Source organism: Macaca nemestrina, chromosome 1 (genome assembly GCF_043159975.1).
Source record: "Macaca nemestrina isolate mMacNem1 chromosome 1, mMacNem.hap1, whole genome shotgun sequence".
NCBI classification, from domain to species: Eukaryota; Metazoa; Chordata; class Mammalia; order Primates; family Cercopithecidae; genus Macaca; species Macaca nemestrina.
Genome location: NC_092125.1, coordinates 200,826,983 through 200,898,047, shown reverse-complemented (window position 1 = coordinate 200,898,047; position 71,065 = coordinate 200,826,983). Strand labels below are relative to the sequence as shown.

The 71,065-nt window shown below is 46.4% G+C and overlaps 1 protein-coding gene and 1 long non-coding RNA gene across 11 annotated transcripts; one reads left to right on the top strand and one right to left on the bottom strand.

The window, feature by feature from the left end:
• Positions 1–17,997: 17,997 nt before the first annotated feature.
• LOC105494663 (antizyme inhibitor 2) lies at positions 17,998–60,283 on the top strand. Of its 10 annotated transcripts, XR_011623424.1 has the most exons (12): positions 17,998–18,131; positions 18,225–18,345; positions 19,035–19,211; positions 20,824–20,997; positions 28,944–29,116; positions 30,174–30,308; positions 31,442–31,607; positions 34,032–34,194; positions 35,386–35,498; positions 57,650–57,864; positions 59,081–59,285; positions 59,798–59,936. XR_011623424.1 is itself a non-coding variant. In XM_011763303.3 (11 exons), exons 3-11 carry the CDS (start codon positions 19,107–19,109, stop codon positions 59,934–59,936), a joined length of 1,368 nt encoding a protein of 455 aa, XP_011761605.2. In that variant the 5' UTR covers positions 17,998–18,131; positions 18,225–18,345; positions 19,035–19,106; the 3' UTR covers positions 59,937–60,283. The 10 variants fall into 10 exon arrangements, 9 of the variants coding, with proteins under 9 accessions (XP_011761605.2, XP_011761602.2, XP_070952653.1 ...); XM_011763303.3 differs by lacking the exon at positions 59,081–59,285 and having other exon boundaries at positions 31,442–31,592; positions 59,798–60,283; XM_011763300.3 differs by lacking the exon at positions 59,081–59,285 and having other exon boundaries at positions 59,798–60,283.
• A 1,022-nt stretch (positions 60,284–61,305) lies between these two features.
• Positions 61,306–66,548, bottom strand: LOC139363328 (uncharacterized). Its single transcript, XR_011623456.1, has 2 exons — positions 63,901–66,548; positions 61,306–63,777 (listed from the first exon to the last, which is right to left on the bottom strand). It is a non-coding gene; the product is annotated as an uncharacterized lncRNA (long non-coding RNA).
• Between the last annotated feature and the right edge of the window lie 4,517 nt (positions 66,549–71,065).

Here is a 71,065-nt window from a genome sequence, read left to right as displayed (position 1 = left end):
GAAATAGCACTTCCTATCAACCCTTGAGGGGAGCTTCTGAGCTTGGAAGGTGGAGCATTTCTCAGCTTTTGTTCTCAGTTGTGGACTCTGGTGTTAATTCTTTTTTTTTTTTTTTTTTGAGACAGAGTCTTGCTCTGTCACCCAGGCTGGAGTGCAGCGGCGGTGTGATCTTGGCTCACTGCAGCCCCCACCTCCTGGGTTCTAGCAATTCTCCTGCCTTAGCCTCCCAGGTAGCTGGGATTGCAGGCATGCGTCACCATGCCCAGCTAATTTTTGTATTTTTAGTAGAGACGGGGCTTCACCATGTTGGTCAGGGTGGTCTCGAACTCCTGACCTCAGGTGATCCGCCCGCCTTGGCCTCCCAAAGTGCTGGGATTACAGGCATGAGCCACCTCGCCTGGCCCTCTGGTGCTAATTCTACCTTTCTGGAAAAACAGAGAAGGTCTCACAGGCTCCTCCCACCACCAAGTCACCCCACCTTTTCTCAGCCACTGCACTTAGCCCTCTACTTCTGTCAGGTAAGTAGCCCTTTACCTACTCTGCTAGCTGGAATTATGGCCCTGTTTTACAGAGGAGGAAGTAATCTGGCCAAGGTCACACAGACAGAGGGTGATAGAGCAGGAACTCAGTGCCAGCTCTGACCCCTAGGTCCATGCTTTAGGGCTTCTGGGATTCCAGAAAGCCTGCAGGTGTTGGAGCCTCAACCCTCATCTCCTCATGGCCCTGCTGAGGGTGGGGCCAGTGTGAGCAGCATGAAAGGGTGGATCTGGAGGGGTCAGAGGTTTCAAACTCTGCCTGAGGGTTGGATCTAGTTGTCAGGTGCACTCTGGGTGAAAGAGGAAGAGAAGCAAGTGAGAGAAAATAGATTTTTACTTTCTTTTCAGGCCCATCCCCAGTTGGTGAGTTTTCCAGTGGCCGGAACACGGAGCCCTAGAGTAACAGCTGTGGACTTACTGCCCACTCTGTGTTTCATTGGGCTGGAACCCCCTTTCTGTCCTGGAACTTCTGGTTGGAGAGTCCTCTGAGCTCGTGGGGCCCGTGGATGGTGGGTCTTGGAGTGATTTCCAGTCCCAGTGATCAGGTCTCCTGTCAGTGCCCCTCAACTCCCTGCGGTTCCCTACTTCCCATCACACCAACTCTCAAGTTCCAGGATGTGACAGTTTCCAGGTCTACTGCCTTCCAGGCACTGAGCTCATGTTGGGGACCCAGAAATAAATGAGATACACACAACCTCTGTCCTTGAGCGGGTCACAGTCTAGTAGGTCACAGTCTAGTAGAAGTAGAAATGAAGAGTTAACTGCCAGATGTCATGTTATAGGGCACATTTAATAAGGGTGAGAACCACACAAAGGTGGGAGTGCCTACCCAACAATCAAAAGAAATGAACCATTGATACACAATGACGTAGATGAATCTCAAATCATTATGCGAACAAAAGAAGCTAGACACAAAAGAGTATATACTCTATGACTCCAATGTTATCACATTATAGACCAGGCAAAACTGTGGATTATACAGAAATGGAAATAAGGTCAGTAGTTACTTGGGGTGAGAGGGGATTGACTGGGAAGGGGATGGGAGAACGTTCTGATGTAATGAAAATGTTTGAAACCTTGCTAGGAGTGTGGGTTATATCAGAATATTCAATTGTTGGGCTGGGGCGCAGTGGCTTACGCCTGTAATCCCAGCACTTTGGGAGCCTGAGGTGGGCGGATCACGAGGTCAAGAGTTCGAAACCAGCCTGGCCGACATAGTGAAACCCTGTCTCTAACAAGAATACAAAAATTAGCTGGACGTGGTGGCGCACTCCTGTAATCCCAGCTACTCAGGAGGCTGAGGCAGGAGAATTGCTTGAACCCGGGAGGGGCAGGTTGTAGTGAACCAAGATCAAGTCACTGCACTCCAGCCTGGCAACAGAGCAAGACTCCATCTCGAAAAAAAAAAATATTTGATTGTAGGCCGGGCGTTGTGGCTCACGCCTGTAATCCCAGCACTTTGGGAGGCCGAGGCGGGCGGATCACGAGGTCAGGAGATCGAAACCATCCTGGCTAACATGGTGAAACCCCATCTCTACTAAAAATACAAAAAATTAGCCAGGTGTGGTGGTGGGCGCCTGTAGTCCCAGCTACTCGGGAGGCTGAGGCAGGAGAATGGCATGAACCCGGGAGGCAGAGCTTGCAGTGAGCCGAGATCGTGCCACTGCACTCCAGCCTGGGTGACAGAGCGAGACTCCGTCTCAAAAAAAAAAAAAAAAAAATTTGATTGTTAAAACTGATAAAACTGTACGCCTAAGATCTGTGAATTTCATCATATATGAATTATGTCCATGGCAGGTGGCACTCAAAATATTCCTCAGGCAGGCATGGTGGTTCATACCTGTAATCTCAGCACTTTGGAAGGCCAAGGTGTGTGGACCACATGAGGTCAGGAGTTTGAGACCAGCCTGGCCAACATGGTGAAACCCCGTCTCTACTAAAAATACAAAACAGTTAGCCGGGCATGATGGTGCACACCTGTAGTCCCAGCTACTCAGGAGGCTGAGGCAGGAGAATCGCTTGAACCTGGAAGGTTGCAGTGAGCCGAGATCACACCAGTGCACTCTAGGCTGGGCAACAAAGTGAGACTCTGTCTCAAAACAAACAAACAAAAAATCCCAAAGAGCCCCCAAAGACTCCTGCCTACTGGTGTGCATGCCCTTGTATCATCCCCTCTCACACTGTATCAGGTTGGTCTATTTGGCAGAAGTAATGGGGTGTCACTCCTGAGATTAGTTATAAAAGACACTCACTGCAGGCTGGGCATGGTGGCTCACACCTGTAATCCCAACACTTTGGGAGGCTGAGGCAGGTGGATCACCTGAGGTCAGGAGTTCAAGACTAGCCTGACCAACATGGTGAAAACCCATCTCTACTAAAACATACAAATAATTAGCCAGGTGTTGTGGTAGGTGCCTGTAATGCCAGCTACTCGGGAGGCTGAGGCAGGAGAATTGCTTGAACCTGGGAGGTGGAGGTTGCTGTGAGCTGAGATCGCACCATTACACTCTAGCCTAGGAGAAAAGAGTGAAACTCCATTTCAAAAAAAGGAAAAAAGACACTGCAGTTCTGTCTTGGTCTCAATCTCTCTTTCCCTCGGGTCACTTATTCTGGAGAACCCATGTGTTAGGCATCCCTGTGAAAAAATCCAAGGGGCAAGAAACTAAAGCCTCCCGCCAACAGCTATGTAAGTGAGCTTGCAAGTGGATTCTTCAGCTCCAGCTAAGGCTTTCAGATGTTGGCAGCCCTAGCTGTCTGCTTGACCACAAACTCATGGGAGACCCTGAGCCAGGCCACGTGGCTAAGCTGCCTCCTGATTCCTGGCCTTCAGAAACTGGGTGAGGTAATCAATGTTTGTTGTTTTAAATTAGTAAGTTTTGAGGTTGTTATGCAGCAATAAATGATGAATATAATATTTCAATAAAAGAGACATGTAGGGAAAAATATTCTAAGTGCTCCTGGCCCAGATGGCTTTCCCAGGGACTTTCAAGTGCTTTCTATGACTCAGACTTCTGGGCTCAGCCTCTATGCTAGGGAGATGGTGGCCTTAGGGAACTCTGTCTAGACAATAGGACCAAAATAGCCACAGACTCTGCCCACCAAACCAGCCCCACAGCAGCTGTACACAGGGCTCAGGCCCACACTTGCTATGCAGAGAGGACTCCAGAAATGCTCCCTGACCATGTGGTCACAGCTGCAGCAGGAATCCACTCAGAGCTCAGATGCTGCCATGGTTTGAATGTTTGTCCCCTCCAAAACTCGTGTTGAAGGTTAATCTCGAGTGTGGCAATACTGAGAGGTGGGGCCTTTGAGAGGTGATTGGGCCATCAGGCCTCGGCCCTAATGAATGGATTAATTCATTCATGGATTAATGGATTGAGGGAGTAATGGGTTCTCAGGAAATGGAACTGGTGGCTTCATAAGAAGAGGAAGAGAGACCTGAACTGGCTTGCACAGCCCCCTTGTCATGCGATGCCCTGTACCACATTGAGACTCTGCAGAAAGTCCCCACCAGCAGAAAGGTCCTCATCAGATGCAGCTCCTCCACTTTGGACTTAACAGCCTCCATAACTCTAAGAAATAAATTCCTTTTCTTTATAAATTACCCAGGTTCAGGGATTCTGTTATAAGCAACAGAAAATGGATTAAGACAGATGCTAATAACAGCTGCTATTTTTGGAACCTTTCTGTGTCCCAGGTAATAGGCAAAGTGCTTTGCATGCATCTTTTTATTTACTCCTTCCAACAACCCTCCAGAGAAGATATTATTAAACCTACTTTACAGTGGAGAAAACTGAGACTCAGAAAACTGAAGCAAATTGGTAGGGTCATAGAACTACTAAGTGATGTGGCAGCTTTAGATAGAAATCCAGATTTGTCTAGTTCCCAAACCCAGAGGCAGGGAAGCAGTAACCACAGACTCGAAAACACTTTTTTCATCTATTGTCTGTGATGCTTTTCATGGGAGAATGAGCTACACATTCTGCTATCAGGGAAAAGTCTGCAAATCTCAACCCAGACTCCCTAGGTCAATGTACAAAGAGATTAGACTGGCAGATGCTATCAGAGTCACCAAGAGTCTCAGAGATCGTGGGAATCTCAGGGTGGGGAACTGAGACCCAAAGAGGCAAGTGAATCCTTTCTAAGGACTTCACACCACTTTGCCCTGCCTCTTGCCACATGAGATGGAAATAGTTGCCATGTGGGAGAAACATGAGGGCAAAGAGTAGTTTTGGAGTGGGGAAAGTGGTGAAAAGGGGAAGTCAGTCTGGGCACGGTGGCTTATGCCTGTAATCCCAGCACTTTGGGATGCCGAGGTGGGCAGATCACAAGGTCAGGGGTTCAAGACCAGCGTGGCCAACATGGTGAAACCCTATCTCTACTAAAAAAATACAAAAATTATTAGCCAGGCGTGGTGGCATATGCCTGTAATCCCAGCTACTCGGGAGGCTGAGGCAGGAGAATCGCTTGAACCCGGGAGGCAGAGATTTCAGTGAGCCGAGATCACACCAGGGCAACAAGAGCGAAACTCCATCTCAAAAAAAAAAAAAAAAAAGAAAAGAAAGAAAGAAAGAAAGAAAAACACCCCCAAAACAAAAATTAGCTGGGCATGGTGGCATGTGCCTGTAATCCCAGCCACTCGGGAGGCTGAGGAAGGAAAATCGCTTGCACCTGGGAGGCGGAGGTTGCAGTGAGCCAAGATCACACCATTGCACTCCAGCCTGGGCAAAAGAGTGAGACTCTGTCTCAAAAAAAAAAAAAAAAAAAAAGAAAAGAAAAAAGAAACGTCAGAGGTAACAATGACAAAATTGAGAGCTCATAATTTTGCTTTGGGTCACCCCCACAATGGCTAGAGGCTACATAAAGAAGTGTCATAGATGGGCCCATTGAGAGCCCAGGCAGCCCCAGAGGATGTCACAGAAGAGCTCTGAAGGCAGTGACTGACCTGTGATAGGTTCAGATGAAAGCACTGTGCCACTCACTCGCTATGACCTTGGGTTACTCCATTTATTCATTCATTCAATAGGTATTTATGAACCATCTGCTGTGTGCCAAGCACTGCATTAGGAGCTTGGGATATATCAGTAAACAAAAAGTTCAAAGATTCCTATCCTTAGGGAACTTAAATTATATATAGATTTAACCTATAAATTTTACAGTATCCTAGAAAGTGAAAGGTGTTGTTGAAGAAGAAAAAGTAGAGAGCAGTAAGAGGATTGAGAGTGACAACAGTGCACAGAAAGGCGGGTTGAAATTTTAAAGGGGTGATTGGGTAGGCCTCCTTGAGAAGGTGACATTTGAACAAAGACTTGCAGGAAGTGAGGGTGTGCTGTGTGCAGAGTGAGCCATGGGAATATCTGGAGGAAACACATTCTAGATAAAATACGCATGGACGTATTTAGGTGTAAAGTGGCATTATGTCTGCAACTTACTCTTTAACAGTTCAGAAAAAATAAATAATTTATACCTCTATCTGTCTATCCATATCTACCCATCCATGTATTCATACACACACACACACACATATATATATATATTATGTGTATATATATTTTATATATATATATATATGAATGGAAAGCAAAATTGTTAAAATGTTAACATTTGGGGAATCTGGGTGAAAGATATGTACTATTTTTGGAAAGTTTCTGTATGAATTTCAAGACAAAACTTTTTTTAAAAACAGGATTTATAGGCCGGGTGCAGTGGCTCATGCCTGTAATCCCAGCACTTTGGGAGACTAAGGCGGGCAGATTGCTTGAGGTCAGGAGTTCAAGACCAGCCTGGACAACATAGTGAAACCCCATCTTTACTAAAAATACAAAAACTAGCTGGGCTTGGTGATGTGAACCTGTAATCCCAACTACTTGGGAGGCTGAGGCATGAGAATTGCTTGAACCCAAGAGACAGAGGTTACAGTGAGCCGAGATCGTGCCACCTTACTCCAGCCTGGGCGATAGAGCAAGACTCCATCTCAACAACAACAAAAAAAGCAAAAAGGATTTATATTATTATATATGTTTAAAAAGCATTTCAGGCAGAAGGGGTAGCCTGTGCAAAGATCCTAAGGCAAAAGAGTGCCCTGGGGCTGGGTGCAGTGGTAGGGGGATTACTTAAGCCCGGAAGTCCAAGACCAGTCTGGGTAACATAGGGAGACCCTCTTCTCTACAAAAAAAAAAAAAAAAAAAAAAAAAAATTCGAAAACTAGCTAGGCATGGTGGTGCATGCCCGTAGTCCCAGCTACTCAGGAGGCTAAGGTGGGAGGATCATTAGAGCCTGGGAGATAGAGGGTGGAGTGAGCCGTGATTATGTCAGTGCACTTCAACCGGGGGGACAGAGCAAGACCCTGTCTCAAACAAAAACAAAAAGAAAAAACAACCCCCAAACAACAACAACGACAAAATAAACAAACAATAATAAAAGATGAAAAGAGTGCCCCAGTATGTAAGGGCAACACTCAGGGTGCTGACAAACAGAATAAGCAAATCCATTGGCATTTTTTTCCTGGCTAGAATTCATCCCCCCTTTTCAGGTTACAACACCCCATTTTTCTACTGGAGAACCATACCTTCCCTACTCTCATTCCATATGGTAAGAATGGGCTGATCTCATCTTGGGCAAGGGGCTCAAGCCCCAGGTCTGGCCAATCAGAGATGTGCACATCGAGGAACCTGGCTTAGGAGGCAGTGGCTGGGGTCCAGGGTGGAGTGGAGGATAAGGGTGTGTGTGTGTTGGGGGGGGGCGCTGAGAGCCTGCCTGAGGTAGAAGCCCACTCTAAGGAAGGCAGCACTGAGACTTGAAGCAGAACAGATCCCCAATGACATTTTTGAGCTCTTGGATTTAGTCTTTGTGTCAACTTTTATCCCTCAGTGACTTTGTCACATAAGGCAATGAATGCCCTTTTTGCTTGAGACAGTTTGAGTTGGGTTTTCCTCTACTCAAAATGAAGAAATGTATTGAGTGATCCAAATCGTCAGGGATAGTCTCTCTGAGGAAAGGACATTTCAGCCAAGACCTAAAGGATGAGCAGCAGTTGGTCAGATGAAGAGGTGGAAAAAATGGTCCAGAGGAACAGCAAGTGCAGAGGTCCCAGGAAAGGAAGGAGCATGGCAGGTTCAATAAATTGGAAATGCTGGGTGCGGTGGCTTGTGTCCGTAGTCCCAGCTACTTGGCAGGCTGAGAGGGGAGGATCACTGGAGCCCAGGAGTTCGAGACCAGCCTGGGCAACACAGTTAGACTCTCATCACTAAAAAAAATTGCCAGGCATGGTGGCACATGCCTGTAGTCCCAGCTACTTGGAGGCTGAGGTGGAAGGACCCTTCAGCCCAGGAGTCTGAGGCTGCAATGAGTTGTGATTGCACCACTGCCCTCCAGCTTAGGTGTAGGTGAGGGAGAGAGGCCTATCTCAAAGAAGAAGAAGGAGAAAGAGATGAAGAAAAGTAGCAGCAGCAAGAAGAAGAAAAGGAAGAAGAGAAGAAGAGGAAGAAGAGGAAAAGGAGGAAGAACAAGAGGAAGAGGAAAAAGAAGAGGAAGAGCAAGAGGAAGAAGAGGAAGAAGAAGGAAGAAGAAGGAAGAAGAGGAAGAAGGAAGAAGAGGAAGAAGAAAAGAAAGGAGGAGGAAGAGGAAGAAGGAAGAGGAAAAGGAAGAAGGAAGAGGAAGAAAGAAGAGGAAGAAGAGGAAGAAAAGAAGAAGAAGAAGAAAGAAACAGCAGCAGCAGCTAGAGGAGGGCTGGGAAAATGGTGGCCAGGGAGAGTGTCCGGTAGAGGTGAGGCTCGGGCAGGGTCCCGGATGAAGGGCCTTGTAGGCTTTGTTAAAGATCTGAGACTTTGCCCTAAGAGCAAAGGGAGGTCGGCCGGGCACGGTGGCTCAAGCCTGTAATCCCAGCACTTTGGGAGGCCGAGGTGGGCGGATCACAAGGTCAGGAGATCGAGACCACAGTGAAACCCCGTCTCTACTAAAAATACAAAAAATTAGCCGGGCGCGGTGGCGGGCGCCTGTAGTCCCAGCTACTCAGGAGGCTGAGGCAGGAGAATGGCGTGAACCCAGGAGGCGGAGCTTGCAGTGAGCCGAGATCGCGCCACTGCACTCCAGCCTGGGCAACAGCGTGAGACTCCGTCTCAAAAAAAAAAAAAAAAAAAAAAAAAAAAAAAAAAAGAGCAAAGGGAGGTCATTGCAGGGTTTTTAATAGGCAAAATCTTTACTTAATTTGCATTTTGATATCACCTTCATAAGAACACCCTGTCTGCAGTGTTTGGGCTAGATTGGTGGAAGGTTAAGAGCAATACAGGGAAATTATTTAGAAAATTATTGCAGACCTCCAGGCTAGGGATGATGACTTTGACAGGGTAGGGACAGTGGACACATAGACATTGGATGGATTTTATGGCAGCTAGTCTCCAAAAATGAACCGCACCTCCCAATATATGTGCCTTGTGTAGTCCCATCTCACATTGAATCTGGGACAACTCTCTGACCCACTTTAACCAGTAGAATGCAGAGAAAGTGATGCTGAGCCAGTTCTGAACCTGAGATTTTCAGGAGACCTGGCAAGCTCTGCCTTTGAGTTCTTAGGAGTCCTGTTCCACCAGATAAGACGTCCAGCTCCCCTGCTGTGAGACCAAGTGGAAACCCCATAGTGGGGCCCTGACATACATAAAAAGGGAAAAAGGCCCAGCTATCCCAGTGTCCCAGTTGAGCCTCTAGGTGACTCTAGTTCAGGCTGCCATCTGATTACAACCACATAAGAGTCCTGTCTTAGTCTATTTGTGCTGCTATAACAAAATGCCTGAGGCTGGGTCATTTATAAACAACAGAAATGTATTGCTCACAGCTCTGGAGGATGGGAAATCCAAGATCAACATGCCAGCAGATTTTTTTTTTTTTTTTTGATGCAGGGTCTTGCTCAGTTGTCCAGGCTGGAGTCTAGTAGCACAATCATGGCTCACTGCAGCCTTGACTTCCTGGGCTCAGGTGATCCTCCCACCTCAACTTCCCCAGCTTTTTTTTTTCTGTATTTTTTGTAGAGACAGGGTTTTGCCATATTGCCCAGGATGGTCTTGAACTCCTGGGCTCAAGTGATCCACCCGCCTCTGCCTCTCAAAGTGCTGGGATTACAGGCGTGGGCCACCACACCCCAGCCCGTGCCAGTAGATTTGATGTCTGGTGAGAACTTGCTCTCTCCTTCAAAGATGACACTTTCTGCTGCATGCTTACATGGTGAAAGACTCAAGGACCTCCCTTAATGATTTAATCACCTCTCAATGGCTCCCCCTCTTAATACTATCAAACTGGGTATCAGATTCTAACATATGAATTTGGGGAGGACACCAACATTCAGACTAGAGCACATGGTTACCTCTTTGCTTACCATATCAACCCCATGAAATAGGCAGTTTTATTATCTCCATCCTACAGATGAGGACAATGAGGCACAGAGAGGCTAGGTAACTTCCCCAGGGTCACATTATTGGATAAATGGTGGAGCCTGGGTTGAAGAGTAGGAAGCATGACTGCTTGTGTCCTGTGGTTGAGGACTCTGCTGTGCTGCCTCTGTGAGGGAGGCTTCCTGAAAGGACTCAGAATCTCTCAGGGACACCAGGAATGGCTGGAAGCCTCAGAGACAGAGGCAAACTCTGGCTCTCTCTCGAGTGGACTCCACTGACCCCAGATCTCACTCTATCACCCGACTCCAGTCGCTGTGTCTCTGATTGGTCCGCTAACTGGAGGCATAGGGATATGGTGCCCAATTATGAGTCCATCAGCAGTAGGGGAGGTGAGCAGAGCATCTGTAGACATGGCTGCCTGGGTCTGCTCTTTCTTGGCGTGAGTGAACAGCTTTCCGAGAGAACATGACTACTATAGCAATTTAGAAAGAGGCCCAGCTTGGGTCCGGCTTGCATGACTCAGTGCTCTGCACATCAACCTCTGCCCCTGTGAAAACGCAAGGGGAAATGGAATTCTACCCCACCCCATACTGTGCTGTCCCACTTCCTGAGCATCTGGGCCCTGCTGGGTGTTTCTCAGCTCACCTCCTAAACCTCCCTATGGGGCTGCTTCTCCCATCCTACCCCTGCTGGGTATGGTGGTGTGCCTGTAATCCCAGCTACCCGGGAGGCTGAGGCATGAGAATCGCTTGAACCTGGGAGGCAGAGGCTGCAGTAAGCCGAGATCGTGACATTGCAGTCCAACCTGGGGTGACTGAACGAGACTCTGTCTAAAAAAAAAAAAAAAGGAATGCATTTGCTAGTGTACATGCCAGGCACTAGGCAGGGGATTTTACATGTTCACGAATTTCTTACAGCAGCTCTGGGAAGCAGACAGTCTTATTATGCTCATTTTACAGATGAATAAAGTGAGGCTCACAGAATATAAGTGACTTTGCCAAGGTCACACAGTAAATGAGGTTGCCCCAAGAGATGGATTCAAGCTTATAGACCCCTGAAGTGTGTATTCCTATTTAAAACAATTTTTTTGTTTTAAATTCCTGTGGGTACGTAGTAGGTGTATATATTTATGGATGTGCTCCTATTGTCTAGAGATAGTATAGCCTTCCAGCCCAGGTTGGTTTTTGGCCCACCAGACCTCCTTGCCAGAGAGGGGCTGGGGTAAGGGCTTGATGCCTTCACTCAAAGGTACACAGCTTTGATCTCTTTGCCTGATGTGCTTCAGGTCTATTTAGGTTAGGGCTCTCAAAGTGTGGCTCCTGGACTGGTAGTATCAGCATCACCTGGGAACTTGTCAGAACTATGTATTCTTGGCTGGGCGTGGTGGCTCACACCTGTAATCCCAGCACTTTGGGAGGCTGAGGCTGGTGGGTCACCTGAGGTCAGGAGTTCAAGACCAGCCTGGCCGAGATGGTGAAACCCCGTCTCAACTAAAAATACAAAAATTAGCCAGGCGTGGTGGTGCATGCCTGTAATCCAGCTACTTGGGAGGCTGAGGCAGAAGAATTGCTTCAACCTGGGAGGTGGAGGTTGCAGTGAACCAAGACCACGCCATTGCACTCCAACCTAGGCAACAAGAACAAAAACTTTGTCTCAAAAAAAAAAAAAAAAAAAAGAAATACATATTCTCAGGGCCACCCCAAACCTATTGAATAGGAAACTCTGGAAAAGGGCCTGGCAATGTGTGTTTTCACAAACCCTCCAGGTGATTCTGATGCAGGCCCAAGCCTGAGAACCATCAGAGAATGTGGAACAGAGCTGCAGTCAACAGCCTTGTTTATTCCCCTCCCAGGTGGCTCTGAAGACAGCAGCTGGAGAAAGTGAGAATTTTCAGCTGAGTAATTTTTTTAAAATAGTTGTTTTCTCATCACATTTGTTAGAAATGACTCAGGTCTGGCTTCAGAGAAACTGTATGAATTCTTTAATTGTTACACACTATTATTATTTTGTTTACATTTGTGTGTAGCCTAAAAGAGAATGCAAATGAACACAAATAAATCCAAATACCACATTCAGCCTCTTAGCATCTTGTCTGTCTAGGGAAGGGTTGTGAGTATAATCCCCAATTCAGTCAACACACTTGAGCTTTGTCTTCTCAGTGCTGGGTCCTAGGCTGGGTTCTAAGGTACAGGCAGGGCCTCTGCCTGCCTGTTCCTGTATCAAGGGGACACAGACAGCTCTAACAGTTAGAATTCAGGGTTCGAAGAGCTGGGGCTCCAGGGTTTGCTCTAACATGATCCTGGGCCTCTCCTCAAATTCCTCACCAGTGCACAGCCCTGAGTTTGACTCCAGGCTCTGCCACTTACCTGCTGTGTGATCTTAGTCAAATCAGTTGACCTCTCTGGGCCTCAGATTCCTCCATTGTGGAATGAGATAATAGTTCCCACCTTGCAGGCTTGTTGTGAAGATGGGGAAAGTGTATATAGTGCAGTGGTGCCCCTTATTTTCTGTGTGACCTTGAGCAAGTTAGTTAGCCTCTCTATGTGTGTTTCCTCCCTTGCAACGCAGGGTTACTAAACAGCACATACCTCTTAGGGTTATTGAGTTAAAAATTATATAAATCTTTTTTTTTTTTTTTTGGAGATGTATCACTCTGTGACCCAGGCTGGAGTGCAGTGGCGCAATCTTGGCTCACTGCAACCTCTGCCTCCTGCGTTCAAGTGATTCCCCTGCCTCAGCCTCCCCACTAGCTGGGATTACAGGCACCCGCCATCATGCCCAGCTAATTTTTTGTATTTTAGTAGAGACAGGGTTTCACCATGTCGACCAGGATGGTCTCAACCTCCTGACTTCAGGTGATCCGCCTGCCTCGGCCACCCAAAGTGCTGGGATTACAGACATGAGCCACTGTGCCCGGCCCAGAGTTATATAAATCTTAATACAAGGCTGCATGATAGTAACCTCTCTAGGGTTCTTAGCTGTTAGTGCCTAGAGCATAGTAGATGCACAATAGATGGTGGCCACTGTTATGATTCATTTCTATCCTTAATTTGCAAGTAGCTCTGACCTTGCAAAGGCTGCTTTCCTATTTCGGGTTTCTAGTTACTTCAGGGTTTCCATTTCACTGGTGCCTTCAAAGAGTTTGCAGTGGTGACTTTGGGTTGGTGCCTGTTCTGCCAATTTATCTGGTGTCTGAACCTGGGTTCCAGCCACTGCTCAGGTCTTCTGCTGTTTGCTCTTGGCCTGGTGTTGGCATTCTTTGTTCTGAGCTTCATGCCTTATTCTCAGAGCCCATCTCACTGGCATAGTCAGATAGACCAGAGTGAACTTTCCACTCTGATACTCACTAGCTGGGTAACCTTAGACAAAGGATTTAATCCCAATTTTATCACCTGTAAAATGGGGCTAATAATGCCTGTCTTAAAGGCTTATCTAAAGATTAAACGCAGTTATGTGTTTGTACACATTCAGTATGATGTCTGTCACACAATGGGTGTTCAAATAATGTTTGTTTACTTCTCTGTCTACTTCTCCCTGTGGAATAAATTCTATAATCACTCTGAACTGGTGTCTTAGTCCATTCTGTGCTGCTGAAACAGAATACCTGAGTCTGCATAAGTTATAATGAACAGAAAATTGGCTGATGGTTCTAGAGGCTGGGAAGTCCAAGACTGAGGAGCTGCAACTAGTGGAGGACTTCTTGCTGCATAATTTCATGGTGGAAGGTGGTGGAGAGGGCAAGAGAGAGCAAGAGGTTGAACTCACAGCCTTGAGCCCTTTTATAATTGGCATTAATCCATTTATGGTGGTGGAGCCCTCATGACCTAAACATCTCCCATTAGGCCCCACCTCCCAACACTGTTGCATTGGGTGTTAAATTACAACCCAAGCTTTCTGAGAGACACATTAAAACCATCGCAACTGATACACTGATCTTTATTTATTTATTTATTTATTTTTTTTTTAGAGATGGAGTCTTGCTCTGTTGCCCAGACTGGAGTGCAGTGGTGCAATCTTGGCTCCCTGCAACCTCCACCTCCTGGGTTCAAGTGATTCTCCCACCTCAGCCTCCCCACTACCTGGGATTACAGGTGCCCACCACCATGCCCGGCTAATTTTTTGTATTTTTAGTAGAGATGGGGTTTCACTATGTTGGCCAGGCTGGTCTCGAACTCCTGACCTCAAGTGATCCACCTGCCTCAGCCCCCCAAAGTGCTGGAATTATAGGCATGAGCTGCCGCACCCTGTGATATGCTGATCTTTAAAAGGGAGAAATAATCTTCCCTACTAGTTATCACAAAATATCTACTCTCCTTGTCTTCATTAGTATTTTTATTTTATTGGTGGGGTAGGAGGAACAGCAATGTACCCAACTAAAGACTATGTCTTCCCACCTCCCTTGCAACTAGGTGTCATCATGGATCTATATTTTGGTCAACTGTATAAAAAGAAGTGTTTGGTGGTGTTATGGGTTGAATTGCATCCTTGTAAAAAGTTATTTTTAAGTCCTAACCCCCAGTGCCACAGATTGTGACCTTATTTGGAAACAGGACTTTGCAGAGGTAATCAAATTAAAATGGGGTCATTACGGTGGACCCTAATCCCATATGATAAGCATCTTTATTAAAAGGGGAAATTTGGACCCAGAGACAAACACATATAGAGGGAAGATCATATGAAGACACACAGGGAGAAGACGGCCATGTGACTGGAGTGATGCATTACGAGCCAAGGAATGCCAAGGATTGCCAGCTAACACCACAGGCTAGACGAAGCAAGGAAAGATTCTCTCCTAGAGCCATCAGAGAGAGCATGGCCCTGCCAACTCCCTGACTCCAGACTCCTAGCTTCCATAACTGGAGACAGTACATTTCTGTTATTTTAAGCTACTCGTTTTTGGTACTTTGTTATGGCATCCCTAAGAAATTAATACTGGTGGAATTTTGGGAAGCCTGAATAAAATGATGAACAGGAAAGTATTTTTCAAACTCTCCAGTTTTATGTACTAATAAGGCATTTTTATTATTGCAACGTTTGTGACTATGATTACTCTTGGTTTATGAAGGATAGATTGACTTGGCTAACATGATTCTGACTAGAGATCAGAAGATTTTTATCCTGCTTCTGCTCCATGTTCTTGAAGGCTCAGCACAGCAATCATAGATGCTAAGACAGAGGTAGCATGAGAGACAAGCAGAAGAGAAGCTACCGGCCTTTGGGTTGGAAGTTGGCAGGATGAGTGTGTAACTTTTGCTGAGCTGGGGCCAGAATTCTCAGCCACTGACTGGCAGTCAAGCATAAAGGTTAAAGGTCAGGATTGGCTTGTATTTAAATCTAGTCTTTACCCTTACTTGCTGTGTGATCCTGAGCAAGTTACTGAACTTTTCTGAGCTTTATATTCCTCATTTGTAAAATGAGAACAAATGTGGCTCCTATGACATAGGGTTGTCATGGAGTTTCAGTGACATCACACAACAATCAGGGAAAAAAGAAAAAGCCACAGCCTATCTGTACTCAGTCCAGGGTGCAGATTTTTCTGCTCTGATTACTTACCCTTGATAGACTCCAAATGGACAGACTGGATTCTGGTTCGTTTCTTCTTACCTCTATTGATTCATTCAGTAAACATATTGAATGTACCTATTATGTGCCTACTAGGTGATGAAAAAAGCCGGTAGGGCAGACCCAGACCATGACATCCATATGCAGCCAGCTCAAAGAATGATTAAACTAAAAGTAGAGCCAAAGTTATTCAGGTGCTCCTCTCCTCTCAGTCTAATCTTTAAAGGTTTCTGCCATGGCCATCCTAATCTACCCTTCCTGATTGGTAGATACTTGTGCTCATACTGTGTTGCAAATGACTACTAATCTCAAAGAAAGGGCCTACAAATGACTGTCCTATAAAGCTGCCTCCTGAAATGCTGCTCCTATGCATAGAAAACAAGAAGGTTCCAGGCAGAAGGGCCCAGAGAAATCAGTCTGAAACCTCTCAGTTCACAGGGGGAAATCAAGCCAGGCAGAAGTGACCCAGATCCAATTAGGGTGACTCAGCCAAGGACACCCAGCCATTATATGTCCCAGCTGGGTAGGCAGCAGAAAATGGCTCTCCCTGCCTCTGGTCCCTGCCCTGCACCATCGGTGTACTAAGCATGTTCTAACTAGGTTGTGCAGAGTGTCCTAGGGAGACACTAAGGCAGGACAAGAAGTGCCACTGATTAAAAAGAAAGTCACTGGGCACAGTGGCTCACGCCTGTAATCCCAGCACTTCGGGAGGCTGAGGCAGGCAGATTGCTAGAGCTCAGGAGTTTGAAACCAACCTGGGCAACATGGTGAAACCCTGTCTCTACAAAAAATACAAAAATCAGCATGGCATGGTGGCATGCACCTGTAGTCCCAGCTACTTGGGAGGCTGAGGTTGGAGGATCACTTGAGCCTGAGAGGTGGAGGTTTCAGTGAGCTGAGGTCATGTAACTGCACTCCAGCCTGGGTGACACAGCCAAACCTTGTCTCAAAAGAGAAAAAAAAAAAAAGCCCATAGCCTAGCAGGGGACATGCAGACACGGTAGACCAAAACCCCTTTGGCTTCATTGATTTGAAATGCTGCCTTCATTGTGTACCAATCTCCAATGTATACAGGACTGCTGTAGACTCTGTTGTTTTACCATTGTCTCTTCCTGCTCCAGCACCATACTGTTTTAAAGACTGTAGTTTTGGCCGGGCGCGGTGGCTCACGCCTATAATCCCAGCACTTTGGGAGGCCGAGACGGGTAGATTACTGGAGGTCAGGAGTTCAAGACCACCCTGGCCAACATGGCGAAACCCCATCTCTATTAAAAATACAAAATTAGCTGGGTTTGGTGGCATGCGCCTATAATCCCAGTTACTTGGGAGGCTGAGGCAGGAGAATCGGTCGAACCCAGGAGGCAGAGTTTGCAGTGAGCTGAGGTCACACCATTGCACTCCAGCCTGGGCAAAAAGAGTGAAACTCCATCTCAAAAAAAAAAAAAAAAAAAAAAAAGGACTACAGCATTATTTAAAAATTTTTGATATGATAAAGGAAGCCCTTTTTTTTTTTTTATTTTCCAAGAATGTCCTGACTCTTCTTGTATGCTTACTTTTCCAGATGAACTTTTGAGTCAGCTTTTGAGTAACACAGCTATTGAATCTTCTTCAGCACTCTTGTCTATGCCATGCTCCAGGCACTTGAGTAGGGTATTCAGTCCTTGCCCTTGGGAAATCACAAACTAGGTGCAAAGTGTAACCAACCAAGAAGTGTAAAATAGCAACACGAATCTCACACTATGGGTAACAAGAACTAAATGAGTGAGGGGTCCAGACAGACTAAGTGCTGTGTTCCTTGGGGCCAGGCAGGTCATGGAAGGTTCAACAGAGGTGACATTATACAGGACTTTGATGGGTGAGCAGCAACTTGCCGGTATAAAATAAATGCTTTGAGTTGAGGAAGTCCGGGAAAGCTTCTTGAAGAAGGAGACACATTTATCTTGAGAGGCGAGTAAGAGTTTGCCGGGTTCAGAGGATGTGATAAAGGGAGGGATTGCCTTGAACTGGGAAAGTCACAAAAAGGTTCTCTGAAGACATTTTAGATGCCTTTTGAGTTGGAGTCGGGAAGATGCCTGGAAGAGACAATTAAATAAAAAGAATTTTATTACAAAAGTAATACAAGGACATGTCATTTGAACCGGGTTTCGAGAGATGAGTGAGCAGTTCCTGCGGCAGACAAGAGCGGTACCACGAAGTAAGTTGAGGCAGACGCAGAAAAGGCTTCCCGGTCCCGCTCACTCTTTAAGACCTAAGATGCAAGGGTGTAAGTGTCCCACCCGTGTGGCTGCGCCCTGTAGTTCCGATTTCCCAGCGAGGGTTAGTCACCGCCAGGTCTCCGAGGGAGAAGACTGCGGCACGGGCGGGCAGAGCTGAGGGCTTTATGTCGGAATCGACCAATGGGATGGCGGCACCCGGTTGCCAGGGCTACGGCCAAGCGGAGGCAGGGCCTCGGCGCCATGGGCGGGGCCTGGCTGGGGTTATATAAGCGCGCTGCGGGCGGAAGGCTGGGCGTGGGGGTCGGTGGCTGCTGGGCGGGCAGGGCGCAGGCCGCGGGACCCGATCCCGGGGGAGCGAGAGAGCGGAGGCGCCGAGGAGCCGATTCACTCGCTGGGGAGACTTATGGGCCGAAGCCGTGTAAATGCGTTTTAAGGCGAGTGCGGAAAGTGGCCTGGGGAGCCTCGGGGAGCGGACGCCCTCCGCTCTGGTGCTGACCTGCCCCCCGGCCCCTTCTGCCTCCTGTCAGCAGGGGCCTCGGCTCCGCAACTGCCACTCCTCCTCGGGGTGTTGCACAAGTTCCGAGGTCACCGGCGACCCCCCCTAGCAGCGCGCCTGGCTCTGGCCCCCGCGAAGGAGGACGGAGCTTGGTAAGGGGCCCTGGGGGATGGGGGGACCTCGGCCCTGCACTCGGTAGGAGTCACTGCACGCGGTAGGAGTCACTCGGACAGAAAAAACCTTGGCCTTCCGTTCAGTCCCAGGAGCTTGCGGCCCCCACCCACCACGTGGCGCCCCCAGGCACGCCTAGAATTCTAGCATGTCAGAATCAGTCCAGCCCCCATTTACAGTTGGGGAAAGTGAGGCTCCGAAGAGGGTCAGAGGGTACCCGAGGTCAAGCAGTAGAAAGCGGACTCGAACTTAAGCTCTTACTCTCAGGCTGAGACTCCTTGGCGTGGCCACCGGCTACCCTCTGGGTGGGCGTGGTCAAGACTGGGGGCGCCCTGGAAACTTCCCCACCCAAGTTTCTCAGATTTTCTGTTCCATCTCTCTTTCACTGTTTCCTGAAATCCAGAATTTCAGAACTGAGAAGGCTCTCCAAAACAATTCATCCATTTTACTGGTGGGGCAACTGACTCGGAGAGGCAGTGACATTTGGACATACAGTGCCTTGTCTCCGTTTGAAATCCGGGATTCTTTATTTTCTCCACCCTTGCCTAATGAACCCCGGGCTTGTGCTGGGGGCGGGTTGTGACGGGGTTGGGTTCCCTGGCCTGGGGAGGTGAGTGGGGCAGCGGAGCTGGCCCCCCAGCCGTTCCCTTCATCTCCCCCCGCCCCGCAGTGTGTTGCATACTTTCTAAGGCGGCGGCTGCAGCAGCGGCTCCATCCAGCCCGTCAGCTCCTCCTGCAAGGCATGGCTGGCTACCTGAGTGAATCGGACTTTGTGATGGTGGAGGAGGGCTTCAGTACCCGAGACCTGCTGAAGGAACTCACTCTGGGGGCCTCAGAGGCCACCACGGTGAGGGGCTGGGAATGGGGGTGGGTCCCCGTCCCCTGTACAGATCAGCTGCCTTCTCAGGAAGGGTCCCTAGGGCCCTCATCTTATCCTTTCACTTATTTGGTACGCAATCCTTGCTATTTGCAAGAGAGGGGCTCAATTTATCCCCAATTCTTGGTCCTTGCCCCCAAACCTCCCCTCCTATGTTGCCTTTCTACCCAGTCCTCCAAGGTCAGAAACCGGCGATTCCTGTCCTGCTGCCCCCTCTCCCTCACCGCCCACATCTAGGCATTACCAAGCCCTGTGAATTCTGCCTCCTTAAATAACCCTCCAATGTGCTTATGTGGAACCTCATTTTCTAGCTTAGTCTTCCTCTCTCCAAAGGCCCCCTGATCTCCTCCCTGTCTCATGCCACCCCCTCCAAATGTATCATAGTCCTGTTCAATATCAGAATTTGGCATTTCCCCACTGCCTACAGGATCAAGTCAGAGCTTCCCTGCCTCCATAGCCCCATTCCCAGTTTTCCCCACTCCCAGTTTTCCCCACAGTATATATTATGCTCCTTCAAGCTGAACGACTAATTTTGCATTTCCCAATGATGCCGTGTGCCCTATTACCATGCCTTTGCCCAGGCTATTCCTTCTGCCTGTAGCATCCTTCTCTCGGCCTTTCCCCTCTTTAGCCCTTTCTAGTCATTCCTTGCTTCTCATCAGTGTTGCCTTTTCCTGATCGCCCCAGGCAGATTTTGTATTTTCTTTCTCCATGCCCCCGCACTGCACCTTGTAGAAACTGCCATCTAACATCTACTGAGTGGACTCGTAAGTACTTAAGGGGTTCCTTTTCTTCCAGACCCAAGCTCCTTCAGAGCAACAGTACTGTTTGGTCATCTCTGTCTCTTAGCATAATGTTTGGCACCAACTGGGCATGAGTAAAAAAGTGTTGCATGAAAGGGAAACTGAGTCTCAGGGAAGGAACTCTGGAAGGGTCCCTTCCACATTTAAGTAATGTGGTCTCACCCACAGCCTCATACATGTTTGGCCTTTAGCACATCTGCAATGAACAGTTGTCCATAGGCATTGGTTGCAGTGTCAGTGGGATGAGCTTAAGGCTTCATCGAACACCTGTGTTTGGAAGGCAATGAGCTGTAGGTCACAGCTTCTGCCTTTAGGGAATTTACCCTTTTCTAGAATGGATGGATGCATATGCAGTTCTGATACCTTGGAAGCACGTGCAAATGCTGTGGGAGCATCTAAAAGCAGAGTTGCCTTATTGGTTTGGGGAAGGTGGCATTTGAGTGAAACTTTAAGGATTTTGCCAGACACAGGAGTGGGAATGGTATTCTGCAGAGGTCATGGTGGGAACAAAGGTTTGAACGTGGGAAAATGATCCAACCTACAGCTGGAGTTTTAGCCGCATTGAGGGGAGGGGTTGGGGCTAGATCACAGAGCCTTGAATGCCAGACTGAGGAGTTTGCCTTCTGTCGTGTAGGCTTGGGGAGGCCCAGAACACTTTACAGCAGGGTAGCTCTGTGGCCAGAACTGAACCTGGGTCAGGTACTTGGAAGGATCATGGATGGCATGCACAGGATGGGAGCTGGATGGGGTCTCATATTCATCCACTTCTTGTCATTCAGGACGAGGTCGCTGCCTTCTTCGTGGCTGACCTGGGTGCCATAGTGAGGAAGCACTTTTGCTTTCTGAAGTGCCTGCCACGAGTCCGGCCCTTTTACGCTGTCAAGTGCAACAGCAGCCCAGGTGTGCTGAAGGTTCTGGCCCAGCTGGGGCTGGGCTTCAGCTGTGCCAACAAGGTGAGCCCCGCCCCCACGGTGCACTGACCCTCCATGCCCACTCAACACACACATGGCCAGGCTAGTGCAGGTGGGCTCTGGGGAGCAAGAGGTACCTGCAGTTGGTCCTTGCCCTCTGGGAAGACCACCCACTCAGGAGGGGTCTCAAGGGATGAGGGAGGGAGAAACGAGCATGGAATTTGTCAGCCTTGAAGTTCCAGATTGGAATCTTCTGCGTCCCTGGTAGAAAGCTCATCTTTTTAATGGAGATTTGCAAATTTGTTTGGCACAGAGCTATACATGATGTTCTTCTAATTAAAACAAAACCAACATATCTCCATATTGTTGGTTTCTTTTCTTTTTCCTTTTATAATCATAATAATGTGTGATGGTGCATTTTCTTAACTAGTCCTTGTAGTTTTGTTGTTGCCACCAATTCTGTCTTTCTAATTTGATTTCTGCCATTGTCTTCATTCCCTCCTGCTCTCTTTAGATTTATTTTTTTCATTTTTTGAGACGGAGTCTTGCTGTCACCCAGGTTGGAGTGCAGTGGTGCCATCTTGGCTCACTGCAACCTTCACCTCCCGAGTTCAAGCAATTCTCCTGCCCTCAGCCTCCCAAGTAGCTGGGATTACAGGCATGCACCACCACACACGGCTAATTTTTTGGTATTTTCAGTAGAGACTGGCTTTCAGCATGTTGGCCAGGCTGATCTCAAACTCCTGACCTCAGGTGATCCCCCCGCCTCGGCCTCCCAAAGTGCTGGGTTTACAGGCGTGAGCCACCGTGCATGGCCACTTTAGATTAACTTTGCTTATCTACTGTCGTTCAGTATCCACTGAACTCCTATAATGTGGTAGTCACTGTGCTAGGCAGGGCTAGCAATACAGAATTGATAGACTGCTGTCCTTGAGTTGAATGCTTAGTTTATTTCCATTCTGTCCTTGCTAGATAAGAGCCTTTAAGCTATAAAGTTTCAACTAAGTAGAGCTTTGAAAGTATCTCATTTATTAATTCAGCAAATATTAATTGGGCATTTCCTCTGAGGCCAAGTGCTATTCTAGGTGGGGATTTGGCAGTGAGCAAAATAAAACAACAAAAGCCCTTCCTTCATGGAGCTTGTTTACAAAAAAAAACAGATTAAATAATGAAAATATGTAGTATTTTAGATGGAAAACGCTGTAGAGAGAAAGCAGGAAAGGGAAGTAAGGAATATTGGGAGAGAGGATTGTACTTTTAGATAGTTTGACCAGGGAAGGGTTCACTGAGACTTGAATACAGACCCAAAAGAGCCAACGGATCAAGCCAGGTGGATAACCAGGGAAAGGGCATTTCAGGCAGCAGGAACAGCAAGCGCAGAGGCCCTGAGGTGGGAGCAAGTCCAGTGGGCACTGGTTTGTGATAGTGTCCTTAGCACCATTTTCTTGGTGGTTAGTAATGGTTGCCTAATATGGCTGGATGTTGTGAGAAGAGTTCTAGAAAGGACTCCTGGAGTCCTGGGCAGGATGACAGGGCTGGAGCGACTCCAGGTTGGGGAGAGGTGTGCATTTGGCTGGGATGGTTAGAACGAGCAGGTTAACCTGTATCAGGGACCGAATGTTAACGCCTTTCATGGTAGATGAGGTGCTTCCCCTTGTCTTTGGTTTAGTTCAAGCTCTGCACACCTCGTTTTGTGCATGTCTTCCATGAAGCTCTGTGAGGCACACAGCGGGAGAGACGGCTGTTCTACAGTTGAGGAAACTGTGGGGCCAGCCGTCTGTGGGTAGCAGAGCCAGGACATCCACGCATCCCATTTCTTCCTACAGTGCCCTGGGCCTCCACGTGGGATGAGAAGGAGCAGGATCCTTTCAGTCCCTGAGGTCTAGGGTGAACAACAGGACCAAACCCCACTGCCTAGTTTTCTGCTTCAGGAACCCCAGGGGGAGGGGCTCAGTTCTCTAGAAGAAAGGGCAGAGTGGAGTGTTAAGGCTCAGGGAGACCTTGATGACAACAGGGACTGGAGAAGCATCTGCCCTTTGCTGAGTGCGTCTGTTGTGTCAGGCACTTTGCCAACTGTTTTCTGTACATGATCTCATTTTACTCTCGCAACAGCCCTGTGAGGTAATTATTATTTTTTTAATGGGGATTCTGACCGTAGCCTGGTGAGGACACATTTAACGTATAAGGAAATGAGAGATGGAGGTTCCGTACCAGGGTGGTGGCAGCTTGAGTCCTGCTGAGTTGCCTTGGACTCTGTCTTTTCCAAGGTCGCTAAGGAGAGGATAGTTGAGCTGGGATTCAGCCAGCGATGGATGCCCTCAGCCAACTGCAGGGGCAAGGAGAGACCTAAGCCCCCTCCCTGCGATGGGATCACGCAGACCTTTTGGTGCACTTCTGGAGAGGTGGCTCCTGGACTTAACAGCTTTTCTTGGAAGGCCAAGGCTGCCCTCTTCTGGTCGGCCATAGCAGGTGGCCATGCTTAACAGCGTTGTGCCTTAGTGGACACTGACCAAGGGCCTGGCATGAGCTAGGGCTGGATGTTCAGACAGGCACGCATTGGACAGGTGCCGGGGCCACGGCTTGCTCAGGGACTCTGGTCTACCTATGCCACCTGCCCGAGGACCACTGTGTCATCTTCCCTGCCCCCATCCCTTGCCCTCTCTTTCTGTCTCCCTCAGTATCTTCCCATCTTAAAAAGGCTTTGCTGGACACCACATCCTCTTCCAGCCCAATCCGTTGCTCTCTTTTGGTGACCAAACTCGACCGAGTTGTCTGCAGTCACCTGTCCGCCCCCATTTTTTCTTTCCTTCAGCACTCCTTCCTTAAGCCATTGCTTCTCAGCCTCCACTTTCACTACTCCAAAGAATTTTCTCTTACCAACATCCCCAGTGATCCGCAGGATCCAGTGAGCACTTTACTTTAAACATGGATTGTCAACTAATAATACATATCAAATAACACATTGATTCATTCACCCCAAAATAAACTAGGACATCAGCTTTATGTCTCCATAGATAATCACCAGCATGGTTTTGGTGGATATGTAGTATTTTTTTTTTTTTTTTGAGATGGAGTCTTGCTCTGTCTCTCAGGCTGGAGTGCAGTGGCATGATCTTTGCTCACTGCAACCTCTGCCTCCCAGGTTCAAGCAATTCTCCTGCCTCAGCCTCCCGAGCAGCTGGGATTACAGGTGCCCGCCACCACGCCCAGCTACTTTTTTGTTTCTTTAGTAGAGACGGGGTTTTACCATGTTGGCCAGGCTGGTCTTGAACTCCTGACCTCATGATCCACCTGCCTCGGCCTCCCAAAGTGCTGGGACTACAGGCGTGAGCCACCGCACCTGGCCAGCAAGGTGTTCTTTAAAAAAAAAAAAGACTCAACAGTAACATATGGTCCTACTTTTAAAGGCTTCAGAAGTGTATAAGATGAAAGAGAACACGGCTTCGACCCCACCTCATCAGGCACTTCTTACAGCTGAGACAGCTCCTTCCCATCCAGACACAAGCTGTGAGACAAGATTTGCATTTACAGGAATAGCTTTCTAATCTGCATATTGTTCTTCATCCCCTGGAAACGTTCTCCATCCTCACCTCTGCAGGTCCTGGGCACCATCTCTCCTCGTCTTCTGCCACTCTCTAAATGGTAGCATTCTTCTGAATTCTTAGACCTCCCTGTCTTGTAAACCCTCCTTCTTCTCAGAAGAAGAAGGGTTATCTCCTCCCATGGCTTTAAATACCATCAATATGCCACTGCTTCCCACATTTTAATCTCCAGCTCAGACCTATATATCCAGTTGACTTGATACGAGGAGATGCCTGGAACCTGGCGTGTTCAAATGCGCTCCTGATGTCCCCCTTCCCCCTCCTGAAGGGCCCCCTCAGTCTGCTGGGTGTGGGAGTTCCCTCTGACGTCCTCCTCCTCACCACCACGTGCAATCTGTCACCCAGCTTGCCAGCCCTGCCTCCAGAACACATCTGCCCGCTTTTCTGGAGCTGGCTCTGTCATCTCCCCCAGGGCGATGGTGATAGCCGCTGACCATCACAGTCTATTCCTCCAGAATCCCCTTGGGCCCTCCCTCAGGTAGCCAGATAGGCATTGTAGACGTTGTATTTAAAATGCAAATCTGACATGTCATTTCCCTTCCTAACCCTTTAGACTCTTTCCCATCATATACAGGGTAAAACATGTTTCCTTGGCAGCTCTGCCCCCCTCCCTCTGACCTCATTGTCCTCACTGTGCTAACTTGCTCTGCTCGAGCCACTCCAGCATTCTCTGTTCCTTGATCAGGCTGAAGTGCTCGGCACCGCTTGCCTCAGAACCTCTGCACAGGCCACTTCCTCTATTGGAAACATTCTTAGATTCTTTCCTTCCCTCTTGGCTTGGCTGAGGCCTCCTGCAGGGCTCAGTTTAAATATCTGAGCCTGAGGTTGTCCTTTGCCCCTCACACCCAGGTCTCTTGCAGCACATACTTTTTCTTCCCAGCTCTTAACCACTTGTAATTCCATCATTATTTGGTGCTCATTTGGGACTGCCATGCCTGTCTTCCCCACCAGCCTGAAAGCTCCATGGTCTGAGAAAGCCTCTGTGCTTTAGTCACCACTTGTTTTATTAACACCTATCACAGAGCCTGGCAACTCAACAGATGCTCAGAAGATACCCGTCAGTGCAGCATTGAGGTTGCATTTCCCGTTCTAGCAGTGAGGTTAAGAGCTGGTGTGCTAAGGGCTGACAGTTAGAATCCCATCTGTGCCACTTAAAAGCTGTGTGACTTTGGACAAATCACTTAACCTCCCTGAACCTCTGTTCCCTACCTTATAAGATTATTAGTAAGGTTAAATGAGAATGTATATAAAATACTTAATGCAGTGACTGGCACAGGATATGCCTACAGTGAATGACAACACTTATTTAAATATTTATAATTAGGCTGAGTGCCGTGGCTCACACCTGTAATCCCAGCACTTTGGGAGGCCAAGGCAGGAGGACTGCTTGAGCCCAGGAGTTGCCCAGCCTGGGCGACGTAGTGAGACCCTGTCTCTATTTAAAACATATATATATTTTTAAAAATTTAAAGAATTATAATCAAAGCTCAATCACAGGTCCCCAAAGTGCTAACACTGCTTCTTCCTCTCACATCATGTGGTGAGGCAGGGAACAAAAACGCAGGTCCACATCCACTCAGATTCGGGGTGGGCCACATCTGCCCCTGGGAAGCAAGCTGTGGTGGCAGCAAGCCCAGCTCTGGAGCTTGACCTTTGTGTGCCACTCTGCTACTGATTGACTGTGTCACCACAGACAGGTGGACCTCGCTGAACTCAATTTCGTCCTCCATAAAATGTAGCCAGTAAATATTTCATAGCATAGTCGTTGGGATTAAATGAAATAGTGCTTATAAATATCTAGTGCTGAAAAGTTGCTAAATTAAAATTAGACTCTTATTACAAAATGAGAATGGCTAAAAATGACTCTTATGCCTCTCACCATGTTTCAAAACTGGCTCTCTCTTCTCTTGTTTATTCGTGGAGAGTCAGACTTGAATTCGAAAATTCATTCTGCCACCTATTTGCTGCATAGCCTTTCTGAGCATCAGTTTCCTTCTCTGTAGATTGGAGCTAATACCCATCTGAATGGGTTCTTTCCAAGGACAGAATAAAAGGGTGAATCCAAAGTAGGGGTTGGCAAACTATGGACAGAGGGCCAAATCCAGCCCCCCACCTGATTTTATGAAGTTTTATTGGCTCACAGCCACATTCATTCAATTATGCTTTGGCTGTGGCTGTTCTGGTGCTACAAAGGCAGTTGAGAAGTTGTGACAGAGACTGTGTGGCTCGCGAAGCCTAAAATATTTACTCTGGTTCTTTATAGAAAAAGTATGCTAACACCCGATGTAAAACATCTAATTCAGGGCCTGCTTGTGGCAGGTGCTGAATGAACACAGTTGCTGTCATCATCATCATGATCTTCATCATCGTCATCATCATCATTTGTTCGTATCATTAATGCAGCAATCAGGTGCACCCATGTTCTGCAAAGGGGATGAGGAGGAGCCCCCAGGAGGAGCAGGGCTGAGCCAGCACACCCTGCACACTCAGCACAGGGCTGTGCACAGAGTAGGCCTTTGGAGTGGGGTGATCTCTGTCCAAAAGACCCTTGGTCTGGTGGACTTCCTAATACACCAGCAACATATTTATTATTTATTAAGTTGACAAATAAAAAATAAAAATGGTACATATTTATGGTGTACAACATGATGTTTTGATATATGTACGTGTTGTGGAATGGTTAACAAGCTAATTAGGCATTCACTCACATACTTACCTTTTTTTGGTGGGGAGAACCCCTAAGGTCTATTCTCTTAGCAATTTCCAAGTGTACCATATGTTGTTATTAACTATAGTCACCACGATGCACATTAGATCTCTTTTTTTTTTTTTTTTTTTTGAGACGGAGTCTCTGCCGCCCGGGCTGGAGTGCAGTGGCCGGATCTCAGCTCACTGCAAGCTCCGCCTCCCGGGTTCACGCCATTCTCCTGCCTCAGCCTCCCAAGTAGTTGGGACTACAGGCGCCCGCCACCTCGCCCGGCTAGTTTTTTTTGTATTTTTTAGTAGAGACGGGGTTTCACTGTGTTAGCCAGGATGGTCTCGATCTCCTGACCTCGTGATCCGCCCGTCTCGGCCTCCCAAAGTGCTGGGATTACAGGCTTGAGCCACCGCGCCCGGCTACATTAGATCTCTTGAGCTTAATTTTCCTGACTAAAACTTTGTATCCTTTGACCAACTTCTTCCCACTGCCCCTTCGCCATCGACCCCAGCCATCGACCCCAACTACCATTCTAGGCTGCTTCTCTGAGTTTGACATTTTTAGATTCCACATATAAGTGAGGTCATGCATGTTTGTCTTTCTGTGCCTGGCTTATTTCACTTAACATGATGTCCTTCAGGCTCATCCATATTGCTGTGAATGACAGGATTTCCTGCGTTTTTAAGGTTGAATAATATTCCATTGTGTATGTGGATCACATTTTCTTTATCTGTTCATCTGTGATGGACACTTAGGTGGCTTGCATATCTTGGCGATTTTGGATAATGCTGCACTGAACATGGGAGTGTAGATATCTCCTCTACACATTGATTTCCTTTCCTTTGGATGTATAACCAGTACTGGATTGCTGGATCATACGGTAGTTGGTAATTCTATTTTTTGAGATGGAGTCTGGCTCTGTCACCCAGGCTAGAGTGCAGTGGCGCAATCTCGGCTCACTCCAGCCTCCACCTGCTGGGTTCAAGTGATTCTCCTGCCTCAGCCTCCTGAGTAGCTGGAACTACAGGCATGCACTACCATGCCTGGCTGATTTTTTGTATTTTTAGTAGAGATGGGGTTTCACCATGTTTCCCAGACTGGTCTCAAGCTCCTGGCCTCTAGTGATCTGCCCGCCTTGGCCTCTCAAAGTGTTGGGGTTACAGGCGTGAGCCACTGTGCCCTGTCCTATTTTTAGGTTTTTTTGAGGAACCTCCATACTGTTTTCCAAGTAATATTTAAACATTTAAATTTGCCAGAAAAATGTGTCAGAAGCCTGTTGTCAGGGCTACCATGAGTCCATATAACGCCTTTGTGAAAATTAGAAAACGTACCCTTAAGACACTTAATCGTTATAATAAATATACTGATTTTCTTAGAGTGAGATGCTTTACTGCCAGGAAGTTGTAATAAATATACAAATCTACTCTGTATTCATTCTGAATGGGACCGCCCATCCCCCAGGATTGTGCAGTGCACCACCTGCATGGCTGTACATGGCAGCCCTGCTTATCAAAAACGGTGAATCCATGTAACTCCTGATTTCTATGTATCTGTTGTCTTAGAGCAAGACCCACCTGTTACGGGCCTCCCTATTCATAGCTATGACTTTGCCCTCATCTGTGCTTCTTTGGGTTCCATGGGCCAGCAGGCTCTGGTGCCTCCTTACCACCACCTTTGGGGCCCCATAGGCAGAGATGGAGTTGGTCCAGCATATTGGAGTCCCTGCCAGTAAGATCATCTACGCCAACCCCTGTAAGCAAATTGCACAGATCAAATATGCTGCCAAGCATGGGATCCAGCTGCTGAGCTTTGACAATGAGATGGAGCTGGCAAAGGTGGTAAAGAGCCACCCCAGTGCCAAGTAAGCTGAGAACCACTCATGGGGAGGCTGGGCTGTGGGGAAGCTGGGCTGTGGGGAGGCTGGGCTGTGGGGAGGCTGGGCTGGGGAGGCTGGGCTGTGGGAAGGCTGGGCTGTGGAGTGAGGGTGGGGGTGGGGTGAGGGGGTGGAGCTGGGGCAGGTCACCCTGTCCTGGACCCAGTCACAGTTGCAGGAGGTTGGGGTAGGTTCTCCTGGACTGAACCCAGGATGCTAGGGTCTAGCTGGAACAAAGGCAGAAATAACTGGTTAAAGCCCCAGGTGAAGTGAGACCCATGTGTTATGGAAGCCAAAGTCACAGGCTTGAGAGAGTTGAGGGAGTGGTCAGGAAAGCTTCAAGAAGCAAGTGGCATTTGAAGCGGGCCTTGAGGAATGAATAGAATTTGGAGAGGGCATAAAAGTGAACTGCATAAGCAAATGCACTGAGGTTGGAAACAGCATGGGGCATTTAAGAGTAAGCAGAAACTTAGTGTGGCTGCAGCATGCTATGTGCAGGGGGTGAAGGAGATCCTGGTCGGGGGTGGGGACCCGATGCAAATGGACTTTCGAAGGCGTCAGTGCTGGACGTTTTGCTCTCACTGTGCCTTTTACACGGTTACTGGACACCCTTGGACTTCCCAGGAGGGGCCTTCGGGTGAAAGGTTGGGGGGCAGGTGATGGGCCACTGTAGTCCATCCAAAGCAGCTTCCATCGTGTTAATGGGTCCTCCTTAAGGCTTTGTTTAAAAATGGTTCCTCTCATACATGACAAGTTTGAAAGCTCTGACTGGTGTGGAGACTGATTTGGAGGGACTGGAGCTGCCCCAGGAGAGTTGGTGAGGTCTGGACAAGGGCAGGGGCTGCAGGAATGGGTCCAGGGACATTTAAGGAATGGATTGGATAGGACTTGAAGGTTGATTGGCTGTGTAGGGAGAGGGAGGGGTCAGGGAGCCTGTGGGGTTGGGTGGCTCTGAGCCATGTAGCTCATAGCCCTTGATTGAGAGATGTGGCTGGGGCGGGGTGACAGGGTTTGTCCAGCAGAGGGGCACTGCGTGTCTCATCAGGATGGTTCTGTGCATTGCTACTGATGACTCCCACTCCCTGAGCCGCCTGAGCCTGAAGTTTGGAGTGTCACTGAAATCCTGCAGACACCTGCTTGAAAATGCCAAGAAGAGCCATGTGGAGGTGGTGGGTGTGAGGTGAGCACTGGGAACCCCTGCCATCCCCTCCCACACTAGGCTCCCTGCCTCTTTCCCAGGAATTAATTCTGTAAGAGACCTTCCCCAGGGCCTCCCAGCAGGGCCTGTCCCTGGGCCTGGAATTCTGCCATTTGAGAATTTCCTCTGTTTGAAAAGGAGGTTTGGAATGGTCCCTTCCCCAGCCCCAGGGTCCCCAGAAGGTCTTGTCCTAGGAAGTTCCATCCAGGGACCTGGCTTTGAGGGAGTTTTACCAGCCTGTAGGACAAAGGTTTTGCAGCTGCACTCTTGAGGGGCTCGTTTTCTTTTCTTTTTCTTTTCTTTTTTTTTTTTGAGATAGGGTCTCACTCTGTCACCTAGGCAGGCTGGAGTGCAGTGGCATGATCATGGGTTTCTGCAGCCTTGACCTCCTAGGCTCAAGCAATTCTCTCTCCCGCTTCAGCCTCCCAATTAGCTGTGACCACAGGCATGCGTTACCACACCTGACTAATTTTTATTTGTAGAGATGGGGGCTCACTCTATTGCTCAGGCTGGTCTCAAACTCCTGGGCTCAAGCAATCCTCTTGCCTTGGCCTCCAAAAGTTCTGGGATTACAGGTGTGAGCCACTGCACCCAGCTGTGTGCCTCTTTTCTTACAGGGATATGGAAGGGGTAATAATGAACTACCTAATGAACAATGAACCACCTAATATAGGACTTCGTTTATTCTGTACTTAGGATGTGCCAGCTGCTGTGCTAAGTGCTTCATGCACATTATCTCTCAGCTTTGTGTGGTGTGGGTCTTGTCCCCGCATTATAGGTGGGGAAACTAAAACAAAGCTGAGTAAGCTGCCAAGGCCACCCTGCTGACTGGGAGGCACAGCCAGATCTGGTTGACTTGGGGGTCCTGGCTCTCATCCCAGAAGGAGGGATGGGAGGAGCACCAAGTGCCAGGAGACCTTGGATCGAGCCTCCTGTCCACTCCTCCCTTGCCATATGGCCCTTGGCAACCCATTTAACATTTCAGGCCCTCAGTCACTGCATCTGTAAAATGGGCATACTGTCTCATGTGCCTGCCCAACGTCACTCTTGGCTGGGGCTCAGGTGGTGGCACTTGGAGCCCTGCATATCAGCCGAGGCTCTTCCTCTCTTCCCAGTTTTCACATTGGCAGTGGCTGTCCTGACCCTCAGGCCTATGCTCAGTCCATCGCAGACGTCCGGCTCGTGTTTGAAATGGGCACCGAGCTGGGTCACAAGATGCACGTTCTGGACCTTGGTGGCGGCTTCCCTGGCACAGAAGGGGCCAAAGTGAGATTTGAGGAGGTAACCCTGGAGCTGGGAGTGTCGTGCTGGGCTCTATGGTGGGGGAGGGGGATATGGAGGGATTAGATGATCGGAGGGAGACCACTGTGCGTGGGTCCTATGCACTGCATGCCGTGCTTGGTGCTTACCTGGGTGATCTCACTGCTTATTAACCCTATGCTACAGCTGAGCAAGCCGAGGCTCACAGAGCTTACATCGCTTTCTAAACCCAAAGCCACCTGGTCGATCTCACTACTTATTAACTCTGTGCTACAGCTGAACAAGCTGAGGCTCACAGAAGTTACATCACTTTCCGAGCCCAAAGCAGAACCTGGTTCTGCCTGCCATGCACTTCACCAGCCAATTGGAGGCATAACCAGGACATATTTACATAAGTCATAAGGTTCTTTAAGGGGCGGGATAGGCCTCTTCACTCTCAGGTGGGCTGATGAGAAATCAGGTGGGAAGGCAGGGAAAGGAAAACCAACCTTTGGTCTGCTCCCTGTCCATTCTCCTCCATTCCCTTTTCCTTACCCACTGTGAGGTGAAGCCAAGAAAAATGTGTCCTAGCAGTTCCCACTGCAACCACTAGAGGTCGCCTCTTCTTGGAAGGCGCCTCGTTCAGGAATACCGACATCTAGGAATTGACTTTACAGAAATAATTTGGGATAGTCTCAAAGAATTTGCCTCAAAGATGACAGTTCTAGCTTTGTTCATAACAGAAGTCCAATGGACTTCCCTAGTCCATCTAATGCTCAGGATTGGTTAAATTATGGTACATTCTTTTGATGAAAACATTTACTTAATGTAGGGAGGTCATTCACAGTCTATTAAGTAAAACAGGTTCTAAAAACATATACAGAGTCCTATCATGGTTATAATAAAAAATAGTGTTTGTATAAAAAGTAATTAAAGACACTACTCCAAAAGGTTAACAATAATTAGATTCATCTAGGTGATAGAATTAGGAGTGATTTTTATCTTCTTTTTCCTCTTCCGTATTTTCTGAATTTTCTGTAATCAAGTGTATTACAGTTGACCTTTGAACAACGTAGAGCTTAGGAGCAGCGACCCCTACACACTCAAAAATCTGCATATAATTTTTGATTCCCCCAAAACTTAGCTACTATCGCCTACTGTTGACAAGAAGCCTTAATGATAACATAAACAGCCAATTAACAGATATTTTATGTGATATGTATTACATACTGTATTCTTACAATAAAGTAAGCTACAGAAAAAAAATATGTATATATATATATATATATTTTTTTGAGACAGGGTCTCACTCTATCACCCAGGCAGGAGTGCAGTGGCATGATCTCGGCTCACTGCAACCTCCGCCTCCCGGGTTCAAGCGATTCTTGTGTCTCAGCCTCCCAAGTAGCTGGGATTACAGGTGCAAGCCACCATGTCAGCTATTTTTTGTATTTTTAGTAGAGACAGGGTTTCACCATGTTGGCCAGGCTGATCTCGAACTGACCTCAAGTGATCTGCCCACCTCAGCCTCCCAAAGGGAGGGAGATTATAGGCATGAGCCACCATGCCTGACCAGAAATAAAATATTATTAAGAAAATCATAAGGAATGGAAAATGTATTTACTATTTATTAAGTGGAAGTGGATCATCATAAAGGTCTTTGTCCTCATTGTCTTCAAGTTGAGTAAGCTGAGGAGGAGGAGGAGGAAGAGGAGGGCTTGGTCTTGCTGTCTCAGGGTGGCAGAGTCAGAAGAAAATCCATGCATAAGTGGACCCACACAGTTCAAACCTGTGTTGTTCAAGGATCAGCTGTATTTAACAAACCGGTTATTTATGAAAGAGATCCACATCAGGGCTTCTGGAATCTGAGTACCAAGTGTGATATGAAGAGTGCCCCTTCCCATCGTGGGGCCATGAAGGAGGGTGATTTACACAAGCATGAGGCTGTCTACCGGAGGGTGATTTACACAAGCATGAGGCTCTCTTCCCAGCTCTGTCCCCCTCCTACCTTCTTGGCCAGCTGTCCACAGTTACCAGCTGGAGCCTTAGCAGTGCCAAATCCTTCTTCCGGAAATCAAAGCATCTTTCAAGAAATAGACTTGGATCTGTAGCAAGTCTTCAGCATAAAGCCCACATTTCTTTTTTTTTTTGAGACGGAGTCTGTGTCACCCAGGCTGGAGTACGGTGGCTGTAACCTCCACCTCCCGGGTTCAAGTGATTCTCCTGCCTCAGCCTCCCGAGTAACTGGGACTACAGGCATGTGCCAACACGCCCAGCTAATTTTTTTTTAGTAGAGACGGGGTTTGGGGTTTCACTGTATTAGCCAGGATGATCTCGATCTCCTGATCTCTTGATCCGCCTACCTCAGCCTCCCAAAATGCAGGGATTACAGGCATGAGCCACCGCGCCTGGCCATAAAGCCCACATTTCAAACACATAATTGTCTCCCCATTCTCCTCCTACCAGATTGCTTCTGTGATCAACTCAGCCTTGGACCTGTACTTCCCAGAGGGCTGTGGTGTGGACATCCTTGCTGAGCTGGGGCGCTACTACGTGACCTCGGCCTTCACCGTGGCAGTCAGCATCATTGCCAAGAAGGAGGTTCTGCTGGATCAACCTGGCAAGGAGGGTAGGTGCCAGGTGGGCAGTGGAGCCCTGTTCTCCCCTGAAGCTGGAGACAGTGGTTGGCTGAGCAGGGTCTGGTTTTAGACCCAGTGGCAGAGGATGGGGGAATCTGGAGAATGAATGGGTTCTTGCTTTAGGGAAACTTACAATCAAGTCACCCCACCCCAAGACGTTTATTTAGTATCTTTTTTCCTAGGCGTGTTCATATTTTGTGAAGATTGAGAGCAAAACAACCTTAGAGAGAATAGATACTCTATTGACCCCATTTTACAGATGAGGAAACTGAGAGCCAAAGAGAATACAAGTGAACAGCTTAATAGCTAGTAAAAGCCTGCATTTGACCCCATGTCTGTCTCCTCTCCAAAGTACAGACTCCTACTCATCCTACTGCTTCTCATAATATAATGAAAATAATTAGTGACAGCTTACATTTGTTTGAGTCCACTTTACAGATGACAACATAGGCAGGGGGAGGCTGAGTCATTAGCCCAAGGTCACATGGCTGATAAGGGGCAGTGCTGGGATTCAAGTTCAGGTTAGGCTGACTCAGAGCTTCTGGGCCCACATCACCAACATCAGTGCTCTTCCCTGCCCTTCCAGATAGGTCAGGGACAGCAGCCTGTGAGTGACAGGTCTCAGGGACTCTCATCTTGAGGCTTTGCCCTCTGCTCTGGGACCCGGGGAGCCTCAGGACCGTGCGCTCCTCCCCAGAGAGAATTCATGTGAAGGGCGGTGGGCTCCAGGCAGAATGTCCTGTGTTCGTGTGTGGCATTCGTCTGGCTTCCTTTATAGACCTGGGGGATTGTCCCATCTGATCCAACCAAGAGACCTGGCTTCTCATTCTGGCTCATCCACTGCCCTATCATGTGCCTCTGAGCAAGTAGCTTAACCTTTTGGGGTCTTGAGTTTGGGTGGGCTGCACTTCTGCCTTTGCTGGGGCATCTAGGGGCTGAGATGCAGGCAGGGGAGTGCGTCCTGGGCAAGGTTGCTTGGCTGCAAGGGTGAGTGTTCCCAACACGGCAGTGAACCCATGTCATTGGGAGGATGACCGCTGATGGCTTTTGTTGTAGGCCCCACCTCATGGTTGAGGAATGGGCAGTCATTTTGCTTTCTTGCTGAGCCCACTGTTGTGCCAGCCCCACTACCACCCCCTCACATTGCTATTTGTGCTGCCCTGACCCCTCCTCTCCTGCAGAGGAAAATGGTTCCACCACCAAGACCGTTGTGTACCACCTTGATGAGGGCGTGTATGGGATCTTCAATTCAGTCCTGTTTGACAACATCTGCCCTACCCCCATCCTGCAGAAGGTGAGCTTACCCCATGTGGGCCTGTTTTCAATTGTGTGTGTGTATTTCAATAACATTTGTTGTGTTTTTATCTAATTTTTAAAAAGTCAAACATATTTATTGTCCATAATAGACAGCAAGGATGACGAAGGTTATCCCACATAATCCTACCACACAGAGAAAGACTCTGAGCATTACATACTTTAAAAAATGCCTTATACTTTTTTCATGACATTGGAATCATGTTGTTTTGTAACCTGCTTTTTCCATTTATATGGGGTGTAGCTCTTTCCATGCCATTAACTGATCTTTGACAACATGATTTTTGATGACTATATAGTATTTTAACCAATCTAACTCTAGTGGTTGGACATTTGGTTTTCTCTTTTTGAGCATTGTGAATATATGTTGAGGTTACAGCTCTGTGGTAAATTCCTGGAAGTAGAAACACTTCATATACAGTGGGTTTTTCTGTAATAACAGGGGAACAGGAATACATAAAACATTCCTCCTAGCCTGTGGAACCCAGCCCAGGGCCTCCAGCACCTTTAATGGGCATCTTTGAGAAAAGAAAGAAAACCAGACATCATTGTATCTTCCCCTCTCCATTGTGTCTTCCCATCTCTGTCTCTCTCTTTTTTTTTTAAATGGAGTCTTACTTTGTCACCCAGGCTGGAGTGCAGTGGTGCGATCTCAGCTCACTGCAACCTCCGCCTCCTGGGTTCAAGTGATTCTCCTGCCTCAGCCTCCCAAGTAGGTGGGACTACAGGCACCTGCCACCACTCCCGGCTAATTTTTGTATTTTTAGTAGAGGCAGGGTTTCAACCATGTTGTCCAGGTTGGTCTCGAACTCTTGACCTCAAATCATCCACCCACCTTGGTCTCCCAAAGTGCTGGGATTTCAGGCACAAACCACCGCGCCCGGACTCTTCCCATCTCTTGATCTTTGTACAGCCCCTCTTCCTGGAAAGAAACTTTCCTTGCATGCCTTGAAATGCCTAAGTAGCACTCAATATGTTTTTCCTTCCCTTCCCATCCTATCCAGTTTTTCTTTTGCTTTTTCTTTTTTTTTGAGACAGAGTGTTGCTCTGTAGCCCAGGCTGGAGTGCAATGGTGCGATCTTGGCTCACTGCTGCCTCTGCCTCCCGGGTCCTGGTTCAAGCAATTCTCCTGCCTCAGCCTCCGAGTAGCTGGGATTACAGGCACATGCCACCATACCCAGCTAATTTTTGTATTTTCAGTAGAGATGGGGTTTCACCATGTTGGCCAGGCTGGTCTTGAACTCCTGACCTTGTGATCCACCCGCCTCGGCCTCCCAAAGTGCTGGGATTACAGGCGTGAGCCACCGTCCCCAGCTCCTATCCAGTTTTTCAAGAGTCAATCAGAGGGGTCTTGAAAATCAACTCCACTTTGTGACTCTTCCTGTCCCTTATCCCTGTGCTGGCCTAGGGAACCCCTCTCTCCCTCCCTCCCTCCCTCCTCCAGGTGCCCAGGCACCCTGGATGTGCTTGATGGAACCTCACTCCATGGTTAAATGTGGTTACATCTGCTGGTCGGAGTAGGCCTCCCCAAGGTCCTGAGGAATGCTGAGCTCTCTACTCTGACGCACTAGCATTGCCTGCATTCTTGTGGCAGCCCACATCCTCCTGCATTGAGAAGGGACCAGGCCGGCCAGGTTACAAAGCGGGCAGCCGCTGCGTCCCTGTTACTCTGGCTCTCCAGTCCCTGTCTTCCTGTTGCATGCTGGCTCTCACCCACTCCACTCCCTTCATGGGCTCCTCAGAAGAGGAGATGGTGGTCCCAGCCCACTGCCACGTCCCCCACCAGGATCTTTGCTTTGGCTGATCTCTAGTTGGCATTCCTGACTTGGGCACTGGGATGTTTGACTCTCTTTGTGGTCTGTGCTGTTTCTCCTCTGGACGATGCTGCGGTTTCTTCCTTTAGGCTCTTAACTGCTTTCCAAGTCTGGCCACATGAGCGCCTCCAGAGTGGGGCCCACAGCCTGGCGGTGGAGTCAGACATTGAATAGATGACAATACACATGATAAGTTCACTCCTGTGGTGCTGGGAGTGTGTGTAAGAGGGATTCAGCCTGGTTGGGGGTATCTGCACCTTCTTTCCCAAAGAAGGTCCCCTTACAAGTATAATAGTTTTGGCATCTTTCTTTGTATACCTGCTCTTCCTTCGTAGGGACTTTGTGTTTACACCTCGGTATAAAAAGTTGTATGAGGCCGGGCATGGTGGCTCAAGCCTGTAATCTCAGCACTTTGGGAGGCAGAGGCAGTTGGATGACCTGAGGTCAGGAGTTATGAGACCAGTCTAGCCAACATGGTGAAACCCTGTCTCAACTAAAAATACAAAAATTAGCCGGGCATGATGGCACATGCCTGTGATCCCAGCTACTTGGGAGGCTGAGGCAGAGGTTGCAGTGAGCCGAGATTGCACCATTGCACTACAGCCTGGGTGAGAGAGTAAGACTCTGTCTCAAAAAAAAAAAAAAAAAAAAAAAAAGAAAAAAGTTATATGAAACATAATCCTTGGCTCAGGGTATACTTCTTATCATTGCACCATGCATGTTTCTTTTTTTTTATTTTTATAAATTCAGCAAATAATTCAGTACTCTCAAAGTACTACTCTCAATATTCAAAGCACTGTGCTGAGGTCTGCAGAGGAATTGTCTGTGCTTTGGAAGTACAGTCCTGTTGGATAGAAACACGTGTGTGTGTGTGTGTGTGTGATTAGTATACAAGCTACAACCATGTATGAGAAAAGTAGAGAACAAATATTATTGGAGCTTTTAAAAAATATTTTAGTACTGTACATGTTTCTAAAAAATAAGGAACTTAAAAAATCACAATTCCATTATGAAATTAAAAAATGAACAGTTCCATACTGTCCCCCATCATCGGTGTTGAGCTATCCTCAACTGTCTCTTAATGGTTTTTATATTGATTTGCTGAAATCAGGAGGCAAAGAAAGTCTGCATGGTGCATTTGGTTGCCATGTTGCTCTCTCTCTCTCTTTTTTTTTTTTTGAGACAGTCTCGCTCTGTCACCTAGGCTAGATTTCAGTGGCGCGATCTCAGCTCACTGCAACCTCTGCCTCCTAGGTTCAAGCTTTTCTCCTGCCTCAGCCTTCTGAGTAGCTGGGATTACTGGTGTGTGCCACTATGCCTGGCTAATTTTTGTATTTTTAGTAGAGATGGGGTTTCGCCATGTTGGCCAGGCTTGTCTCGAACTCCTGACCTCAAATGATCCACCTGCCTTGGCCTCCCCAAGTGCTGGGATTACAGGCATGAGCCACTGGGCGGCGCCATATCTCTCTCTTAACCCATTGGTTTCCCCATGCTCTTTTTTTCTTTTTCTTTTTTGTGTAGATGCAATCTCCCTGTGTTGTCTAGGCGGGTTGAGAACTCCTGGCCCCGAGTGATTGTCCAGCCTCACCCTCCCAAAGTGCTGGGATTACAGGTGTTAAACCACTGTTCCTGGCCCCCACCCTCTTTTTAAATCTGTTTTTTTTTTTTTTTTTTTTTTTTTTGGTATTTTTAAACTGAGTTGTTTTTCCTGTGGCGTTTCCTGCATTCTTGATTTTCCTGATCGGTGAATTTCCTGAATTTCCCCTTGGTGCTTTTGAACATGTTTCTCTGCCTGGTATTTTTGTTTGTTTGTTTTTTGAAATTAGGTAGATTTAGTGGTTCGAATAGCATCTCAATCAGCTTTGGAATAAAAATGCTCCATGGAAGATCTTGTCTTTGTTTTCTTTTGAGCATAATAAGCGTTATTATCATTTAACCTATGTTGCCTTCCATGCAGTCGTCACTATCTTGACTCATGCATTATCATTCTCTGGCTTTCTTTTTCAGTATAGGTTTATCACATCTAAATCTATTCCTCGAGTGTATTTATAATTTATTGTATTTGTTTTTTTGCTTTATAAAAAGGTATTTTGATGCATGTAACCTGTTTGGGCTTTTTCTCCCTTCATATCACAGTCTAAGAGCCACCCACCCTGTGCATGTCTCTAGAGTTCATTCATTTCACTGCTGTGTAGCGCTCTTTTGGTGAGTATGCTGCAGTTTATTTGTCCATTCTCCTCTCAAGGCATTTGGACTGTCTTTGGGTTTTTGCTACTGTGAATACTGCCACTGTGAATTCTTGTTCCTCTCTCTCTGATGAGTGAGCAAGGAGTGGAATGGTTGGGCACAGGGCATGTGAATGCTTGGCTTCAAGAGACAGTGCCAGTTTTCTGAAGTGTTGACTGACAATCCCACCAGCAGTGTGTAAGAGACTCAGTGGCTCTGCGTTTTCCCCAGCACGGGGTATTGCCAGACTGAAAACACTGTCTCAGTGGAATGGATGTAAAATGGTATCTCACTGTGTCTTGATTTGCATTTCCCTCATCACTAGCAAAGCTGGACATCTCTTTGTATATTTACTGGCCAAACGTGTTTCCAGGAACTTCTTCCAGGGACTTTGTAAGTTGGCATTGCCCTTCATGTCTGAATTTCTCCACTGAGTGGTCTGTACCCACTGCCCCTGCTCACTCAGCTCCCTTAGCCCTTCCAACCTCTCCAGTCAGGAACCTGTTCCATGATGCCATGGAAGATGCTCTTGAAAGTCACTTCCATGCTGCTAGCTCTTCCATGTGGCTCTTCTGTCCCAGCAGCTGGTCCTCCTCTGTTTTCATGCTCACCTCTCCTGGCTTCTGTGGCAACATCCTGGGCCTTGGCTACTCTTCTGCTGTTCTCACCTTGTCTCCTTGGCACTTCTCCTGCTCACCCTTTAAGTGTTGACTGTCTCGGGCCTCAGTCCTTGATCTTCTCTGTCTATGTGCACTTCCTAAGTAAATGCTTCCAGACTGAGGCTCTTAGTATCTTCCATACTATCCTCACTGCCACATTTCTATCTCTACCCTGGATCGCACCCCTGAGCTCCAGACTTGTACATCCAGCTACCCACTTGACATTCCTACTGGGATTTCACAGACATCTCAATTCACTTGTTCAGAACTGAACTCTTGATTTCCAACCACAACTTCTCTCGGTAAATAGCACTGCCACTAGCCAACTGCTGAAGCTAAAAACGTTGGCATTATTCTTGATTCTTGCTTTCCCTCTCCTTCCACATGCAGTCCACCTGCAATTCTTGAGTGTAGTTCCAAAATACATTTTGAATTCAGTGAATTCTTTCTCTGTCACCACCCTAATGCAAGCCACCATTGCCTCCTGCTTGAGCTACTGCAGTAACCATTAACTGGTTTTCCGCCCCCTACTCCTACCTGCTTACCACCCATTTTCCACGCTGCAGACAGAATGATCTTTTAAAATCCCAAAGACTATGCCCCTCCTCTGCTTAACACCTTCCCACTGCTCTCAGAATAAAACCTAGACTCTTTACCACAACCAGCAAGGCACCCGCCATCTTCCCAGCCACCTCTTGCCTCACTCCTGTCCCTGTTTTCAGCTCCACTTACCAGCTCCAGCCCCACTCCCCTCCTTTCTGTTTTTGTAACACCTAAGTTGTTTCTGCTCTCAGGGCCTTTGCATTCGCTCTGCCCAGAGTGCTCTTTCACTCGCCCCTGAGACAGCTGCTGTATTCTCTTTCTTATGTCTCAGCTCAGATGTCACCTGGTCAGGGAGGCCTTTCCTGACTGCCCTCTCTAAAGTAGGCTCACCTCCCTCAATCAGATAATTTTGATACCCTGCTTATTTTCTTCACAGCCCATCATAATCTGTTAATTATCATGTTTTTGTTTACTTGCCTATAGTCTGCTCCATTAGCAGGTAGGCTCTATGAGGGCAGCCACCTTGTCCAATTAGTTTCCTCTGAGTTCCCAGCACTAGACACAGTGCCTGGCACATAGTAGGTGCTCACTAAATATCTGTTGAATGAATTGTGAATGAATGAATCAATCATTCAATAAACTGTGAGACCCTTGAGGGTCTCATATCTGTTTCCCTAGTACAGAACTTGGCACACAGCAGGTTTAGTATATGTTGGAATTGAATAGATTTTTTTTTTTTTTTTTTTTTTTTTTTTTTTTTTTTGAGATGGAATCTCACTCTGTCACCCAAGCTGGAGTGCAGTGCTGCAATCTTGGCTCACTGCAAACTCTGCCTCCCAGGTTCAAGTGATTCTGCTGCCTCAGCTTCCTGAGTAGCTGGGATTACAGGCGCCCGCCACTACGCCTGGCTAATTTCTGTATTTTTAGTAGAGATGGCATTTCCCCATGTTGGTCAGGTTGTTCTTGAACTCTGACCTCAAGTGATCCGCCTGCCTTGGCCTCCCAAAGTGCTGGGATTACAGGCATGAGCCACCGTACCCAGCCATTGTTTCTTTCATTTCTATGTCTTTGACAAGGATAAAGCATTGTGTTTTTGTTTATTGTTTTATTTCTTTTGGTATCAATGCCTTTTTATATCCTCTGTTCACTTAATTTGGGAGGTCTTGAAGTTTTTTCTTGCACATAGAGATGAACTTGCATATGCATGTGTGCATGTATTTAATATGATGTTTGATACAAATATTTTTAACTCTATTGGTTTATTATTTTAGTTTTGTAATTCTTTGTTATTCTTTCATAGAAATTTTGACACACTATTGTGTTTTAACTAAGTTTGCTGTAAATTTTTTTTTTTTTTTTGAAACGGAGTCTCACTCTGTCACCAGGCTGGAGTGCAGAGTGCAGTGGCACAATCTTGGCTCACTGCAACCTCCACCTCCTGGGTTCAAGTGATTCTCCTGCCTCAGCCTCCCGAGTAGCTGGGACTACAGGTGCCCATCACGACACCTGGCTAATTTTTTGTATTTTTAGTAGAGATGGGGTTTCACCATGTTGGCCAGGATGATCTCGATCTCTTGACCTCGTGATCCATCTGCATCGGCCTCCCGAAGGGCTGGGATTACAGGCGTGAGCCACTGCGCCCAGCCTGCTGTAATTAATTGTAAGGAAATCTGTTACTTTCTTTTGTGCTCTGCTGTTATAAATTATCTTTATTTTATATATATATATATATTTGTCTTATAGAAATAGAATGTTTATTAGAAGAAATTTAACACAAATAGTAAAATAAAATGATTCACTAATCCCACCATTCAGAGATGACTGTTGTTAAATGTACTTTGATTTCTACTTTTTTTGGGTTTAATGACAATTTTATTTTATTTAAGACAGGGTCACACTGTGTCACCCTGGCCAGAGTGCAGTGGCACAATCACGCTCACTGTAGCCTCCACCTCCGAGGCTCAAGCCATCCTTCCCACTCCAGCTTCTGAATAGCTGGGACTACAGGCACATGCCACTATGCCTGGCTAATTTTTGTACTTTTTGTAGGGATGGGGTTTTGCCATGTCGCCCAGGCTGTCTCACACTCCTTGTTTTTATTCAAGCAATCCTTCCACCTTGAGATTACAGGCATGAGCCACCACGCCTGACCTGATAATTTTTTTAAAAAGTTGTCTAGTCTTTTGCTAAGAATAAGCAAAACTTTTTGTTTACTAATGTCATGATTTAACCAATTTTAGCTGCTCTGATGTTAAAAGGTGTTTTCCTTAATATACTTCTAAAATATTGGAAAAAATCAGAGCTGAGTGTGGGGAGAGAACTAAGCCCAAAAGCTCTAATTTAAAATGCTGTAACATTTTGAAAGACCAATCTTGTTTTTGATTTCTACTTTTAAAAGAAGTGTCATAGTGCACTTTGTTTTTCACTTTAAAATTTTAAATATTGTGAGCATATGGTTTTCTTTAAATACTGAGGTGTTAGGTGGACTTTTTAATATATAAACATTTTAAATGTTCATTGAGTGCTCTAAAATGATACATATTTAGTGTGTGTATTAGTTTGTTCTCACACTGCCATAAAGGAATACCTGAGAGTGGGTAATTTATAAAGGAAAGAGGTTTAATTGACACAGTTCTGCATGGCTAGGGAGGCCTCAGGAAACTTACAATCATGGCAGAAGGGGAAGCAGGCACATCTTACATGGCCACAGGAGAGCGAGGTGTGAAGGGGGAACTTCCAAACACTTTTAAAACCATCAGCTCTCATGAGAACTCCCTCACTATCATAAGAACAGCATGGATGAAACTGCCTCCCATGATCCAGTCACCTCCCAACAGGTCCCTCCCTCAATATCTGGGGATTACAATTCAAGATGAGATTTGGGTGGGGACATAAAGCCCAACCATATCAGTGTATAAAGATGCAGTTCAAAAAATGTGTATCAGCACTTCACAAATGCAAGATATGATTGAGTATAGGGTGGAATTGAGAGGAGGCAAGTATCGTGGGAGTTTTATGAGAATCGTGGGGGGCAAAATTCAGGACAGTTACCCCAGTCCATGCAGAGAGATCCTCCTTTTATTTCTAGGATGGGGCTTTCTTACTTGCCATTCCATTTTCTAGTTTTTTATGCTTTCAAAAGTGTGAATCTGTTTGGAATGTATTGCAATAGCACTTACCAAGCGTGTACCTAGACTAAGAAAAGAGAAGACTCAAAATTATAAATGAAAGAGGAGACATTACAAGATACCACAGAAATTCAAAGGATCATAAGAGACCACTACTAGCATGAATAATTATACACCAACAAATGGATAACCTAGGCAAAATGGATAAATTCCTAGATACATATTACCTACAAAGACTCAATCATGAAGAAAGAGAAAATCTGAATAGACCAATAATGAGTTAGGAGATTGAATCAGTAATCAAAAACCTCCCAACAAAGAAAAGCCCAGGACCTGAATGGCTTTACTGGTGAATTCTACCAAACATGTAAAAAAGAATTAATACCAATCCTTCTCAAACTCTTCCACAATACTGAAGCAGAGGGAACACTTCCAAACTCATTTTACAAGGCCACAATTACCTTAACACCAAAGCCAGACAAATATACCATAAGAAAAGAAAATTACAGGCCATGTTCACATAGATGCAAAAATTCTCAACAAAATACTAGCAATCCAAATTAAATAGCACATTAAATGATCACACACCATGATCAAGTGGAATTTATCTCTGGGATGCAAAGATATTTTAATGTGTCTAAATTTATAAATGTGATATACTATAATACCACAAAGAAGTATAAAAATCATATGATCGGCCGGGCGCGGTGGCTCACGCCTGTAATCCCAGCACTTTGGGAGGCCGAGGCGGGCGGATCACAAGGTCAGGAGATCGAGACCACGGTGAAACCCCGTCTCTACTAAAAATAAAAAAAATTAGCCGGGCGCGGTTGTGGGCGCCTGTAGTCCCAGCTACTCGGGAGGCTGAGGCAGGAGAATGGCGTGAACCCGGGAGGCGGAGCTTGCAGTGAGCCGAGATCGCGCCACTGCACTCCAGCCTGGGCGACAGAGCCAGACTCCGTCTCAAAAAAAAAAAAAAAAAAAAAAAAAAAAAAAAAAAAAAAAAAAATCATATGATCATCTCAGTAGATGGAGACAAGCATTTGACAAAATTCAGCATCCTTTCATGATAAAAACTCTCAACAAATTAGGTACGGAAGGAATGTACCTCAATATGATAAGGGCTATATATGACAAGCTCACAGCTAATGTTATACTCAGCAAAGATCCTAAGGTCAGGAGCAGGACCAGGATGCTCACTCTCACCACTTCTATTTAGTGTAGTACTAGAAGTCCTAGCCAGAGCAATTAGGCAAGAGGAAGAAATAAAAGGCATCCAAATGGGAAAGGGAGATATAAAATTGTCTCTGTTTGCAGATAACATTATCTTATATACAGAAAACTCTAAGGCTGGACGTGGTGGCTCATGCCTGTAATCCTAGCACTTTGGAAGGCCAAGGCTGGTGGATCACTTGAGGTCAGGAGTTCAAGACCACCCTGGCTAATGAGGTGAAACTCTGTCTCTACTAAAAATACAAAATTAGCCAAGCGTGAAGGTGTGTGCCTGTAATCCTAGCTTCTCAGGAGGCTGAGGCACGAGAATTGCTTGAACCTGGGAGGCGGAGGTTGCAGTGAGTCAAGATCATGCCACTGCACTCCAGCCTGGGCAACAGAGTAAGACTCCATCTCACACACACAAAGGCTGGCACAGTGGCTTACGCCTGTAATCCCAGCACTTTGGGAGGCTGAGGCAGGCAGATCACTTTAGGTCAGGAGTTCAAGACCAGCCTAGCCAACATGGTGAAACCCTGTCTCTACTAAAAATGCAAAAATTAGCTGGGCATGGTGGTGTGTGCCTGTAATTCCAGCTTTTCAGGAGGCTGAGGCACAAGAATCACTTGAGCCTGGGAGGTGGAGGCTGCAGTGAAGCGAGATGGCGCCACTGCATTCCAGCCTGGCGACAGAGCCAGACTCCATCTCAAAAAAACAAAACAAAACAAAACAAAAACACACACACACACACACACACACACAAACAAAAACCTCTAAAGACTTCACTGAAAAACTATTAGACTTAAGAAGTTCAGTAAAGTTAGAAGATATAAAATTAACATATGATGTTTCTATATGCTAACTATCTGAAAAAGAAATCAAGAAAACTATCCCATTTACAATTGCATCAAAAAATTACTTAGGAAATTTAAGGAGGTAAGAGATCTGTACACTGAAAACTAGAAAACATTGATGAAGGAAATAAAAAAGGATATAAATAAATGGAAAGATATCCCATGTTTGTGAATTGGAAGAATTAATACTGTTAAAATGTTCATACTACCCAAAGTGATCCATAGATTCAATGCAGTCCCTATAAAAATTCCAATGATCTTTTCCCCAGAAGTATAAAAAAATCCTAAGATTTGCATAAAACCACAGAAGATCCTAAATAGCCAAAGTATCTTGGGCAAAAAGAAGAAAGCTGGGGGCATCACATTATCTGATTTCAAAATATATACTAGAAAGCTATAGTAAGCAAAACAGCATGGTACTGGCATAAAAACGAACGTACAGACCAGTGGAATAGAACAGAGAGCCCAGAAATAAATCCATGTATTTACGGTCAATTGATCTTTAACAAACGTGCCAAGGACACACAATGGGAAAGGACAGTCTCTTCCATAAATAATGTTAGAAAAACTAGATATCCACATACAGAAAAATAAAATTGGACCCTATCTCACACCATATACAAAATGAATTAAAAACTTTCAGATTGACTTTTTTCTTTTCTTTTTTTTTTTTTGAGACAGTCTCACTCTGTTGCCCAGGCTGGAGTGCAGTGGTATGATCTTGGCTCACTGCAGCCTCTGCCTCCTGGGTTCAAGTGATTCTGCTGCCTCAGCCTCCCGAGTAGTTGGGATTACAGACATGTGCCACCATGCCCAGATACTTTTTGTATTTTTAGTAGAGATGGGGTTTCACCATGTTGGCCAAGCTAGTCTCGAACACCTGAACTCAAGTGATTCGCCCACCTCGGCCTCCCAAAGTGCTGGGATTACAGGCATGAACCACCATGGCCCAGATTGGCTTCTTTCACTTAGCAATATGCACTTAAGTTTCCTTCATGTCCTTTCATGGCTTGATAGCTGATTTCTTTTTAGCACTGAATATTCCATTGTCTGGGTGTAGAGCAGTTTATCCATTCACCTACTGAAGGACATCTTGGTTGCTTCCAAGTTTTGGCAATTATGAATAAAGCTATTATAAACACCTATGTGTAAGTTTTTGTGTGACATGCATTTTTAACTCCTTTGGGTAAATGCTAAGGAGTAGAATTGCTGGATCATATGGTAAGAATATGTTTAGTTTTGCAGAAAATTGCCAAACGGTATTTCAAGTGGCTGCACCATTTTGCATTCCCACCAGCAATGAATGGGAGTTCTTGTTGCTCCACATCCACACCAGCATTTGGTGTTGCCAGTGTTCTGAATTTTGGCCATTCTAATAAGGGTGCAGTGGTGTTTGTTGTTTTAATTTATATTTCCCTGATGACATATGTTTATTTGCCATCTGTGTATATTCTCTGGCGAAGTATCTGTTAAATTCCTTTGACCATTATAAACAGAGTTTTAGTTGTTTGTTTTCTAATTTTTGAGTTTTAAGAGTTCTTCATATATTTTGGATAACAGTCCTTTATCAGATGTGTGTTTTGCAACTATTTTCTCCCAGTCTGTGGCTTGTCTTCTCTTAACATTTTTTTTGTTTTGTTTTTTGTTTTTGTTTTTGTTTTTTTTTAGATAGAGTCTTGCTCTGTCACCCAGGCTGAAGTGCAGTGATGAGATCTTGGCTCACTGCAACCTTCACCTCCCAGGCTCAAGCGATTCTCCTGCTGCAGCCTCCTGAGTGGCTGGGATTACAGGCGTGCACTACCAAGCCTGGCTAATTTTTGTATTTTTAGTAGAGATGGGATTTCACCATGTTGTCCAGGCTGGTCTCGAACTCCTGGCCTCAAGTGATCCGCCTGCTTCGACCTTCCAAAGTGCTGGGATTACAGGTGTGAGCCACCACACCTGGTGATACTGTCATTTGAAGTGTGGAAATTTTTAATTTTAATGAAGTCCAGTTTATCAATTCTTTCTTTTATGGATTGTGTCTTTGGTGTTGTGTGTTCTTTTCTTTTCTTTTTTTTTTTTTTCCAGTAGTGCTTGTTACCTTCTAACATACTATATAATTTTTTTTTTTTTTATTGAGACAGAGTCTTGCTCTGTCACCCAGGCTGGAGTGTAGTGGCACGATCTCGGCTCACTGCAAGCTCCGCCTCCCAGGTTCATGCCATTCTCCTGCCTCAGCCTCCCGAGTAGCTGGGACTACAGGCACCCACCACCACGCTGGGCTATTTTTTTTGTGTGTGAATTTTTAGTAGAGACAGGGTTTCACGTGTTAGCCAGGATGATCTCGATCTCCTGACCTTGTGATCCGCCCACCACAGCCTCCCAAAGTGCTGGGATTACAAGTGTGAGCCACCGCTCCTGGCCCTAACATACTGTATAATTTACTTGTTTACCTTCCCCTGCTAGACTGTAAACCCCATGAGGACAAGGACCTTTGTGTATTTTGTTCATTAGTGTTTCCCAAGCATACAAAACAGTGATTATCTAAATATGTGCTAAATGGCAACCTAATTCTGAAACTGGATTTTTGTTTTGGAGTGTATGCTGAATCATGGTAGCATTGGCCTTCAATTTTGATATCTGTGTGGGTTCCTAGGGCCTAGTCAAGATGGAGAATCCAATAGGATACCCTTACATAGAGCTGAGAACCCAAAAGAAGTACATCCTTAGTGTAAGAGTCAACTAGAGAAAAGAGCCCATTCTACAGAGAAGGACAGCAAGAAAACTTCCCTGTTTTGATCTTTGTAGTGATTGGAAGAGAGCAAAAAATTGAGATTTTGCAACCACAAGCCAGCCTTCTCTTGGGCTTGTGGCCAGACCATTAACTATGGTCTGAAAAACCTTAAGCCTCAAAATAATTTCATCTGGCAGAAGCAAACAAATTCTCTCTGGAGGAGGAATCTTCAGTTTAGGCTTCTCAGAGATAAGGTTTCAAAGATAAGAATGCTCACAGATAAGATTTCAAAGTACATGAGCTCACAGTCAAAAATCACAACATACAAAGAAACAGGCTGGGCGCAGTGGCTCACGCCTGTAATCCCAGCACTTTGCGAGGCCGAGGTGGGCAGATCATGAGGTCAGGAGATCAAGACCATCCTGGCTGACACGTGAAACCCTATTTCTACTAAAAATTAAAAAAAAAAAAAAAATAGCCGGGCATGGTGGTGGGCACCTGTAGTCCCAGCTACTTGGGAGGCTGAGGCAGGAGAATGGCATGAACCTGGGAGGCGGAGCTTGCAGTGAGCCGAGATTGTGCCACTGCACTCCAGCCTGGGCGACAGAGCAAGACTCTGTCTCAAAAAAAAAAAAAAAAGAAACAAGTCACTGTGAGGAAGAACCACAAAAGCAATAGGTAGCAGATCAGACCTGCATTTACTTCATATATTGGAATTATCAGGTGCTAACACTCTTTTACAACGTTTGAAGAAATAAGAAATTGAAAATATGACCAAAGAATAAGTGAATATAAAAATATGTTGCAGCAGATTTTAAAAAGGATTAAATAGAACTTCTAGAAATGAAAAATATGAAAATTGAAATTATGGCCAGGGTAAGCAGCATATTAAAGACAACAGAAGACAGACTGAGAGAATGGATAGAGTTGAAGAAAGTATCCAAATGTAGCACAGAGACAAAAAGATACAGGAAAGGCTAAGGAAATGGTGCATAGAGTGAGAAGGCGTAATGTCCAATCATAGTTTCAGGAAGAGACTGTATCAGGATACAGATGCCACACTAGTAATTTGAACAGGGACATTTTAACATAAAGAATAGTTAATTCTAAAGGTGATTAATTACAATTACTAAGGCTGGGCGTGGTGGCTCACGCCTGTAATCCCAGCACTTTGGGAGGCCGAGGCGGGTGGATCATGAGGTCAGGAGATCGAGACCATCCTGGCTAACACGGTGAAACTCCGCCTCTACTAAAAATACAAAAAATTAGCTGGGCGTGGTGGCGGGTGCCTGTAGTCCCAGCTACTCGGGAGGCTGAGGCAGGAGAATGGCGTGAACCTGGGAGGTGAAGCTTGCAGTGAGCCGAGATCATGCGACTGCACTCCAGTCTGGGAGACACAGCGAGACTCCATCTCAAAAAAAAAAAAAAAAATTACAAGTACTAAAAGGAGTAAAATCAGCTACCACTGCTGGTCCTGGGGGAGAATGAACAAGGGAGGAACTTAGAAACACAGAGGACGAGGGCTCCTCCCTCCAAGGCTGATATTGAAATCTTTGAGGAGAGACTGTAGTGTCACAGAAACAGCAGTCTACCAGTGGCAAACTTGTCAGAGGGTGACTACCTCAACAATCCATGCAGCACAGAAGCAGCCTGCTGCTGAGTGGGGGAGAATCTCACTGGAAGGTGCAGGCCAGGGCTGAACTGTGAAGGCCACTAAGGTGAATGCTACCATGTACTTGCTGGGTAACCTTAGGCAAGTTACTTAATCAGAAAAAGTCTTATTTCTGTAGCTTCTCCAGTTGGAAAATGAGGGGGCTGAACTTTAATTACTAATGTTGCTTCTTGTTTTGAAGTGAGGACATTCCAATGTATCTCCACGAAGTTAGAGTTGGTTCCTTATTGAGATGATCTGTCTTCATTGTGGGGTTTTGTTTTGATTTTTCTGTAGTTTTGATCAAGAATAGATGGTACAGCTATTGAATGCCACATTGAGATGGTAAAATGTAAATGTCTAGAGTAACCACTATAAGAATAGAAATAAGATAATATAACTTCTAACACAGAGGGTAATTAAAATAGTTTAGTTTTGATACCAGCATAAGAAATAGACCAGCTAAGGCAAACTGGGAGGAATATTGAAATACACATATAATTGATAAGAGATTAGTAGACAAAATATATGAAGAATTCTTTTTTTTCTTCCTGAGACGGTGTCTTGTTCTGTAGCCCAGGCTGGAGTGCAGTGGCTCGGCTCACTGCAAACTCTGCCTCCCAGGTCCAAGCAATTCTCCCACCTGAGCCTCCCAAGTAGCTGGGATTACAGGCACATGCCACCATGTCCAGCTAATTTTTGTATTTGTTTTTTTAGTAGAGATGGGGTTTCACCATGTTGGCCAGGCTGGTCTTGAATTCCTGACCTTGTGATCCACCTGCCTCGGCCTCCTAAAGTGCTGGGATTACAGGCGTGAACCACCGCGCCCGGCCTGAAGAATTCTTAAGTAAGAAATAGAGACAAACAAGAATCTCAAGAAAATAAGGAAAAAAGCAACTCAATAGAAATACAGGCAAGATACTTTGCCAGGCAATTCACAGAAGATAAAATGAAAAGATGCTCAGTGGTAATCAAGGAAATGCAAATAAAAGTGAAAATGAGATACCATTTTATACCAACTAGATTAGAAAAACATTAAAAGCATGATAATGCCAACTGTTGGTGAGGATATGGCGTAGTTGGGTCCTTAGGCACTGCTAGGTGGGAGCTGGTGTATCACTACTTTGGGAAAGAAGTAGGCATTATTCAGATAAATTTAAACATACATATGCCCTACATTACAGCAAGTTCCTAGGCCTATATTGCAAAGAAACTCCTGGCATGTGTGTTTGAGGAGCTATATCAGAACGTATATATCTTTATAATATAAAACATTGGAAACGACCTTAATGTTTGTTGGCAGGGTAGCAGATACATAAATTATGGTGTATTCTGTACAGTGAATTCTATGCAGTGTATTGTGAACTTGTAGAGATTACACACTATAATTTCATTTATATAAATTTTAAAAGTGTGCAAAACTAAACAATACATTGTTTAGGGTTAGGTACACTCATGGAAAACAAAGTAAGGAAATGATGAACATGAAAGTGAGGATGGTGGCTACCTCTGAAGAGGTTAGGAAAGAGGGGACATCATTGGAGTGGGCACATAGGGAGTTTCAAAGATATTGGAAATTTTATCTTTCTTCAGCTGGGTGGTAAGAATACAGATATTCATTTTATTGTCATTTGTTATATCTTAGACATGATACAAATGTTCTTTTGTATAAATTATTTAACAAAAACTGAGTTTGTCATTTGCTTTATTATTATTCTTTGATAGGCTCACATTTATTCTTTTATCACATTATTTCTAATGTTTAAAAAAACATTCTGGGGATTTCAATTAGTAATAGTTTATTTAATCTAGTTATTAAATTAGGGAGAATTCTCTTTTTTGCTTTACTAAGTTTTTCTAGCTAGGATAGTGTAAACTTTGTATCTTTTATTTCTTCCACGAAGGTTTTGTTATTATTATTTTTTTGAGACGGGGTCTCGCTCTGTCGCCCAGGCTGGAGTGCAGTGGTGCACTATCGGCTCACTGCAACCTCCACCTCCCAGGCTCAAGCGATTCTCTTCAGAGGCCTCAGCCTCCCAAGTAGCTGGGACTACAGGCGCCCACCACCTAGCCCGGCTAGTTTTTTGTATTTTTTAGTAGAGACGGGGTTTCACCGCGTTAGCCAGGATGGTCTCGATCTCCTGACCTTGTGATCCGCCCGTCTCGGCCTCCCAAAGTGCTGGGATTACAGGCTTGAGCCACCGCGCCCGGCCAATTTTTTGTATTTTTAGTAGAGATGAGGTTTCACCATGTTAGCCAGGATGGTCTCGATCTCCTGACCTCGTGATCCGCCCGCCTCCCAAAGTGTTAGGATTACAGGCGTGAGCCACCGTGCCCAGCTGGTTTTAATATTTTATTTGAGTAAGTATTACTGTGGCCCAAGTACATCCAATAATGTAATAGCTTAATGCTTTCACTACTATTGTGAGCGAAAACTTTTCCCTGTGCTTTTGAGCTGAGATGCTGGCTTGCATTCTAAAATTCATTGATTTCCTCTAGTAACCATACCCACCCCCTTACGGTTTTCCAGGTGGGCAAATACGTTATCTGCAGTGTAATATTTTATTTCTTCATCTTCTATGTATTATGCTTTTTTGTTTCTTTTATTCTGATAGCTATTGCTGGCATTTCTCATGATATATAAAACAGGAATGATGACATAAAGCTTCAGACTTGGATCAGAAGACATGGGTTCGAGACCTGGCTCTGCCATAGACCAACTGAGTAACCTTAGTCAAAACAAGCTACTTAATCTCTCTGAGCCTTATTTCTCTAGTTTCCCCATTTGGAAAATGACGGGGCTGAACTTTAGTGTGTCTCAATGAAGTCAGAGTTGGATCCTTATTTAAAATAGCCTCTCTTCATTGTGGGGTTTTGTTTTGTCTGTAGTTGTAATAAAGAATAGATGCTACAGGCTACTGAATGGTATGTTGACATGTATTGGGAAAATTAAACTTGAACTGTAGATCTATATTTTCCATGTTATGAAGCCAGTGACCAACTTCTCTCCTATTGTCTGCACCTTTCATTTTAAAGATAAATTATTTAACTGTTGAAGATGACTCTTTGAATATGACTGTGAATTTGGTTAGCTAAGATTTCGTGTCAGGTTTTTGCCTATATATTTATATATTCACAAATGAGATTTTGGCCATAGGTGTTGTGTGTGTGTGTGTGTGTGTGTTGTCCTTGTTTATCTCATTGTTGTCTTTTAAAATATTTTTGTACGAATTATTGATTTATTTTTATTTTTATTTATTTATTTTTTTGAGATGGAGTTCTGCTCTGTCACCCAGGCTGGAATGCAGTGGTGCGATCTCAGCTCACTGCAACCTCCGCCTCTGGGTTCAAATGATTCACCGGTCTCAGCCTCCCAAGTTGCTGAGGTTACAGGTGCCTGACACCATGCCCGGCTAATTTTTTTGTATTTTTAGTAGAGACAGAGCTTCACCGTGTTGGTCAGGCTGGATGATTTTTTTTTCTTTTCTGTTTTTTTTTTTTTTTTTTTTGAGACAGCGTCTTGCTCTGTCACCCAGGCTGGAGTGCAGTGGTGCCATCTCGGCTCACTGCAAGCTCCACTTCCCGGGACTACAAGCTCCCGCCACCACGCCTGGCTAATTTTTTGTATTTTTAGTAGAGACGGGGTTTCACCGTGTTAGCCAGGATGGTCTCGATCTCCTGACCTCGTGATCCGCCCGCCTCGGCCTCCCAAAGTGCTGGGATTACAGGTGTGAGCCACCGTGCCCGGCCTTTTTTGGTTTTTGAGATGGAGTTTTGCTCTTGTCGCCCAGGCTAGAGTGCAGTGGCACGATCTTGGCTCACTGCAACCTCCGCCTCCTGGGTTCAAGTGGTTATCCCGCCTCAGCCTCCTGAGTAGCTGGGATTACAGGCGCCCACCACCACGCCCAGCTAATTTTTGTATTTTTAGTAGAGACAGGGTTTTGCCATGTTGGCCAGGCTGGTCTCAAACTCCTCACCTAAGGTGATGCACCCACCTCCGCCTCCTAAAGTGCTGGGATTACAGGCATGAGCCACCATGCTTGGCCCATTGATTTATTCTTTAAAAGTTGAAGAATTATTTAGGGATTCCATCAAGGCCATGCACCTTTTTCAATGTTTGACCTTGTTTTTTCTGTGGCTCTGTCAGACATATGTGCCTTTGAAGAAGGCAGCTAGGTGCAGCCAAGAGGCTCCTTGTCTGGGACTGCCCGGAATTCTACTAACTCCCAGTAGAGCCTGGGGCAGGTCACCTTCCCTCTCTGAGTTTTCTCATCTGTAAAATGGGAATGCAATCATGCCACCTGCCTCCCACATAAGGTATGAAATGGTGGTGGTATGTTTTGTAAATGAGGGACCCCCTGCCCTCTCTCACAGAGGGGCCTAGTGGCTGGGAGACTGGGCATCTTGGATTTTTGCAGATGCTTGTCCATTTCCACTCAATTATCAGACTTGTAAAAATAGCTGAGATTTACAAGCTTGTTGCCACAGCTTTTAGAATATTTATTTCACAGATTCCTTTTTTTTTTTTTTAAATAGGCTAGGCACAGTGGCTCACTACTGCAATCTCAGTACTTTGGGAGGCTGAGGTGGGGGACCACCTGAGTTCAGGAGTTTGAGACCAGCCTGGCCAACATGGCAAAATCCTGTATCTACTAAAAATACAAAATTTAGCTGGGTGTGGTGGCGGGTACCTGTAATCTCAGCTACTCAGGAGGCTGAGACAGGAGGATGGCTTGAACCCAGGAGGCAGAGGTTGCAGTGGGCTGAGATCGCACCACTGCACTCCAGCCTGGATGACAGAGTGAGACTCTGTCTCAAAAAAAAAAAATTAAATAGCTACATAAATAGTAAAAGCATAGCTTTGCATTATTTCATGTAAAGTTTTAAAATCTTTTTTTTTCACTTTTTTTTTTTTTTTAAATTTACACCACTAATAACAAGTGAGGGAATGCTAACTTCTTTTTTTTTTTTTTTGAGACAGAGTCTCACTCAGTCACCCAGGCTGGAGTGCCATGGCTCGATCTCTGCTCACTGCAAGCTCCGCTTCCTGGGTTCACACCATTCTCCTGCCTCAGCCTCCCAAGTAGCCTCCCACCCGCCACCATGCCCAGCTAATTTTTTTGCATTTTTTTAGTAGAGACGGGGTGTCACCGTGTTAGCCAGGATGGTCGCGATCTCCTGACCTCATGATCTGCCTGCCTCAGCCTCCCAAAGTGCTGGGATTACAGGCGTGAGCCACCGCGCCCGGCCGGGAATGCTAACTTCTTATAATCCAAGGGTGCCTTTTCTCTTTACCATGGAAGAATCTTTAAAATTGATTTTCTCAAAGATCCTTGTAGATTCATTTATAGAGCATCCCCTCCACTCATCTTTAAACATTAGCTTAACGTTTTTCAATGAGTGGGGCTAAGGGAAATAATTCAGAGAAATTGAAGTTAATTTTATTCATTAACGAAAAGTTTATAAACAAGAATGTTCAGTTATATGAACAAAGATACAGTATTCCTTTGTCTCCCCTTCTTAGAATGTGAACTTCATGACCACAGGAATTTTATTTTGTGTGTGTGTTTACTGCTGCATTTCCAGCTCCTAGATCACAGCCTGGCAATTAGTAGGTGCTCAATAAGCACTTTTGAATGAATGAATTCCTGAAGATTGGATAGCTATCATTCTTAACTTACATAATGTACATATTTTTCTTTATTAATGGGACTAATAGATTATTAATTAACTTTTTGTCAAATATATGAACATTATTTCTGCTTATGGAAACTGTGACTTTTCTTTCTCAATTTTCCTCATTCCTGCTCTGGCTAAGGTATTGAAATGCCTTTCCTTTTTCTCTGCTGGTTTTCTCTGTTGCTTCTGTCTATGCCCTTTGGATGACTTCTATTCATATCCTTTTTCTCTCCTTTCTCACTCTTTTTCTTTCTCATCACTCATGTGTTCCATGTTCTTTAATTCATTTATTTACAAAATATTATTCGAATAAGCACCTAATGGATGCCAGCCTGCTAGGCATGGAGGAGATGGGGATGACAAGACCTACATGTCTCCTGGGCTCATGGAATCTATAGTCTTCAGGGAAGACAGACCTGAGCAGATATTTCACAAATATTTATGAGTTATGGTAAACACTATGAAAGCAAAGCCTGAGGGAGCATGGAGCTTTAGGAAAGGCTTCCCTGAAGCCATTTTAGCTGGGATCTAAAGGAGAAATAGGAATTTGTAGGTTTGGGGCCTCAGGGAATAGCAAGGAGGCAGGTAGGAGGTATGGGAAGGGAAGTAGGGTTTACCTGGGGAGCCCAGAGCAACTGGAGTAACTGGAGCACAGCAAGTGCAGTGATGGGAGAAGAGGCCCCTCAGAGGGCACAGTCATCACCATCAACATTTCAGCGGTGACTCTAGGACCTGCCTGGCAGGATCCCTGCCGACACCGTGGCAAATGGCATTGATACCTTGGTTGTCCACAGTCTGTTACAAATTTCTGGATTTGGAAATCATTTAAGAAAAAATCTTATGTCATTGGTAGTTGTGTCTTTGGGCAAGTCATTTAAGCTCTCAGAGCCTCAGTTTTTCTGAAATGAGAGTAATTGTGTCTACTGCAGGGGGTCCGTGACCTCTGCCAGGTCCCCCTGTGATTATTGTTGGAAGTCCATCTTGCTCATTAGACTGAGGGCCTGAGGGAGGGTGAGTCTAGCCCACCAGTGTACTGCTGGCTCCTGTTGCTGGGCCTGGCATGGAGTGAGGACATCTGGGAGGGCTTCATAGACAAGGGAGCCCCAGGGCTGGGCTCAGAGGACAGGCTAGATTTGAGGGTCGGGGAAGGGCTGTAGAGGTGTGGACATACCGACGTCTGGAAAGAGGCCAGTGAAGACCGAAGTGCAGAGATGGTAACAACAACAATCACAACAGTAACAGTTACAATTGTGCTGACCTTCCGTGCACCCTCGCCGTGTGCCGGCCACTGTTCTACATGCTCTCCATACACTAACTCATTTATCCTTGCAGGAACCTTATGAGGTAAGTACTGTTGTTATTCCCATTTTACAAATGAGCAAACTGAGACATGGAGAGATTAAGCATTTTGCCCAAGGTCACACAGCTAACAACTGCTGGAACCTGGATTTAAGACCAGGCATTTGTGACTTCAGAGTGTAAGAGGCAACGAATGCAGAGAAGTGGGAAGGGCCTTAAATGCTAAGTTAGGAGGCCCATCTAGACTTTATCCTGTTGGCTATGGGAGCTGTAGAAGGCTTTAGAGGGAGGGAGTGGCAAGGCTGTTGTATGCCCAGGAGAGCTGGCATGGCCATCCCTTCTTCCTACAGAAACCATCCACGGAGCAACCCCTGTACAGCAGCAGCCTGTGGGGCCCGGCAGTTGATGGCTGTGACTGCGTGGCTGAGGGCCTGTGGCTGCCGCAACTACATGTAGGGGACTGGCTGGTCTTTGACAACATGGGTGCCTACACTGTAGGCATGGGTTCCCCTTTTGGGGGGACCCAGGCCTGCCACATCACCTATGCCATGTCCCGGGTGGCCTGGTAAGAGGGCCCTGCTGGAAAATGGGGGTATGGGGAGGAACTGGGCAGAAATGAGGGAAACCTGGGATTTGAGATTCTGCTTCTGTGTAATCCAATTTGACAAATAGCTGTTGGCTGCTGATCCCACGTGAGGCCCGTGCTTGGCACCTGGCTGTGGCCGTGAGTGAGGCTGGGCTTTCCTAGAGGAGCTCATAGCTCTGAGGGAGACACAGAGAAGCAGACAGGCCCTCGTGATAATACTGTGCCCGGTGGAAGCGCAGAGCCCTCCCTGAGGCCCGGGCCTCCCTGAGGAAGTGGGAGTCAACTACAGGAGGGGGTGGTAGGGCTTCCCTGAAGAAAGGAACAGAAAGCAAGTGTGGCGCATTCAAGGCTCTCATGGAGGGTGGCTGTGACTGGAGAGGGAGGCAGGGCTAGATCTGGGAAGGGCTTGAAGGCCGAGTGACATGCTTTGAGAGCAGCGGGAGGCATGGACCAGTTTGAAGCAGGGGCATAACATGGTCTGATTTGCACTTTGGAAAGACCACCCTAGTTCCTGTGCAGACTGAAGACAACGGCAGATGCAGAAAGAGCTGACCAGTTGGGTGGCTGCTGTGAGACACAGGAAAGACTTGTTCTGTCTGCTTGCTGAGCCTAGGTCTTTCCATCTACAAAATAGGTGTAACAGTAGTCCTGCCTGCCCCACCAGGCTAGTCCTGGGATCCAGTGAGGCATGCAAGAGGCATGCAAGATGGGGGAGTCACATCCAGTGAACCCTGACTGAGGTCGTACGTTAGGCATCGTATGACTATTTCACCCACACAAAACTGTGTGGGGGTCAGCGTTATCACAGAGGGGTCATTCTTCTGAGGTCACAAGGCTAGTCAGTGGTGAAGTCCCTCTTTGGGGGTAGGGAGAGGGCTACAGAAAGCAGGAGCAGTTTGCCCAGGCACATTCAATTCCTCTGCTGTGTCCAGTCTCAGGACTGTCACCAAAGCTGAGACCTGAAGGCTAAGGAGGAATTAGGTGAGGGTTGATGATGCAGGGAGAGAGACAAGCATGGGTCCAGGCGAGGGAGAGGACATGTGTAAGAGCCCAAAAGATGGCCATAGTGGATGGCCCAGGTGTGTGGGCCGGTGTGGCTGGGAGTGTGGCGGGAGAGGCGGGTAGGGCTGGATCTTGCAGGGTCTGAGAGCAGAAGGAAACTGCTGGCAGCTCAAGGGCAAGGATTTACTTTCAGAAAAGATGAGTCTGGGCCCTGGCTGAGAACTGTCTGGAGAGGGCACGAGCTGATCAGGGAGACTGAAGTGGTGTTACCTGTGGGGATGGAGACCACTGGGCACAAGAGGATATTCAGAAGCTGGGCTCAGCAGGGCTCGACTGGGTGTGGGAACAAGATTGCCAACTGTTTCCAGCTCTGATGGTGGAGCCATTTATCAACATGGGTATGTAGGAGGAGAAGCAGTTTGTGGGATTTTTTGAGAGAATGGGATATGATTTTGTTGTGTTTGAAGTCCTAAGCCTGGGGTATGATGAATCTGGGCTTTGGAGTGAGAGTTGGGTTCAGTCCTAGTTCTACCACCTACTAGGGATGTGATCTTAGGTAGGTCACTTCTCTCTCTGGGGAACTGACTGATTACATCATCAATGCAATGGGGATGGTAATGCCTCCCTCATGGGGTTTTTGGGAAGATACAAATAGATAATATAAGTGCCTGGCATGATGTCTGGCACATAGGAAATGCTTGATACATGTGAATTTCTTTCCCTTGTTGGGGGTGGGGACCACATGGGAGTAGGAAGCAGTTGGGGAGGGGTCAGCAGCCTGTCCTTGCCCCTGCCCTCAGCTGAGCTCGGGCTCAGGTGAGAGCCCTCTGCCCAATCGGGCTGCGTCTCCAGGTACAGGGGCCTGCCAGCCCCATGCTGGCTACTTGCAGCACCCCTTTTTCACCCCTAGGGAAGCGCTGCGAAGGCAGCTGATGGCTGCCGAACAGGAGGATGACGCGGAGGGTGTGTGCAAGCCTCTGTCCTGCGGCTGGGAGATCACAGACACCCTGTGCGTGGGCCCTGTCTTCACCCCGGCGAGCATCATGTGAGCGGGCCTTGTTCCCCCTGGAGAACCCCAGCGGGGCCTCAGAGATGCCTCTGGGAGAGGTGGGGAAGATGGCAGGCAAGGGTACCCTTGACCAGGACTCTGGTGCCCACCCTGCCGCCCCCGTGCTCCACCTGTAGTGTTTCTGCCCTGTAAATAGGACCAGTCTTACACTCGCTGTAGTTCAAGTATGCAACATAAATCCTGTCCCTTCCAGCTGTGTCTGCCTCCTCTGCAGCGCAAGGGGCCTGGTCAGCCAGGTGCGGGGGTTTTCTTGGGGTCTCCTCTGGTCTCCTTCCACCTTTGTAAATATAATGCAATAAATAAATATTTAGGTTTTTTAAAACTGCAGCGGAATCTGGCCATTCGATTCACAAAGCAGCCTGGGCTAGGCCTGGTGCAGGATTTCCCCACCACGCACTGATGAGCCCACACCCTCTGCCTCAGTCCTGAGCCCTGGCTGCAGCATGCGCCTCCTGCACTGGCACTCACCGTCTCTGACTCATCTCTCTCAACCTCATGGGCCTCCAGTCCTGGTGCCATAAAGAAGGGGCTGCTGTCAGGGACTGAGATGGGCAGTTACATAGCTCATAACTGGTGAATGGCCTTTGTGTTAGCCCAACACCCAGCCTAAGGCCTGACCCAGAGTAGGGGCAATGGAGTATTTAACACAGCTGTGGAAATTCATACCGAAGATACAGAGCCAAGAAATGGGTGTGCGGGAGGTTTTGAGTGCACCCTGCACCTTTGCTCTCCCTGCAGGTTGGCAAGGCAGTCAGAGTAAAGCAAACACCTGGTGGTCGGTTTCGCTTCTTTGGGCAGTGCCTGTTAGAACAGGGCTGGCCACGGAGTATTGCTGTGTCCAGTGCCGACAGCCCTGGCATCCCCTGAGACTGGCAGTGCTTATCAGGACAAAGGCTTCTTCACACCGCCGGGTTCCCAAATTATGCACCTGGGGTGTGTGAGCTGTTGAGCAAAGGAGTTCAGATCCCGCACAGTGGCTGCAGGGGAATCTAAATATTTTTCTGCTGCAATTAAAAGATTTGAGATATAATTAACACGCAATCAAATTCACCCTTTTAAAGTGCAGAAGCCTTGGCACGGTGGCTCACACTTGTAATCCCAGCACTTTGGGAGGCTGAGGTGGGTGATCACCTGAGGTTAGGAGTTTGAGACCAGCCTGGCCAACGTGGCAAAACCCCATCTCTATTAAAAATACAAAAATTAGCCGGCTGTGGTGGTATGTGCCTGTAATCCCAGCTACTCAGGAGGCTGTGGCAGGAGAATCGCTTAACAGGGAGGGGAAGGTTGCAGTGAGCTGAGGTTGCAGTGAGCCGAGATCACACCACTGCACTCCAGCCTGGGCGACTGAGCGAGACTCCATCTCAAATAAAGGAAGAAATAAATAAAGTGGAGAAGTAAGTGGTTTTTAGTGTATTCAGAGTTGTGTAACCATCACCACTATTAATTCTAGAATGTATTTATCACCCTAGAAAGAAATCCCATACCCATTAGCAGTCACTCTCCATTTTCCCCATTCCCAAGTCCCTGATGACACAAATCTACCTTCTATCTCTATGGATTTGCTTACTCTGGACATTGTATTGTGACGGATTTTCTATCTTCACTTGACTTTCTCTCTGGGTAAGCCTGGCCATCCTGCTTCAGTATCTCAGCCAGTCCTGGGAACTGCACGTGGCTTTGAGGTCATCTCATAAGGCAATGTGGCATGGTTTGGAGTAAACAAGGTGCTTTCTCAAAGCAGGGGTGTCTCCCTTTCCAGGGATCTAGTTTTTGGTATCTTGACAATAAATAGGCTGAAAGCTTGGGATATCAAGAGACTCTGGGCAATCAGAAAGGGTTACTCTACTACCCCATGATCCACCAAAGCCATGATTTACAGGTGTTACCATGCCTGTAATCGTCTATCAGACTCTTTCTGAGACTTCTTCCATCTCAGATTCCAAGCACTCACACTTCTTTTCAGGGGAGGGACATAGGTTTTTCTGCTGCAACCAGGTATCTGCTGTGAAAAGCACAGGAATCCTGGGGAGATCTCATGGCTGGCGGCAGTGAGACCCAGGTGTAGCCGATTCCCTCTTCTGAGCAGGTCCACTGAGGGAACGTTCTGTGGCTTTTGAAATGACAGTGGCCATCGTGGAGTTTGAACAGATTTCTCACTGGAGCCTTTCTAGTGTTTCCTGTTCCATTTGCAGCGAGGATGTGAAATTTACTTTTCCAAGAAAGATATGCACAGAATTTGATGTGGCTTGAGGATAATAGTTAATAGTCATTTTTTTCCCAGTTGTTTTTATTTCTTGTTTCAATCTTTTTCTAAAGAGAAGAAAAAAGCCTGAAACGTGGAGAATGGTAAGGGGCTTCAGGCTTGTGCAGGTGAATCTAAGCAGGGGTCTCCCAGCCCCCTGGCTGCATGGGCACTGCCTCCTCTAAGCTCCCTGCTAAGCAACCCACTGGCAGTGGCTCCTCATGCCTCCTGGCTGCCTTGGAAGCCAGATGTTCCTGTTGGCCTCTCACAGATCCATCCTTCCCCGGGGCCTCACCTGAGGAACATTCTCTTCCCAATGCCTCCCTACAACCCACCTGTGCCTCCCTGAAGCCCCCCCTCTGCTCGTGCTCACTCTCTCTCATTCTCTCCCTCAAGGAGTTAACAGACCTGAGCTTCCATCTTCTCATACTCGAGCCTGGCCCCTTCTTCCCCTTTTCCCTCCACAGTCCATCCTCCACTTAGCAGTCAGATGCCGTACCTCCTGGGATTCCATGTCACCAAGAATGAAATTTAAAGTCCTTCGCCAACTGGCTCTCCAACTCCCACACTTCCCTCTCACACACTGAGTCCTGGCCACACTGGCTTCCTCCCTGTTCCTCAAACACTCCACTGCTGGGCATGCATTTACTGTCCCCTCTCTAGAATGATCTTCCTGGGTTATCTGTGGGCCTCACTCACTTCATTCAGGTTCTGTGCCAATGTTTTCTTTAGGTGAAGCCTTCTGGATCACCCTTTAGAAAACAGCATGTCCCAGTCTCTCTCTTTTCTCTTAACTGGTTTTCTTTTTCTTCGTAGCACCTACCACCACTCAACATACTCTATAACTCCATAATGTGTTCCATAACACAAGGGCAACTGTCAGCCCTTCTAGAATGTGAGCTCTAGGCTCTTGGAATAAACCTGATTTATTTTTTCACTGCTGTGTCCTTATCACCTAGAACAGAGTAGGTGTTCAAAAAGCATATGCTGGATGGGCAAATGAATAAACATGCTCTTAACCTGTCTGAATCTGTTTACTCATTTGTACAATGTGGCTGATAACTATATTTCCCTCAGAGGGTTATTGTGAAGATTAAATAAGAAAATGGGTATAAGGCCGGGTGTGGTGGCTTACACCTGTAATCCTAGAACTTTGGGAGGCCAATGTGAGCAGATCATGAGGTCAGGAGTTTGAGACCAGCCTGGCCAAAATAGCGAAACCCTGTCTCTACTAAAAATACAAAAAATTAGCTGGGTGTGGTGGTGGGCGCCTATAATCCCAGCTACTTGGGAGGCTGAGGCAGGAGGATCACTTGAACTGGGAGGCAGAGGTTGCAGTGAGCTGAGATCACACTACTGCACTCCAGTCTGGACGACAGTGCGAGACTCCATCTCAAAAAAAAAAAAAAAAAAAAAAAGAAAGATACAAAAAATTAGCTGGGCATGGTGGCACGCACCTGTAATCCCAGCTACTTGGGAGGCTGAGACAGAAGAATTGCTTGAACCTGGGAGATGGAGGTTGCAGTGAGCCGAGATCATGCCACTGCACTCTGGCCTAGGCGACAGGGCAAGACTCCATCTAAAAAAAAAAAAAAAAGAAAAGAAAATGGGTATAAAGTACTTAGTCTAGAACTTTGCACGTCATGAGGTGCTCAACAAGTGAGGTTGAAAGGTAATTCCTGAGCATTTAGTGAGCACTTACTGTGGCTATAGCCCATGGTAGATGTTGGTGATGCAGAGGTGAGTCCCTCTGAGTTCTCAGGGAGCTCACAGTGCAGCGTGGTCACAGAGGACCTTGAATTACAGAGCCAGAAGTCCGAACTTAATTCTGTAGGCAGTAGGGAGCCCTCTATGTTTCTGGAGCAGAAGCAGCACATCAGGATCTTCGGGAAGATTAATTGAAAGTGTATTCAAAATAAAAAACAAAAGGAAAAAAAAAGTATATTCAAAAGGGGTGGAGGAAGGAGACCTTCAGGGCTGGTAGTGGCATGTGCTTCCTTCACCTCTGCCCACAGTCTGAAAGGCAAACACACTCAGGAAACTTTTGTATTTATTTATTTTTATTATACTTTAAGTTCTAGGGTACATGTGCACAACACGCAGCTTTGTTACCTATGTGTACATGTGCCATGTTGGTGTGCTGCACCCATTAACTCGTCATTTACATTAGGTATATCTCCTAATGCTATCCCTTCCCTCTCCCCCCACCCCACGACAGGCCCTGGTGTGTGGTGTTCCCCACCCTGTGTCCAAGTGTTCTCATGGTTCAGTTCCCACCTATGAGTGAGAACATGCAGTGTTTGGTTTTCTGTCCTTGTGATATTTTGCTGAGAATGCTGGTTTCCAGCTTCATCCATGTCCCTACAAAGGACATGAACTCATCCTTTTTTATGGCTGCATAGTATTCCATGGTGTATATGTGCCACATTTTCTTAATCCAGTCTATCACTGATGGACATTTGGGTTGGTTCCAAGTCTTTGCTATTGTGAATAGTGCCGCAATAAACATACGTGTGCATGTGTCTTTATAGCAGCATGATTTATAATCCTTTGGGTATATACCCAGTAATGGGATCCAGCCAGGAAACTTTGAGGAGGTCAGAGACACAAGTTGTCAACTCTATTCACACCGGCTCAGAGGGAGATGGTGGCTCTCTGGGTGGGAGTCATCCCTCACCTAGGAAACCCACCTGCCCAAGCCATCTCATTCAAGCTGTAAGGGGAACAAAGGGGAGGCAAGAGGACGGGGGTTCCACTCATCCCTTTGCTCCATTTTAAACCCTCTTCCTGGCACCCTTTGGATAAACAGATAAGCCTGGGTAAATTCAATCAGTAAAATGATCTGATTGTCAGTCCTCTGCTGAAAGCCCTTCAGTTGATTCCCACTGCAATGCCAATAAAAGCTAATTTGCCTGAGACCACTGCCCATCTCTCCCACTTCATCTCATGCCACTCTTTTCTCACATTTCAGTTTCTCACATTTACTGACTTCTTTCCTGCCTCCAAGTGTCTGCTTTCGCTGTTCCCTTAGCTACTCCAGCGTTGGCTCATTCTCATCTTAAAGGCCTCAGCTTGAATGTTGCCATCTCAAGAGGGCCTTTTCTAAACATCCTGTTCAAAGTAGCCCCCACCAACTTATGTAGTCATATTTTACAGGAATTAGGTTCTAAAGACAATATTTAAGGCAAGAAGCATATGGTCAAACTTATCATTGAAAATCCCTTAGAAAACTATCATATTGGAGTCTTGTTCATCACACCCTCTTTCCTTTTTGTAACATGCCAGACACACTTATAACCCCAAATCTCTGCATAGATCTCTCTTCCTCATCCCTTCAGGTCTTTGCTCAAATGTAATGTTCTCATTGAGGCCTTCCTGACTACCCACTTCAGGCTGGGAGTGATGGTGCATGCCTGTAATCCCAGCACGTTGGGAGGCTGAGGCAGGAGGATCACTTGAGCCCAGGAGTTTGAGGTCAGCCTGGGCAACATAGTGATACCCCATCTTAAATCAAACAAACAAAAAAACTGTAACATTTCCATTCCCGCCCCAGCATTCTATAATCCCCTTCACAGCCTTACTTTTCCTCCATAGATCACCCTCTAACATATTATACATTTTACTTAGAATTAAGTTCTGAGAGCAAAGGTTTGTTTATTTTGTTCACCGCTGGGTCCACAGTGCCTAGAATACTGCTGTTCATACAGATGTTCAAGAAATAATTACTGAATGAAGGAATGAATCTTTCAGGCCTCAGCTTGGGTGTTTCTCTCCTTTCTCTTACTTCCTGTGCCTTGATTAGGGGTTCCATCTCTAGGCTTTCATGCATCCTGTATTTATCCCTATTAAAGAACTACTGATCACAACGTACTGTAGTTTTCCTCTCTACATACTTGTCCTCCTGCATATCTAATCATGTTGATTCCACAAAGACAGGGAGTGTTTCTCCTACTTTCTAGTGCGATCTGGAACCTAAGACTGCTTAGCACAGAGTAGATACTTAGTGTCTTTTGAATAAACCAGTTTGGGTGGTGGTGGTGCGGTATCCCTGAATGAGAGTGGAGGATGTGGCTCCTTGTCAGTTCCTGAATAGGTCTAGACCCGGCAGTGGGAAGACTATTGACTGGAATGAGCTGTGGGCCTTTAAAATAACCTCAGGATTACACTTGGGAACAACCCAGCTCCATACACTAGTGAGCCCCAGGCAGGGAGGCATGTAGGACCTCCCAATAGCGCTTTCTCCTTTTCCACTCAGTTAGCTGACCTTGGGGTAGGATCATCAGATAAAAATACAGGACATCCAGATAAATTTGAATTCAGAAAAACAATGAGTAATTTTTTAGCATACGTGTCTCATTGCAATATTTGGGATAGTCTTATACTAAAGCATTACTCGTTGTTTACGTGAAATTCAACTTCAACTGGGCATCCTGCATTTTATTTGCTAAATCTGGTAACCCTATTGTGGCAAGTCCCTGTATGCTGCATGTCCCTCTCTGGGTTTCGCTTTCTCCATCTGTGGAATGGGCACAGTTCTGTGAGACTTGCCTCAGGGATTCCTCAGGTGGAGCAAATACCCTCAAGGATCGTCCCTTTGTCCTGGTGAATCGTATGGGAAGCGCGCGTGTCTGAGTTTCTCGCTGTGTAAATACGAGAAGCTCCTTCCTCCAAAAGCCTCCGTTTTCTCATCTGAGCACATGAAACCCTCAGAGGTGGAAACGATTGCCTAGCGGAACCACGACTGCTCAGCTTCCAGCCACCGGAACCCCATCTCACCACCCCCATCCCTTGAGGCCACGAACTTCCGGTAGCGAAAAGTCACTTCCGTATTCAAGAGCCTCCTAGGCTCCGAGCCTTGCGATGTCTCGCCCTCTGGCGGCTGGGAAGAGGGAACGACTTTACCAAACAGTGAGAAGGAACAGGGAAGTCCATTGGTTGAAAAACGGAGAGGCACAGCTCCGTCTTCCAACCTCCACCAATGTTAAACCGAACCTTCGCCGAGGGCGGGGCTCTCACGGGAAAGGGGTCAACCCGGGACGGAGGCGGCGTGGGAAGAGGGCGACCTTGTCTCTGCTCAGCTGGAAAAAGGCCCGGCGTGACACCGGCAGTGGACTCCTTTGCGCATCAGCTACTTCCTCTTCTACTTGAAAAGGAGGATCTGGGTAAAAGAACCGAAAGGCTGTAGAAACTTAAGACTTGTCTCTGATGTCCTTCTCAACCCTCCATTCATATGTGAGGGAAAACACCTGCTGGGTTCACACAGAATATAAGGGACTTTGAAATAATTCTTGATCTTTAAGTCAAGGAGTTTTACATTTTAAAATAATCAAGCGTGCCTACTGCTTGCCAGGCCCTGCCCTCGCCTTCACTCGCATTATTCAATTAATCGACACAGGCCTGTGCATTGTGTCTTATGACAATGACCCTGACCCTCCACTGCCTGTGTTGGAATCCTAGTTCTGCCAGTTATTAGCTGTGTATCCTGGCCCAAGTTACTCTCTGCTACAGTTTCTGACTCTGTAAAATGGGATAATAGTACCTACCTTATACCATTGTTCTAAAGATAAATAACATATTTAGGCTGGGCATGGTAGCTCACACCTGTAATCCCAGCACTTTGGGAGGCCGAGGGTGGAAGGATTGTTTGAGCCCAGGAGTTAAAGACCAGCCTGGGTAAAATAGTGAGACTCCCTGCCTCTCCAAAAAAAAAAAAAAAAGTAAAGTTAGCCAGGCGAGGTGGCAAGCAGCTGGGGTCCCAGCTACTCTGGAGGCTGAGGTGGGAGGAGCATTGCTTGAGTCTGGGAGGTCGAGGCTTCAGTGAGCCGTGACTGGGGCACTGCACTCCAGTTTGGGCAACAGAGACCCTGTCTCCAAAAGAACAAAAAATTTAACATATTTAAAGCACTTGGAACAGCACCTGACACATGGTAACCACAGTAACCAGGTAAGTTATTTTCATTTACAAATTAGGAAATTGAGGCTTACATATGAAGTAACTTGTCTAGAACAGATAGCAACTAGTGGAGGCAGGTTGGGAAAAGTCTCTGCCTAATCTGAGGGGACTTCTTAATCACTATACCCGCCCAACCCTCTTCCTGTGTCTACAGGAAACCTGTGATGATCCTAATTGCCTTTAAAGCATCACATATATTTATTTGGTAGCACCCTATTACCAAGTGGCTGCTCTCTGGGCATTTTTGTAATTTTAATGAAGTTGGTAAGGTTCTATAACTTGTCTCTCAGATCAGGGGCAAGTCTTCTGGGAGAAGTCAGAATGAATGGCTTCAAGATCTACCTCCTGCTAAATCCTACTTATAGAAAAACCAGTAGAAATGAACTTCTGAACATGTTAAATTTGAGATCTTGTCAGATATCCAAGTGGAGATAATTGTGATTTGATGTGGTAAGTGCTGTGTTAGTGGAAAGCACAGGGCACCAAGGGAGGTCTGATTAAGGACAGATAAAACTGCTGGCCAGGATTAGGACAGGCATGGCAGAAGCAGCAGGTCTTGGTGAATGAGTAGGAGTTGGCCAGGTAGAAAAGTCTGGGGAAGTTGAGGGGAGCATTCCAGACCAGGGGACTGGCGTGTACAAGGGAACAGTTTGATGATTCAGAGCCCTTTCTGGGAACTGGAGTATAGGATAGAAGGTAAGAATGGAATGGAGATTGGGGGCATATTACGAAGAAGTGATCTGAGAAGCCCCCTTATCAACTAAGACAGACTCTAAGATTAAGGAAACAAAAGTAAAAGTTACCTATGGGTTGGGGGTTCATCATATGCCTCCTAACTCTGATTTACAACCCAAGACCGCTACAACTCTGATTGGACAGAGGAGTGGCCTTACAAACATTTTTTTTTGAGACGGAGTCTCACTCTGTCGCCCAGGCTGGAGTGCAGTGGTGCGATCTCGGCTCACTGTAAGCTCCGCCTCCTGGGTTCACGCCATTCTCCCTGCTTCAGCCTCCCGAGTAGCTGGGACTGCAGGCGCCCGCCACCATGCCTGGCTAGTTTTTGTTTGTTTGTTTGTTTGTATTTTTAGTAGAGACAGGGTTTCACTGTTTTAGGATGGTGTCGATCTCCTGACCTCGTGATCCACCTGCCTCGGCCTCCCAAAGTGCTGGGATTACAGGCATGAGCTACTGTGCCCAGCCACAAACATTCTTTTCTGATAAAGAACTGCAGACCTTAAGCCAGTTTCACCAGCTGATAGAGGCTGTACACAAACTGTGTCCTGTGGTTCATCTTTTGATATAAAAAGCCAAATTCTACCTCATTTTAATGCTAAAATTCTGCCCCAAAGTGAGCATGAGATGATTGTTCCATATATGTTTACCCATTGTGCATGCACTCAACCCCCCTCATAAATATGTATAGCTCTCCCCCAAAATCTGCTGAATATATATGACTCTGTTGTGTAATATGGACCCTGTGAGGCATAAAACCCAACCTGCTCCTTCCTTCCTTGAAGAGAGAACACATTTGGTCCACACCTCCTGGTTTGCAAACTAATACACCCATAAAGCTCTCCTTTCTACTGTTTACCCATTCTGGTGATCTTTTGCACAATAAAGGGTGATGTTCTGGAAGTATCAGCAAGGCATCAGAATTTCTGAGCAAGGAAGAGAGGAAGTCAGCTTTGCACATTATTTATTTATTTTGAGATGGAGTTACTCTCTTGTTGCTCAGGCTGGAGTGCAGTGGGGCAATCTCAGCTCACTGCAGCCTCTGCCTCCCGGGTTCAAGCGATTCTCCTTCCTCAGCCTCTTGAGTACTTGGGATTACAGGCGTGAGCCATCACACCCAGCTAATTTTCTATTTTTAGTAGAGATGTGGTTTCACCATGTTGGTCAGGCTGGTCTCAAACTCCTGACCTCAGGTGATCCACCCGCCTTGGCCTTCCAAAGTGCTGGGATTACAGGTATGAACTGCTGTACCGGGCTGCAGCTTTGCACTTTAGATGGTATACTAGGAGGCAAGGAAGAGGATGTGATAGGCAGTCTCTGAATTGTCCTTAATGATTTCACATCCCAGTATTCACACCCTGGTGTAATTTCCTCCCCTTGAGTATGGATGGAATTTATTAATTCCATTCTAATGAATAGAATATGTTCGAAGTGATGGGTTGTCATTTCTGAGATTTGATTACAAAAAACTCTCTGTGGCTTCTGTTTTGGGCACCTTCTCTTGTTCTCTTGCTCACTTGCTCTTAGGGAAGACAGCAGCCATCTTGTGAACTTCCCTGTGAATAGGTCTATGTGTCAAAGAGTGGATGACTAATCAATGGCCAGCAAGGACTTGAGGTCTTCTAACAGCTGCGAGTGAGCTTGAAAGTAGATCCTCCCCCAAGCAAGCCTTAGAATGACTGCAGCCCCAGCCAACACCTGATTGCAGCCATGTGAGAGGCCCTTAGCCAGAGGACCCAGTTAAGCCATACCCAGATTCCTGACCCACAGAAAGGGAGATAACTAATATCTGTGGTTTTAAGTTTTACCTAATTTTAAGGTAATTTGTTATGTAGCAATAGATAACTAATACAGAGGGATTAGAAGCAAACAGAGAAGTAGGGAAATTAGGAGGGGGTAGTGGTTGTAGCCCATCTCTCTAATAATGAGAACCTGAATTGTGCAGTGGCTGTGCAGGTGAAGAGCAGAAGATGAATTTGAGATATGTCTGGAAAAAGAATAGAAGACATTTGGCAAGGGAGTTGGATGTGGGAAGGAGGGAGAAGGCAGAGGAGAGAGCAATGCCAGTATTTGGTAATGTGAGGGATGGTATTTGCTAGAGTTGCCACCATGCAGGTCACTGGGGATGAGTTTTAAAAGTGGTTCCTTGAGATTTCTGGCAACAACAAGATAGATCAACAAA

Bases quoted from the DNA above. Each gene is read 5' to 3' on its own strand.
- LOC105494663 (XM_011763300.3), top strand. From the start codon at position 19,107: ATGGCTGGCTACCTGAGTGAATCGGACTTTGTGATGGTGGAGGAGGGC. The intron at 20,998-28,943 runs GTGAGCCCCGCC...GGGGCCCCATAG, and splicing joins GCTTCAGCTGTGCCAACAAG to GCAGAGATGGAGTTGGTCCA. The intron at 57,865-59,797 runs GTAAGAGGGCCC...TTTCACCCCTAG, and splicing joins GCCATGTCCCGGGTGGCCTG to GGAAGCGCTGCGAAGGCAGC.